Source organism: Mus caroli, unplaced genomic scaffold (genome assembly GCF_978045245.1).
Source record: "Mus caroli unplaced genomic scaffold, Mus_caroli_1 scaffold_14, whole genome shotgun sequence".
Lineage (NCBI taxonomy): Eukaryota > Metazoa > Chordata > Mammalia > Rodentia > Muridae > Mus > Mus caroli.
In genome coordinates, this window is record NW_028227269.1 from 20,847,782 (window position 1) to 20,919,280 (window position 71,499).

The window sequence follows — 71,499 nt, forward strand, 5'->3', positions numbered from 1 at the left end:
CAAGGAAACAGAGCTGCTCAAGTTCAGCCCCAAGGGCCTGGAGAACATTGACTAAGGAAGTGTTTTCCTGGCTGATGAGAAAAATCACTCAGCTGTGGTCATCTGTTCCTGTTAGAAGGCTATGCAGCATATTATATACTATGCACATGTTATGAAATGCTCAATAAAAAAGTTTCCCAGTCATTCATGTCTGAGTCCCACAGAACCTGTCAAAGATATTCTTAGTGGAAGGCCCCTACACATGCAGGCAGTGTTTGGAGGTGCTTAGAGGTCAGAGGGTAGCTGGGAGAACGATTGGGGGAAGGGCTAGTGTAGAATCAAGAGGTTCACTTTTATTTCATAGACAATAGGAAAACACTGGAGAAATGACTGCCCCATCTAAAGGAGAGGGAGAGAAACCTACGAATGCATCCACACGCTGAAGGAAGAGGAATTTTTTTGTTTGTTTGTTTTGTTTTCTAGAAACAGGATCTCACTATGTCTGGCTTCCAATCGGCTCTGCTGCCCAGAATTTATAGCTTCAAATTCCTTAGCTTCCCACTCAGTCTCACCAGTGCTGGGATCACAGGCATGCACCACCACACCCAGCTATGAAGAGAGTGCTGTGATCTAAGAAAAAAAAAATAAAGTATTGCAAGCACTCTTTAAAAGCTTTAGCAAAAGCTATCTGCATGTGGAGTGCTAATTAAACTTTTTTTGTTTGTTTGTTTGTTTTGCTTTCCCATGAGAACAAACCCCACCCTCCGCTGGCACTTATTTGTATTATTCTAAGTGCTTGAAAACAACAAATGGCATTCCCTTAATTGATGAAAGACAAATAATATTCATTAACAGTAGTTGCCTTGCTTGCATTTCAGTGTATCAGGGCTTTAATCCTATATGTATTTAATTCCAGGAGCATGAATCAGAGTTGGGAGGGCCATTGCTCTGCCTGTTGGCAGGAAAGATAGAATTGTATTCAAAGTGAGCTGGTAAATACTGAAAGCCTAGTCTCTGACAATAGATGTGAGTGTATATCCATAAATAAACTTACTTTATGTTTGCTAACTTACAGACTGGACAGCATACAGCCTGCAAAGCATTCAAAGATATCTGCTACTCTATAGCGAAGCCTGTGTAGCTAATTGATTCTCATAGATGTTGCCATTGATTTTTGCCAAGTGCTTGCATCAATACCTAGTCTGCAGTTTAATCATGCCTGGACAAAATAAGACGTAGAAGAAATGCTTATTATCCAACTCAGTCAGCAAAAAAGTAGCTGCTGTCATTGACAGATGAGTCTATTTCGGACACCAATGTCAGTTGGCATTTGTTTATGTTAATGAGCAAGCAAGGCTGGTAAAGATGTCTGGTGTAACTTCATCTGCCCATGACACCTGTGGCCTCCTTGCTATAATATAGAGGATTGGCAGTGTTTTCCTCAAACCTCTTTGCTACTCACAATGCGGTGGCTCAGATGTGCCTGCCTGTGAATATAATCCTCAACAAAGTCATGACACTCCCCTGCCTTGTTTGGCTTAGACAATCAGTTAAGCAAGAACTCCAGTCATGGTCAGCCGCTGCCCATTTCTCTGGTGTAAGTACTCCTACGAAGCAATTTCAAGCTGCCAGACTATGGAACTGGGAAGAGATGCACAGTGACATACCACGATGTAGTATTTCTACCATGTACACAAGTTTCCTAACCCAGCTTTCCTGACTGTGTGGCACAGCTCACCTGATGAGCCACCACAGACTCCAGTTTAAGGCTCCTTTATCTAGGACTGTCTACTTTATTTCAGCACGGAGAGTCTATAGATTTTATTAAGATGACAAAATGAACAGTCTTTGTGTGTTGTTCTGTAAAATAAGCTGAGGATAGATTTGCTTGTCATTCATTTTCTAAAGTCAGTCATAAAGTTGATCCAGAATACACACATTTTCAAATGTTGAGGCCTAAACTGGGCATGGTCACACTTACTTTTAATCCCAGAACTCAGGAATGCAGAGGCAGGCAAATATCTGTGAGTTTGAGGCTGGCCTGATCTACAAGAAAATTCCAGGCTACCCAAGCTACAAAGTAGACCCTGTCTCAAAAAATAAGAACAAACTCATATGTCTGGGCCCAAGGATGAGCTTCCTACAGTATTTTCTTTCTTTGCAGAAACAAACACAAAACATGGATAATGGGATTGTGAACACAGAGAGATTAATTCGTCAGGTAAACACAGATCCTGGCTCTTTTCGTAAGTATCATTCTAAAGACAAAATTCCTCTTGTGCTTAGAATTCAGCTGGGAATGGAAGCTCCCAGAAACGCTGTTTTCCTCTGAGCCAAATCCCCTACAGGAGGCCGGAGACTAGCTTTAGCTTTACAATTTGCATCTGAATAAGTACCTGGATTTCTCCAAAAAGAAAATTTGCATTGCTACTCTCTCATTGTCTAGATCTCTTTCTTTTTTTCAAGTAGGTCAATCTACATTCTCCGGCAGGACCTGCAGGCGTGCCTTCCCCTCCCCCAAGAGCACACAGGTGGCTACTGCTCTCTCCCTTCCAAGGACATTCCAGCACGTGGCTTTCAGTCTGAGATAGAATTTAGATTTACCAAGAGATCTAGGGAAGTAGAAATTTCATATATTTACAGAGATTAGTTCTTATTTTGATAGACGGGCTTAGTCCCTTAGCTGGCCTCTGGCTTTTCTCCCTTGCTGTTACTGAAAGGTGTCCTTAGTTCCTCAGGCTAGGGAATAACAGGGTTGAGGAGGAAAGTCTTCCAGCTCCTATTTTAGCCACAATTCGTGGTGTTACTAATGACATAATTCTTGTCTAGGCCTTGCTAAATCTGAGGTTGACAAGTCTCCACTAGAGACTGCACAGGACTCAGACCTGTGCATACTGGTTCGTGATCATATGAATACAGTATGGCTACCGCTTGGCGCAGGAGATTACTGCGGGGGAAGGTCCAGTTTGACCGTTTCTGAGTTCCCTGTGCGACACACCTGATTTGAAGGAGGTTGGTATCTGATTCCAGCTAAAAACCAAAAATACCTAAGGCTCTGCCTCCCCTCCCCAAAAGATACCAAGAGCCACAGATGCGATTCCTGACAACACCCATGGGAGGAATCTGGTCAATGTCCACCCAAGCCAAGGTTAAAGGCCCACTCATCTACGGATGAGAAAATCATTTGATCACCTCAGTTAAGCGTTGCCTATTTAAACTTAATTAATAGGGGGGAGAGAGGTTGGAGACCGTACTGTCGAAAGGGCAAGCACTTCACTGCCTCCCACCCAAATAAAAAAGCCAATTGGCCTTGTACTAAGGAGCCAGCCGGTCTTGTCCCTTCTCCCTGTTTCCCTGCCTGTCATCCAAAATTGCGGAGGAATATCAACTCAGTGTTATTCTAAATTTGTTCAGTCAAACTTAGCCAGGGTTCCAACGCCCTACTTAAAATGCAACCAGGTAGTTACCTATTCAGCACTAATTAGCATTATAAAGTCAGAGCCTACAGCTCAGCACTATTCTGTTAGTGGTTTACTAGGATAATAAGGACAGTCTTAGCCAGATACAGTTTACCATTAGAAAAGATAGGGAATCCCACGGAAACAGGTTTTTTCTTTAGTCCTAAGAACTCAGGCAGAACTAGTTAGCATAGATAATATTTCTGCCTCAGGCCAGCCTTTTCTTTTTTTAATTTTTTTGTTAACTAATGGGAGGAGATGTGGTCTCCCTTCCCCCACCTGCTTGAACCTGCTTGCTCAAGGGTGGAGTTTCCTGCTCATTCGTTCTGCCGCGCCCACTGCTGGACCCTGTCGGCTTTGCTGCTTGGAGACACACACGTGTTTGTCCTGCTACTGGACCCCGAGTTACTTGGCGGAAAATTGGGTTCCCTCCCCCTTCCTTTATAACTGAATGTTGAAATTAGTAAAGGTGGGCCTTGAACATGGAATCGTCTTGGCCCCATTCTTTCTCCCGCCCCGTCTAGCTTCCTCTCTTTTCAGCTCGAACTGCCATTCTCAGTTGAACCATTTGCGTTGCGGACTGCGGGCGGGCCACAACAGGGAAAAAATAATAGGACTATAGTCTTTTATATTAAAAATATAGGCTCAAATATATATGTATTCATAATTTCTCAGGCTTTAAAACTAACATAGGTTTACATGGTATGTATTTTGAACCAAGCCCCTAGTGAGGTCTACAAGAATAGTGTATGATCAAAGGTATTTATATTTTACAGCAAAACATAAATGTTTGTATGGTATGGGATAAGTGAAATTGTATATTGCCTCAAATCAGTTTTAGGACAATTTTATCCTTGAGAATTATTATATATATTTTGAGTCAGGGTTTCTCTGTATAGAGCCCTGGCTATCCTGGAACTCACTTTGTAGACTTGGCTGTCCTTAAACTCATAGAGATCCACCTGTCTCTGATTCCTGAGTTCTGGGGTTAAAGGGATGTGACACCTTGCCCAACAAGAATTATTTTTTTCCATTTTTTTTATTAGGTATTTAGCTCATTTACATTTCTAATGCTATTCCAAAAGTCCCCCATACCCCCCCACTCCCCTACCCACCCACTCCCCCTTTTTGGCCCTGGCGTTCCCCTCTACTGGGGCATATAAAGTTTGCAAGTCCAATGGGCCTCTCTTTCAAGTGATGGCCTATTAGGCCATCTTTTGATACATATGCAGCTAGAGACAAGAGCTCCGGGTTACTGGTTAGTTCATATTGTTGTTCCACCTATAGGGTTGCAGTTCCCTTTAGTTCCTTGGGTGCTTTCTCTAGCTCCGCCATTGGGGGCCATGTGATCCATTCAATAGCTGACTGTGAGCATCCACTTCAGAATTATTTTTAAAAATAGATATTTCAGGTATTTTTAAAAATAAACTTAGTGGTGTCCGTGTCTCTAATGGTAATATCAGCATCCTCTTTTCTCGATGCATTAAAATATGTAAATGAGGGCTGGGGTAGTAACTCTGTATTCGAGCATTTGCCTATAGGTTCAAGTCCTTGGATTCAATCCTCAGAACCACATACAAAAGAGTGGGTAGTGTTCTCTTGATTCCTGTTCAACATTTAAATGTTAAATTATGTTCTTGTCTGTGTGTGTGTTTCTCTGTGTGTATGTGTTTGTGTGTGTATCCCTTTTTGTGTGTCTCTGTGTGTGTGTGTCTCTGTGTATGTGTGTATGTGTCTGTGTGTTTGTCTTTCTGTGTCTGTGTGTGTATGTGTGTGTTCATATGTTTGTGTTCTCTTGATTCCTGTTCAACATTTAAACCTTAAATTATGTTCATGTCTGTGTGTGTCTCTGTTTGTGTGTGTATCCCTTTGTGTGTGTCTCTGTGTGTGTGTGTCTCGTGTGTGTGTCTCTCTGTGTCTGTGTGTGTCTGTGTGTGTGTTCCTGTGTTTGTACGTGTGTGTATATGTCTATGTGTATGTCTGTGTGTGTGTGTCTGTGTGTGTGTGTGTCTGTGTGTGTGTGTCTCTGTGTGTGTCTCTGTGTGTGTCTCTGTATGTGTGTGTCTGTGTTTCTGTGTGTGTGTGTGTCTGTGTGTGTGTGTCTATGTGTGTGTGTGTGTGTGTGTGTCTGTGTGTCTATGTGTCTGTGTGTGTTTGTGTGTTAGACACATTGATTAGTTTGACCGGTACTATATTATGTCAAGGAAAAACACTACTTTCTTTTAACTTCCTAAGGCATCACAGAGACGATGTCTCCAAAAATAAAACCTTGAAAAGTCACAGGGAATATTCTTCAATTTCGGAGAAGAACAAAAGCACTTATAGGTGGGAAGAGAGGCAGAGGGAACAGAAATTGCCTTGTGGAGGAGAGCCTGTACTATAACACAATACCCTCAAGTTATACATGCTGAGATAGGTGTGTCCCTGAGACACTAAATGGAAGGATGTTCACAACGGTGGAAAGTGGCAGAGTTTTGGGATTGCAGTTTATTGCCTTGCGCAGGAATAAAAGCTACCCACTGGCACAGCTATTTTTGAAGGCTGAACTTATTCACAGGCAGTGCTGGTAAAATACCAGAAGCCATACATAATGTCTGACCTCAGCTGCTACCTCATACAGCATATTTGTACATGGGAGCCTTAAAAAGATGGACTGGTCTACTGTCCTATGGCAGCAGGAGACCATTTTATTTCCCATGTTGGGCTTATAATGTCCCTCACATTCTCTTCTTTTCAGACCCACAAAAGGTTTTTGTAAAGTTTCTCTAGGCTGTGTTGTTGGCAGCAGCAGTAACCATGCCTCTTGCCTAGGGAGTTAGAGGGTGTGATTTTTGACTAGTGTCTTCAGAAACTCTGGGTTTTTAAAATACAGCTGAGGCTCTGATCTGATAAATGGTTGCTCTATGATGTGTTCTGACATGGGGTCTGGTTTTGGGGATCTGTTACTTTGGCCCTATTCTTTTTTGTCTCTTAGTGTACTATACCTCAGCGTTATTTGAAATATAGAAGTCTAATTGAAGAATAGTCCTAGGAAGATACATAAAATGATTTGTTTTATAATTCATCCCCCATGTCCAGTTTGGTTAGCTTGTTATGCAATATAAGTGAAATATCAGGTTTTTTTTCTCCTGTGCCCTTTTTTTAATCATTAAAATGAACACAAAATGTGAAAAAAAATAAAATAAAATACAGCTGAGAATTCCTGAATAAGATATAGATGAAAATGTCCTAATTCAGATGATTTATTGGCCCAATTGTGTCTGTGATCAGTCAGCTGTGGGTTGGAGTACTCTCTGAGAATCATCTCTACCTCTGGTTCTCTTGGGTATCCCCCACTTCCCACAGCACATCAGTGCAATCTATGATTTTCTCAGGGTGAAGCCTGGCCTAGCACCCTAAAACTGTCTTCAGGTAACTGGGAGTGTCCCTAAATGTACAAGCTTAGGGAACAAGATGCTTACTCGGGGTTGGAGTATTCTTCCAAGTTGAAGGTCATGGGTTTGAATTCCATTTGGCTTGTACCATGGTCAACTCCCTATGCAAAACACCTCCCTTTACCCTTTATCCCTGGCTTCTTAAGGCTGTGAGAAGGAGCACAGACAGAACATGGTCCCTATCATTTCATCCCCAACTAACTGTCCCTACATCTTGTCCAGCTAAAGTGCCCTGGAGGATTTCACTGTCCTGTAGGGGGCGAGCTACCCACAATGTCTTCCCTGGCCCTTCACTGAGGTTCTGGTGGGGAATTCAGGGGGTCCTGAGCCCAAGGGTGGGATTGGGGAGCAAAAGGGTGGGCTCCCTTCCAGCCGGGAAGCCAGTATCCCCGGTTCCACTCCACGCCCTCTGGGCAATGTTGCTAGAGGTCATGGCGGGTGCGGGATGGGAGCCAGGCACCGCAGCTTATGAGAGGGCGCGCCCTCGAACCCCAGCACGTCCGGAAGTCAGAAGCAAAGCAGCAACCCACAGGCACTGACAGGCCCTGAGCGCACATAGCCCTCCTTACTGAGGCCTCCGCTTCCTGGCGGCGCGGTAGCGACGGGCGACCCGATTGGCGGCCAGGTCTGGGCCCCGCCCCGCCGGGCGGGCCTCCGCGCCCTCCCCAGCCGAGCCCTCCCCTTTCCGAGGGAGGTGTCAGGGACAGCGGCTTGGTGGCGCGTCGTTCCCGCTGACTCCTTTGCAGGAGTCACTGCAGGAGTCTGGGCTCCTTTGCAGAGGACTCAGAAGCTGCGGTTCTCGGAGCACAGCTGGTAGAGCCGCGGGCTGCGCGCGCCCCTGCTGCCACCGGGCGTCCCGCGGCGACTTCCGCGCCCGCGCTTCCCTTTGTTCAAGTCCCCGAGCGGCGACGGGGTCGGAGCCTGCGCCCTGGGCGACTGAGGCGGCGTCAGTCCGCGCCCCTGCGCCCTGGCGATGCCGGACCAAATCTCCGTGTCGGAATTCGTGGCCGAGACCCATGAGGACTACAAGGCGCCCACGGCCTCTAGCTTCACCACGCGCACGGCCCAGTGCCGGAACACCGTGGCGGCCATCGAGGAGGTGAGTGGTAGCTTAGCCCGCCGCGGGCGGGAGGCTAGGGTCGCGGGGATCGCGCTGCGCCCTGGGCACCCGGTAGGCTTCCGCGCCTGGTGCCCGATACCCAGTGCCCTCCGCCTTCGCCCACACCCGGGAAAAGTTTCTGGTCCCCTAAAGCCGGACGCAGCGGGACCAGATGTGCCCGACACAGAAGCCCTTTGTTCCCTGCACTAGGGAGAGGCTGCTTGGCCACCTTGGGCCTTTTTTTGGGAACGCTCCTGTCTGTTCCCATTTCCCTCGCAGGGTTTCAGGTTCTTTGCTCCCATCCTCAGAGAGGTCAACTTTGGCTGCAGAGTCTGTGGCGGCTTCGAGCCCGGGATCCCTGCGAGCTATGCGTCCCCGGAGTGATGGGTCTCCCTGCGCGGACCTCTCCAACTTGTTCCGGAAGTAGCTCGGCGGGGGCAGCTGTGGCTTCTGAGCCAATATGTAGAGCAGATTCAGGGACCCCTTATCTCAATTCCCACTACGTGCCACAGAGCAGCGCTGTGGGATGTGGAGAATGGTCTCTTTGAGGTCCAAAAGGTCTTTGGTGGCCGCTTCTGGGCTACCTGTGTAGTGCCTGTTGACAGTATGATCAGCTCCTGTGCCCTTAACCTGGAAAGGGCCTGCATAGTCATTGTATTGAGTGGCTAAGCCGCAAGCTCTCCAGATCCTGGGGAAGAGGGACTGCGAGAAGGAAGCAGTTTGGGTTGAAAATTGAAGCAGGCTTGGAAGAGGCTGTGTGAGTCCAGAGACCACGGCTGTCCATAGCTTGGGAAAGCCTCACTTACATCATTTTCTTTACCTCCCCAACAGAATTTAGAGTTTCGTGTTTTCAGCTCTGTAGGCTTTGTTCGTCCAGCTGGACTCACAAAAGGTAGCTGGAGAACGAGACACACATGTATAGCAGAAGTGAACCGATGACTACATTTCTTTTGCTTAGAATTTTAAGATCAAGGTAGACATTTTAAAATACTCTTGCCAGAGGTTGGTTTTTGGAGAGCTTTTAAATTAAGCTATGTCATTACATCCTTTCCCGTTGGTTGAAGAAAGCATTCGCTATTAGGCTTTGTCTGGGCTGAGAGTGGGGTGGGGAACCAGACTATTATTCTTTCATGTAAAATATTTGTCTTTGTAGATCTACACAGTCAGGACTAGACTCAATGAAAAATACTAGGTTCAGCATCCTGCTCTTGGAAGTGAGCTAGGGTATCCGTTCTTCTCCTTCACCCTAGTCCCCTTTCTTTTCTCTCTTCCATCTTCCCAAAGATCTGCTTGTAAATCTTTTGTAGCAAATTCAGTGAGAGCAGATTGCTTTAGTCCACTTTTGTCAGCCTGGCCTTTAGGTGCCACTGATGCCTTTAATCAGGCAGGTGGGGGATGAGGGGGATGAGAGCCCCTCCCCCATGAGAGCCCTTGAAAAGCACTAGGAAGATAGTCACAGTGTTTTGAAAATACATCATTAATGCTTATGATAATAATTACATCCAAAAAGGTAGGATTCCCTCTGTGGAAAGGACACTTGTGTGTGATGTTCTTAAAAGACAGCCCATGTTTATAAAGTTAGGATGCTTCTCTCATTGTATTGAATCAGTTAGGTATCAGTAATACTGGCAGATGTTGGAAAGCCTGGCAAATAGGAGTTGCAATTAAAGTAGGCATGGCCTCTCACTGATTAATTTTAGTTTATTTTGGATGAACCCAAAGCTGCTTTTCCATGCAGTGCAGGAGATTACCCAAGAGCTCAGTTACTGAGTAGATTAAAGAGAGACTGGGTTTGGTCATTCTATTAAATTGCAGGCTGGCTTCACTCAGCCTCCAAAGCAGAAAATGGATTTGAGTTGGAAACAGGGAAAACCTGAACTCTTTGCAGGCTTATCTCATTTTAAGTGAGGCCAGCATCCACTCTAAGATAATAGTGTGTATGAACTGATTTGAAGGGTGAAAGGACTCAGTGTGGATTACTTAAAATAATGCTTTCTTTCTCCTCCTACATTATTTAATGTTTACTTCCAAAACAAAAAGTTGTTCTTTGTCTAGTGTAATAACACACCATGTTTACAATACTTAGACTTTAAGCAAATGTTTTTTTATGGTCAGATGAGACATTAGGGTAGGTTTTGTGACATACAAAAAGTTATGCATTTCATAGAAATACAACTAAAAAAATAAGTCTCTGGTCTTCTACTTAAATGAGTTATGGAATAGGTAAACTTATCTGATTAACTTTGGCAAACCTGATTGCTCCCAATGGAGAATATGTTTAGCTGTTGTCATTTTCTGACTGAAATCGGCTTTCTTGACTGCACACCTGAAGCTAGAATGTCAGTAGTTAGCCAGTGCCTGACCTGTATTACAGGTATCAAACTGTTGTGTTTAATCTCTATCCCTGCTGTGCAGATAAGGAATTTGAGGCTAGGAGATTAGTTCAAGTTATAGACACAGCAAGTGGAGTTTAAACTTGGCTGGATGCTGCTTTCTCAAACTGCATGGCTTTGTGTAATGCTTAGTGATGGTGCATTCTCAAAACTGCCCATAGCTAGATCAGCCACCTCCAAGTCAGGCTCCATCACTTTCCAGTTGTATGAATTGGGATGAGACCCTAACCGCCCATATATACTTTTACCGTTTTCCGTCCAGTTCACAGTCTAGATAATCATGTCTATTTCTGAAGGTTCTGGTACAGTACCCAGTAGACTTAGTAAATGGTAGCTGCTTTACCAGATTTCACTGTAGTTACTGTATAGACCCTGGAATGAGAATGGAGGAGGGGAGAAGAAAATGGATGAATGGATGAAGGTGTGCATATAAATGGAAATTGTTGTCCCTCCCCCTAGGTGTGCCTGTGTGTGGATGGGTTTGTGTGTGTGTGTGTGTGTGTGTGTGTGTGTGTGTGTGTGTGTGATGTTCTCCTGTGCTGACCGAGGCCAGAGGCTGAACTTGCAAAGCTTTCCTGAATCAGTTCCCCACAGCCTGTCTCTGCTTCCCCTGAATCCTGGGGATCCCCATGGAGGTTCACAGGCTTGTGCAGCAAGCACCTGACCCCCTAAGCTGCCTTCCCAGCCCCCATGCATTCTCTCTAAGGAACTTATTGTCTTGGTAACAGGTGAGAGTGTAGCTGGTTTGAAACTTTTCACTTCCTGATGACTTTCTCTGGGTGATTTACTTTGCACAGTTTGCAAAGTGCAGAAGCGCAACTGGTGTCAGCTTTGTGCTTTGGAAATAAGGGAGAAAATAAGTAGTTGTGGCATAAATCTGAAAACTGAGCTGCGCCACCCCCCACCCTCTTCCCAGCTTTGATTTTTATATCTTAGTTTATTTAAGCCTCTGGTTACTTCAAAATACTCTGGAAATAGAGAAACATTGTGTGCATTCTTGGGACACTCCTGTTGTTTGTTAGGGCTTCTTCATAGCTCCATTCATCCCTACCCTGCTCATTTGGCATTGATGTAGTTTTAAAAATAAATTTGATATTGACTCTTAAGTATCAAAATTTAACTTTTTCCTTCCATGGCCATGAGTCTCTTATTCTGTTGTTCTTGGTTACCTTGGAAATCGCTTTGCTGTTCTAACTGCAAAAGGAGAATGAACATCTAGACTGTACAGACTCCCAGGGGGATGCTGTTCATGGGGCCAGGTTCTGCCCAGCATTTCCAGTGGGAACCGGCCTTGCATTTGATTCTGAGTTGTAGTCCTTTGTGACTTCTTTGTAAACCAGCTCCTTCAGAATCCCAGGCTAACAGATTTTGAATCTATGGTCAGAAGGATGCCCCCTTTTTCTCAGTGTATCCTTGGAAGGGAGTAGGTTAACAGGCAATCATTTTATGCTGCTCTGAAATCTGAATTGGTGTCTCTGGAACGTCTTGAATCAGTTAGGGTGGAATTGGTTTCCCTCCAGCAGAATTCAATTTCTCTTTTATGATTAGTAGTGCAGTTACTATGATACCACTCCTTGTGCATCCCAGCTCTTGCTGTGGTTCATTTGGGACCTGCTGCTGTGTGTTAGGTGAAGGGATTAGACATCTCTTCTCTTTGAAAGAATCTGTGGTTCCGTAGGGAGAAACCGATTCTCCAGGCAGATCAGTGACGTGAGGCCATGTCTGTGAGAGCATCTATGGTGATGATATAGAGAACAGGAAGACTGGGACTGCTTACATGTGGTCAGGGATGTGGATGAAAGGGCCTTGAATGGAAGCCTGGTGTAAGAGGCCTCAAGTTGGTTTAATCCAGTCTTCCATATCTGTGTCCCTACCTTAGAGAAATATTTATCCACTCTTGGGCTGGTGATCAACTAGGCCTTTAGTGGAATTTTCCTATCCATCCAGACTGCAGAAGGCTCCTTAGGCTGAGAATTTACAGAGGCCTTTCATGGTGGGGAATTGCACTTTTGGCTTTTGGTCAGCATTGTAGCCCAAGAATGAAGTCAGCTCTTTGCTAACATTACTCTGTCTCAGATGCTTGGTGGCGACATGGGTTAGTGGCCACTTTGTTGTGTGATGTAGATTCAGGACTTTGTTCTCCATACTTGCAGGAAGTCCTGTTGATGAGCACAGTTTTAGGTCCTTGCAACTCCAAAATGCTTCACCTGACAACACCAGTCAGTGTGGTGTGGAACTTACAGAGCCTCAGGTTCCATGGCAGAGCTGTGGAAATAGAGTCTGCATTTTAACAGCACTCTCAGGAGCAGTGTGTGCACCAGGGTTTGAAAGTACTGTTGTAGGCTGCCCTGAGTCCTGGCTGTGTTCAGAGTTGCCGGGTGGGGGAGGGGGTGTCTGTGGACTGGAAGAACCTGGTTCTGTCTCCTAAATTCTTTTTTTTTTTTTTTTTGGTTTTTTTCGAGACAGGGTTTCTCTGTGTAGCCATGGCTGTCCTGGCACTCACTTTGTAGACCAGGCTGGCCTCGAACTCAGAAACCCGCCTGCCTCTGCCTCCTGAGTGCTGGGATTAAAGGCATGCGCCACCACCCCCGGCTTGTCTCCTAAATTCTGATTTCATATGATTTGGGTGAGGCCTGGAGCTTTTATATTTGTAAAAGGCTCCTCCCTAGTTGATAATCACTGATAGAGAGGTGATTATTGTATGTTGTGTGCAAGGTAGTGATGAATCAAGGTTATGCATAACTTGGGGAAAGGATGTGGTTTTGGAGGGGAGGAAACTGAAGTCAAGACAGGAATGTCTGCAGAGGTGACCTTTGAACAGTCTGGAATGTAGAGGCTGCCTGCTTGCAAAGACCTAGGCATAGATGAGCCCGGGAAAAGGGCTGAGATGTGAGTATCAGGGCAGACAGAAGGCCTGTGATCAGAGGTGAGGGAGAGCAATGGGTCCTGTGTGGAGGGGTGGCTTAGGTCCAGATAGCACTGGGCTTTACCTTGGGGAGAGAATTTGCACTTTGGCTGTGGAATGGTGCAAAGCTGTTAGAGGGTTTGGGGCTCAGACTCCTATGGTCTGATTTCCTCTTTAGGATTTACTTTTTATTGATTTGTATCTGTGTGTGACACTCAGAATGCAGATGTCCTTAGAGCTTATGCAGCCGGAGTTGTAGGCAGCTGTGAATTGCTTGGTTGTGGGTGCTGGGAATGAAACTTGGAACCTCCAGAAGAGCAGGAAGTTCTCTTACAACAAACCATTTCTCCAGTCACTGCTTCACAGTTTAAAGACATTTCAGTGCTTGTTCCTAGTCCCAGGAGAAAGGTGGGGAGACCAGCAAGGGAGTAGGGGTTCATTTGGATACTGCGGTGGTGGCAGTGCAGAAGTGTCCTTTGAACTGGGTGTCATTCCCTGGTACTTGAAGCATGGGTCTCCTATCATCCCCAAGGTAAAAGTGGCACTGTCCAGCATGCCTTAGTGGTAGAGACCAGGGCTACTGTGAAGATTGGCTGGCTGGAGGACTTGTATTGAAAGCAGTCTTTTTTGTTTTTGTTTTTTGTTTTTTGTTTGTTTGTTTTTGGTTTTGGGTTTTTTTTTGGGGGGGGGGGTTCAAGACAGGTTTTCTCTGTATAGCCCTGGGGGTCCTGGAACTCACTTAGTAGACCAGTCTGGCCTCGAACCCAGGAATCCACCTGGCTCTACCTCCTGAGTGCTGGGATTAAAGGTGTGCACCACCACACCTGGCTATAACTAGCATTTTTATGAACTTTAATTCTATGTTAAGAAAATGTGCTTTTGCCAGTTGGTTGCCTAATACCAAATGGTCAGCACCGAAGCCAGACATATAAATAATTTTATACAGATTGTGCAGGCTGTGTTTACATGTTTAGGGAATATACATGTATGTATAAAATAACAAAGGAAAAGAGAGGTTATGAATTTGAAAGAGAGGAAGCAGGGATATGTGGGTTGGTTTGGAGAATAGAAACGATGAGATTATATTACAATTTCAAAAAATAAAGAAAAGTAATTGTAAAGTAAGAAAGCATTAAATGGGCTTATTTAAGTTTATTTCTTTTTGGGAGAGGTCATATAGGCACCATGGAGTCATGTGACTCTGGGTTTCAGCAGGTGACAAAACAGGAGTTCTGACCACTCTGGTTGGTTCTTCAATGTCCTTTCACTGTACAGAGGTGGGTTTCCTTAGTGCAAGCTGGTGTTCATTGAGTCTGTGCAGGCAAGATTCCATTGTTGTTAACTTAGAGGAGCCAAGACTGACAACTCCAGAGATATCAAGTGCTAACCCCTGGGGAGGCATTAGAGGCCCTTTTTTAGAGGCTTTTCTTTTCTTGTTTTACTTTTTAGTCAGGGCTTCAGGGTTGCCTTGAACTCTATGTACCAAATATACCTTTGGATTTCAGATCCTCCTGCCTCTGCCTCCACCTTTGAAGGCTGCAATTACAGCATGTGTTATCATGTTTGTTTTATGTGGTGCCAGGGATCAAACTCTGAGCCTCTTGAATGCCAGGCAAACATTCTACCAACTGAGCTGCCTCTATAACCTCTAGAGGCGTTTACTGAGAGGCCTTCACTGCCACAGAGTGAGTTGTCTAATAATATACCTGGTCCCTTAGGGCTGTGGGTTCCAGAAAACCATCTGGGTTGTGTACATAAAGGCCTCATAGTGAATGACTCAGGCTGGGTCTTCGAGGCCAGGAGATCTGTGTGTGGTGGCTGCTCTTCTTAGAGGGGCACAAGCTAAACCATGCCAATTAAGGTAACTGTTAGGGACAGACCTTCCACCTAGGGCTGTCCTAATCATCAGGATCCATTCTTCTCAGATCAAAGAAAAAGTCTCCAAAACTAATGCCCACAGGAACATGGCAGAAGAGGGGGTACAAAGAGCATCAGAGGACACATTTGGTAAAACACTTGCTTTCTGGATATAATGTGACCATTGCACCCTGGGCAGTGCCATTCCATTTATATGCACAAGATCCAGCCTAACAGATATTGAGTAATATTCCATCAGGCAGCACTAAGTGACCGTACTAATGATGGTGATGGTGATGAAGAAGGAGAAGGAGGAGGAGGAGGAGGAAGAAGAGAAGAAGAAGAAGAAGAGGAGGAGGGGATGGAGAGGGAGGAGAAATGGGGGAACTAGGAGGAAAAAGAAGACACAATGGAGACATGAAGGTGCAAGTGTCAGAGAGGATGTAGGTAGAGGTAGGAATGAGAGATAGAAACAATCAAGATATACTGTGTGCACATATGAAATTGTCAAAGAATAAATTAATAACAAATAAATAATAAACCTTCCAGTTCAGCTCACCCCAGCTTCCTGACCATTGCCTTGCCTCTAACAACCCTAACACTAAGAACCCTAATCCTAACCGTAACCCTCTAATAGGCTAACCCTAAGTCTAACCCTGCTTACTGTGAGGGAAATGTGTTCATTATACCTTTTGAAGTGAGAAACCATTTCTTATTCTTGATCTTTTGAGATCATCAGATCCACTTTCAGTCTAGGCAATAGATTCTTTTGGCATCCTACATACATAAAAGACAATGAACAGGGTTGTTCTTTCATTTTTTATACTTGCCCTATTTTTGTATTTTAGAAAAGGTGATTTGCTAGTTTGATTTTTAAAATTGGCATTGGAAAGTACTTATTTCTTCAGAATTCTGGTACATAGTGAATATCAGCTGTAATATCCTGCAACACGAGATAACCCGTCCTTGATTTTTCTAAGTTCCCTTGGCCAAGAACCTTTCTATTATAGACATTAGAGAGACATTGTATTAAATTTCCTTTCTGTATCCACAGAGAAATTCATTCTGATTTGAGATATGTTTATCTAGAGAACCTGTCCTAATACAACTGTGGCTTTTCTCTACTTTGCCACTGATGCTGATGTGCTGGCTAACAAGAGGGCTCAACAGTGTTTCCCTTACGTTTGTGGCTTTCCTCCCAGGGTTGGTTGGTTCCTATCATCTGGGAAAGGGAGCTGCACTCTCCCTGAGCCCAGCACTGAGCCACAAACAAAACTCTTGTTTCCTAAAATCCCTCTTTAATGTTCATTGCCTGGGCACCCTCTCACTCAGATTGATAACCCCACTGCACCTTGGGTAATGGGCTATGCATGCTCTTCCCCTGGATTTCAGGAAGAAGAAGGCAAGTGATGTGAGGCAAGCTCAGGCAAGGTCTGAAGTCAGGTCCTGGTAATGGAGGATCATTACTCACAGTGGGCAGGAGCAGGCAGCTGGCTAGCCTGAGCTGGAATGTGTTGGCAACTAAAAGGGGGAAGAAAGGAAAGGGGAGGGGGGTGAAGGCCCACGCTCTGTCAGAGTTCCACCTATGCTCTGGACAGAGATGTGGGAGAGCTGCCATTCACTTTCAACTCAGCCCTGAGTGGGCATCTAAGCCTTTGACCCACTCTTTGGGTCTGAACAAGGGGCAGCCCAACCTGGGAGCCCCAGGGCTACTTTTCTAAAGCCCTGGAGTTATGGGAGAAAGGGATGAGGGATGAGAGGTTCCCACACCTGTGAGAGTGAGCACAGTGGATCTGCAGTGGAGCACATGAAGGCCTTCCATCTGGAGAGTAGAAAGGGCTCATTACAAGAAAGCCTATCCCATCCTCCAAGGGCAGTGGGCCTTGATTAACAGAGACATTCTATAGTTTTAGAGCTTTATTATAGAAAGGCAGGGAGAAAGAGAGAAGGTAGAAGAGAGAGAGAGAGAGGCCCCTCTAGAAGGCTAGAAGGGGGAAGGCTAGATAGAAAGAGAGTAAGAGGGAGAGAGGAGAGGTCAAAGAGAAAGGAAAGAGGAGAGAGGAGTGCAAGAAGTGAGAGGTAAGAGATCAAAGGAGTGAGAGCAAGAGAGATAGGCGGGGCTGAACAGTCCTTGTTATGGGCTTTACTGTTGCTAGGTAACTGGGGAGAGTTTAGCCTGAAGGTCAGAAGCTTGGGACATTGCCTACATGACTTTTAGCCAGGCTTCTCTTGTGGTTGCTGGGGTGTGGGTGGGGGACTGTAACTTAGGCAGGAGCCTGAGTTCCAGAAGCATGAGGGAATTGATGCCTTCCTTGTCAAGTAAGTGAATTATCACCCTCCCGGGGTTCAGACCTCTGGTCAACTGGAGAACAACCTGTCTGTGCATAGCCCAATGCCCCACATGAATGTTGAGTTCTCCCCCAGGGCTGGGAGGGGTGAGAGTCCTCTTGGGGACTGGCTCAAATGCTAATGTAGTGCAAACCACACCTGAGATCTGGAAAAGGTGTGGCCATGGACATGAAGCACACTTTAACCATAAGGAAGGGTGAGGCCCACTGGCCAATCAAGATCTCCACAGGCAGACCTGCCAGTCAGTCAGGAGGCGGGATCTTCCGGGTGCCTTTCCCCAAGTTCACTGTGGCTGTGCAGGCTTGAATGATTCTCTGTGTCCTGCTCTGAGCTCTGCTGTTGGGTGCTGTGAGAGGACCTCAGGGAAGCTCTGATTTCGAGGCATGGTGAGCACAGGGTTACTGCCCACAGAGGATAGGGGCAGGGTGGTGCTGAGCAGTGGAAGCTGGGGTGGTGAGTCCTCTCTGGGGCTGGATGGGAAGTATAAGTCATATGTGAGCACCTGTGAGGTCTCTCGTGTTGCTTCTCACTTGCTCCATCGGGGTGACCTCTGAATAACTTCCCCATCATTGCCCAAATCCTTTGGACCTTAGTTAGGCTGGCTTGTGAAAACAAGGGTGGTTTCTTTGAGTCTGTAGCACACATGTCCAAACCCCTTTGTCTTTTAGTATACATTAAGAAGACAGGTAAAAATCTAATAGGTCTGATTTCATACATTATACTTGTTTTTGTTTTGTTTAGGTTTTGTTAATTTTTTTTCTGTTGCAGTTTTTTCATATTTTTTACATCATATGTTTAGTGAGTTGAGTATTATTTGGGAAAGGGACTTTAATAATTTCAGAATTTTTTGTGGTTTTATTGAAAAATGATAAACCTCTGAGTTGATATTCTTCTATTCCAATCGTTTGTAATTTTCGCCATCACATATTTTGTAGAAGTCCTAGTTGTTTATTGCCATGAAACTTTTAGAATCCACATTTTTTGACTGAGATATCAATTTTTTCTCTTCCTCTTGAATCCCTGAGATTCTGTCTTCCTTTCCTGTTCTGTGGGTGAAACTTGCCTCTGTAGTTGTCAGGTAATCTCATGTCCTGCTCTTAGGGACTTAGCAACTGCTTATGTCATTTCCTGCCTCCATCCCCTGTGTCTGTTGTCAGGCGTGCTTTATATACATGGACCACCAGCTATAGCAGATCTCTATTTTTGTTCCCTGTCCCTGTTCTCTGCACATGCACACTCTCTGTCATCTCTCCCCTCATGGCTCTCTTTCTCCTCCCTGTCTGTGTGTCTGTCTGCAGGTCCTCTTGTGTACTTCTATCCCTTCCCCAGGTTCTCACTCCTCTCCCTTCCCCCAAACAACCTCTTTTGCACTTTATCTGTTGTATGCTTTCATTTCTCAGACCTGTTGTGATGGGATAGCTTGGATTTCTTGGTTGCAATTGTTCCTGGCTGTTACTCTCTATGTTGCTATGCTGGTGTGTAGCCATCTCTGTTTGGGTGATTATTGACCTAGGTACTGGCCTCTGGGTTTGTCTTTTTGGGTGGGAGTTTTGTTCCTGGGTTACTGTTTGATACATGGATTTGAAGAGAGTGTTCACTGACAGTTTCCTATTTTACTGACCTATTTGGTGAGTATGGTCAACAGGGGATGCTTTGTGATATTAAAAGCTGGGAGAAGCAATAGGCAGGAACAGAAGATCTTAGTAATCCACAAGGAGACATAGTCAGGAGAGAGATCAAGCAGCCCATGGTGTTTAATACAATGTTGGAACAACTGGGAAAATTGAATCTGGGATAAAAAATCAATCATGAAGTTGATCTATGGAAGCTTACCTTGTGTCCTTTCAGGCATGGAATGTGGTTGAACAGGGAGTATCTGCCCAAGTGGGGGCTGAGACACAGGGATGAGGCAGGAATGTATGGACAGGTGGGGATTGTCTATGGTGTCTATAGGAGTCTTGCACAGGAGGAGAGGAAAATTACACTGCTACTCTTTTCCAGTGTTAAGGGTAGCTGATATTAGGGTCTGCAGTAACAGATAGTGTGGTAGGTCTTTGGACAAAGTCTAGTCTACAGACAGGCATGGTTGTGGTTAACCAGGAGTTTCTGTCGATAATCAGGGGCTCAGCAACAGAGATGAGTTTGTAAATCCCAAACAGTTTGCTTTTTGAGAATGTACATTTGTACATTCCAGCAAAAATCCCATGACAAAATCCCCTTATCAACAGCCAGTTAAGGTACATCAGCAGGGTCAAGCTACCTAGAGATAACTAAGACCTCCTATAGAAAACAAAAACAAAAACAGCTTACCCATCATGGCTGTCAGATTTTTTTGCCCCCCTTGCTTGGTTCCTGCACATTATGTCAAACATACAGTTTTCAAAATATTACAATGCTGATTTGTATGCAAACTCCCCACTCTTGTTGTAACTACAATATATACTCAAAACCTCTAGACTTGATCTCTCAGTTTGTACCTAATGGGAGTTTGACTGCTGAGAGTCCTTGTTACTGAGCTCATAAAAAAGACCTCTGTTTATTTGCATTGCAATAGGCTCTGTGCTGGTCATTGCAGTTTCTGTGAGTTAGGCATAAAACCTTGATGCTTTGACTGGAACCCCAAGACCCTCAGGACTCCCATCGGAAGGGTTGAGAGACCGCTGTTAGGATGTGTCATTGCTGTTCTTTGTATCAGTGACCTGTCTGTCAGAAATGTGTCTGTGTACCTTGGTTTTTTGATTTTTCTTGAGTACTTGTGGAGTGAGATGAACATAGTGAATGTGGAACTCCAGTGAAGTGGAAATGCTGGAGAGTCCTAGCTACAAAGGGCTAGGAAGATGTTCCAGGCCCTGGAACAGGGGTTGTATGCCCCTGGTCTTAATTTCTGGGAAGTTACAGTAGTCTTGGAACCCTGCTCCATGGCTCACAGCTGCCATTCTGTCTTCATTTTCTCCTCTGTACAAGTGGTGGAATCTGCTGCTTAGCCTTCACTGCCCCCTCGTGGCCCTCTATTATGTGTGTGCCACTTTAGTATTCTCTTACTGAGAGAGGAAGTGAGACTGATTCCATCCCAATTGATATAGTTACTCACCTTCCACCTTGGGTTAAATCCCTCTTATCAAGAGGACCTGTACCCATTAAATTGCCCCTGACAGAGAGCTCTTTATGACCGCATTCAGGGCAAAATCAGACTCTGCAAAACAGGGTGGAAAGGACAAAGACCTCATTTTGCCCCCTTCTAAACAACCCTGTTCTCAGTCTATATGTGACTCTGTAGTTTTGAACTTGGAGCTGTCAGTGTATGGGAGGTTGTTTTTCATCCCTTCCAGCAAAGTTAGCATATCTTCTTTAGACCAGCAATCTTATTTCCAGGTCTGTGGGCAATCTGCTCCTCTATTCACCTTCCAGCTGTTTGGCCACCTCTTTGGTCTCCCTGGCCTGGGAATCCAGGGTTAAGGACACCACACCACAGGGCAGTGCAGCATCCCTTCTCCCCATTCCATCGTATCCTTCCATGCTCTGAGCCAGGAACCCTTCCCATTTTATCCTGGCTCAGACACTACTCCAACTCCCTGATGTGGTGGCAGGGGTCCTGTAATTGATATGGTTAGATCTTTGGTTTTGGAGTTTTACAACTTTCTCATTTATTATTGTCTCTCTGTCATAGTTGTTTTAACTCAACATTTCAGACTACAGTCATCTGAAGGAGCCTCAGTTGCAGGTGTGCCCTCATCAGAATGGCTGGTTTCTATGTCTCTGAGAGATAGTGTTGATAATTAATATAGGAAGACTCTTCCATGAAGGGTGGCAATATTGGGAAGCAAGTGGACATGGGTTGGATGAGAGAGCTAGGTGAGCATTGTAGCCTCCTGTGGCCATGTGAACTGGGTTCCCCTGAAAGGCAGCCTGGGGCTGAAAGAGATCAAAGGGCAACAAAAGAATGAGGCCAAGACAAACCTTTCTGTTCAAAGCCTCTGAAGTTTACTGAGAGTCCCTGCTTATAAAGAGGGTAGGCCCATCATCTGCCAGCCCATTCTTTGTGCCTGGAGCCAGCCCATAGGCGATCTATAGGGCTTGTCTCCAGATAGTCTCCAGGACCTTTCAGCAGGAAGCAGAGTATTGGAGAAGAGCAAATAGAGCCATCAAGGTCAGAAGTCTCTACCCTAGGTGTACTGGCTAGTTTTATGTGTCAACTTGACCAGCTGGAGTTATCACAGAAAAAGGAGCTTCAGTTGAGGAAATGCCTCCATGAGATCCAACTGTAAGGCATTTTCCCCATTAGTGATCAAGGGGGAAAGGCCCCTTGTGGGTGGGACCATCTCTGGGCTGGTAGTCTTGGTTCTATAAGAGAGCAGGCTGAGCAAGCCAGCGGAGGCAAGCCAGTAATGAACATCCCTCCATGGCCTCTGCATCAGCTCCTGCTTTCTGACCTGCTTGAGTTCCAGTCCTGACTTCCTTGGTGATGAACCAGTATTGAAGTGTAAGGCGAATAAACCCTTTCCTCCCCAACTTGCTTCTTGGTCATGATGTTTGTTTAGGAATAGAAACCCTGAGTAAGACACTAGGTAATCTCCTTCTTAATGGCAGCAAGGTCAAAGTCTAGCTCAGCCTGTTTCAAGGCTGAGGGAGGCTACAGAGCATGAGAGAGTGACCAAGCAAGAAAGCAAGGCAGGAAGTAGTGTTTGTCAAATATTTTTGCCTTCATTTTCTAGCTTCAGTTTCTAGTCTGAGCTCGCAGTAGGATGGGCTGTGATCTGACAGAACCGTGTAAAACAAACATTTATTACCTGAGATGCTTCTGCTCAGAGGAAACCATCACAGCAGCAGAGCTGCAAGGTAGAACAACAACAATAACAGCAACAACAGCAATTGTTTCAAAAGCTGATTTTGCTGCTGGACAGAATCTCTGGTCTCTTTTGAAGGAATATGGAAAATATCAGAAATTGAGATGGCAAAAGTCATAGAAAGCTGTACATGGAGCTTAATCGGTTCTTCCTGTAGGGTCTGGAAGATTGGAGTGTTGACAGTAATGCAGCCACACGAAGTTGAGATCATACTATTTCAGTGGAAAATAGACTGAAAACTTTAGGAAGAAGTCATTTGTGTGATATTTTAGCCAAAAAAAAAAAAAAATCTTTGTACTTGGCTTATTCCCTGAAATATTGAGTATTGAGTAAAATTATTGCTTGATTTGTATATTTTTATTCTATTGATATGTTTTTGTTCAATCTTCCTATTTCTTTACTCAATTTACATTCTAATCGGTACAACCACCCCATTCCACCTTCCGAGTCCCTCATCACTGACTCCCTTTTATCTCCCCATGGAGGGTGGGAACCTCTTGAGTATCCCCCAACTATGGCATGTCAAGTCTCTGCAGGGTTAGGCACATCCTTTCCCACTGAGGTCAGACAAAGCAGCCCAGTTAGGGAAACAGTTTGGACAGACAGGAACAGCTTAAGGGACATGCCCTGCTCTGGATGTTGGGGACCCCATGAAGACTGAGCAGCATATCCACTACATATATGGTGGGGGCCTCCGTCCCAGCCTGTGTGTGCTCTTTGGTTGGTGGCTCCATCTCTGAGAGTCTCCTAGGTTCTGGGTTAGTTGACTCTGAGGGTCTTCTCATGGACTTCCTATTCCTACAGAGGCCGTCAATTCTTTCCCCAACTCTTTTAAAATACTCCCTGAGCCCTGTCCAATGTTAGGCTGTGGGTCTCTGCATATGTTTCAGTCAGATGCTGGATGGAGACACTCAGAGGGCAATGATGCTAAGCTACTATCTGCAAGTATAACAAATTATCCTCAGTAATGCCAGCCTTGGTGCTTGCCCAAGAGATGGGTTACCAGTTGGGTCGGGTATAGTTTGGCCATTCCCTCAGTCTCTGTTTCAACTTTGTGCCTGCCTTACTTGCAGACAGAACAAATTTTGGGAGAAAAGGTTTTTGGTTTTTTTGGTGTACTGAACACTTCACTGGTGGTTCTGCCTGACTGCAAGATGTCACCTCTTCATGGTCCATAACTCAATGCTATCTATCTCAGCTAAGATCACTTCCCTAGCCACATTTGTGCCCTCCCATTCATAGTCTCAGGCACATTCTACAGATGTTCCCACCCTAGCCCTGCTCCCTCCCAGCAAGTGCTGATTTTATTTCATTTTCTTGGCTCTCTGTCCTTCCCTTGTCTCTTACCACACCTGTTCCTAACACTCCCCTTCTACTTTCTTAACTACTGTCCCATCCAGTTTTCTCCCTTCCATCTGCCTCTTCTGTCTCTTTCATACCCCGTTCTGAGTGAGATTCAACCATGCTCATTTGTGCCTTGTCTCGTTTAGTGTCTTTCTGTCTATGAAGTGCAGTGTGGATATTCTGTAGTTATTGTTATTATTCACTTGTAAGTGAGTACGTACATGCATGTCCTTTTGTGCCTGAGTTACCGCATTCCAGATATTAGTTTCTAATTGTATCCATTTCTCTGTAAAATTCATGATGTCCTTGTTTTTTATACCTAAATAGCATCCCATTTTGTAAATGAAACATGGTTTTTGTGTCCACATTTCAGTTGAGGAACATCTGCATTCTGTCCTGTTTCTAACTGTTATACATAAAGTGGCTGTGAACTTAGTGGAGCAAATGCCCTTGTGGGTATATGCCTATGAAGGTACCCTGAGTGTAACACTTCCTCCTGCTTGCTGTGTTTTAAATTAATGGAAGGAGTATTCACAGTATTTCCTCATCCCAGGATGGAACCTTAAAGAAAACCTGCTGCAAATGTGATCCAAGGGAGGCAGTGTCCATTAATTTAGAAGCCAAACTTCACAGGATCATCCACATTGTGCCGCTTCTGGAAACTGAAAGATGAAAATACCATGGTCATTGATTCTTTCTCTATGGTTTCAGTTTAGCACCACTCCAGCTATCTTTTGACAAAGTCAGGATCCCAGGGAAGACTCTGTGAGAGTTCCTTGCATTTAAGTGGTGAGGTTGATGCTTGAGTTGCATTTTGTGACCACAGGTTGTGGAGAAAACTAACACATTGAGGAATCTGCCATGGAGAGATGCTTACAGGGAGATGAAGTACCCAAACTGAGAGATGTATAAGAAGTTACAGGAAGAGCACCATCTATGCCTTTAGGAATTGAAGTCCAATGTGTTTGAGACAAAGCTATAGGATTTGGTGTTTGCCCTGCTGTTTTTCTTGCCTTTGTCCAATCTTTTCTCTCTATGTGCACATTCCTATCGATTGGAATGGGAGTGGGTATTCAGTGCCATTTTATGTTGGAAAGATATAACTTGCTTTCTGATTTTACAAGATGTGGCTGTCAAGATATTGTCTTGAGTATCAGCAGAGACTTTAGACATTTCAACCATGCAGGAGCCTTTCTAGATTCATCTTGGGGAAGATGAAAGTGTATACACACTCAAAATTTTCCTTTTTCTTTCTTTCATTTTTTGTTTATCCTATAATTTAGATATTCATTATCACCCTGATCACTGTCACTCTAGGTCCCTGCCCACCCAGACTCCCTCCTTCCATTCTCCTCTGTTTCTCCTTTGAGTGGGGTTGGGTCCCCCTGTGTACCCCATGGGCACATAGATTATACTCTGTTTTTTAGAATGGCATATGCTCGTGACATCAATACTGCCTGAGGCTTCAGAGTCATTGGATTCTGAGTGTTGATATTTCCCCAAACTTTTGTGTTTGTTTTGAAATTTTTAAATAAATAGGAGTGTTTTGCCTGTGTGCGTGAATATGAATATCATGTGTGCCTCATCCTTGGTGTTGTTGGAAGGTGGGCTCAGAACTCCTGTTCATAAAGCCATGGGTCACATAAATGCTAGTAATTGACCACCGTTATCTGGAAGACCAGCAAGAGCTTTCCATGGCTGAATTAGCACTCTCTCCTGCCTCATGTTACTTTTTATGTTCAACACTTATATTACTAATATTTTCATCTGTCCATTGGTCCATTAAATGTGCCTTGATTGCTAATAAAGTTTTACTAATGTTGCAGTTTAAAGCGGTACACTTCCTGTTTCTGCTAGATGAGTACAGAAGTGCAGGGAATGTATACTTCTTTGTAGGAGCTGTAGTAAACAACTGAGTTCTTTCTATCATTTTGGTCTCTGTGGTTGATTTTTGCAGTGGAGTAAGGGTCTTAATATGTAAACTTTGCTGTCCTGGAATGTGTTACATAGAACAGACAGGGATCCACCTCAGTGACGTATACCTACCCGTGCCTCTGGGATTAAAGACATGAACAAATACACCCTGCTTGTCCATGATTTTTCTTGTTAGTGATTTTTCTTACAATTTCTGGGATGTGTCCTCAGTACTGTTGATCTGTTTCACCCTACATCTCCCTCTCAATTGGAATTCCTCTCAAAAGACTTTACCCTATTCATTTAAAATGTTCATAAGCAACACAGGTGAACCTTCAACTCAATTTACTTTAAAATGTTATGGTACTTAGATTATAACTTCTGTGTCCAGAAGTCAGTGGAGGAAGCCCCAGAATTACATGAATATATGGTCAAGGAAGCGTACATTTACTTTACAGTGATGTCAGTACCATGCTTTGTGATGTACACATGTATGGGATATTTTAGGATGCAGTGACTTATGATGATGTGCATGTGAACTTCACTGGGGAAGAGTGGAATTTGCTGGATCCTTCCCAGAAGAGTCTCTACAAAGATGTGATGCTGGAGACCTACTGGAACCTCACTGTTATAGGTATGACTGTGAATTTTCTTTTGCTTTTCAAAATAGTGGGAAGACATGTCTCTTGGTGAGTGATGATGCTCTGTTATTTCAATTGAGAACAAGGAAGACTGAGCTGAATAAATAGTGTCCAGTGATGTGAAAATTCACAGTACCTTGAATTTTGCCTTATTTCCAATACTATATCATTCATTTTTCTGGTACTGTCTTTTAGGCTACACTTGGGAAAACCATCATATTGAAAGACATTGTCAAAGTTCAAGAAGAAATGAAAGGTAATTTTCATGTGCAAGCTGATGCAATTATGCCTCTGAGGAAATTTTACTATTTTATGGAAGCTCTAAAGAAAATCAGCAGTGTAAAATGTCAATGCTTCACGTGTAACTATAATTATAATATTCTTTTTTTTAAAGATTTATTTATTTATTATATGTAAGTACACTGTAGCTGTCCTCAGATACTCCAGAAGAGGACATGTGGTTGCCAGGATTTGAACTCAGGACCTTCGGAAGAGCAGTTTGTGCTCTTAACCACTGAGCCATCTCGCCACCCTAATTATAATATTCTTAAAAAAATGTTCTGCCTCGATGTAGTTATCTGATTTATCTATCAAAGCATTCCTCAAGACAAGGAAACATTGCCTTAAGAGATACCGTTATTCAATTTTTACCTCTATTAGACCTATACTGATCTGACAATGTGTATAGACTTACAAGGCTTAGATATTGCACATCGAATAGTGATAAATATATATCCAAAACCTTCTGATAAGCAAATAATCCATGGGAAAGTTGTTGATACTCATATTCTTATAGTGAAATTGATCATTTGTTTAGGGTACAGTTTATGAGAGTCAAGAGTATTGTCATAGGAGAAACCTTAATTCATGTATTACATGTCTATGAGGAACAAAAAGTCAAACAGTGTGGATGCAATGTGGAAACCTTTCATCTGTTATTTTTCTTTTAATGTATATATCATGTGTCACGATGGATGAAAGCCATTTGAGCATAGGGATATTGAAAGAAGCAATGTACTGCTTTCTATCCCAGAGCAGTGAGAAAATATGTCAGATTCTGCCTTTGGTAGACATTGTGAATATGATAAACGTTTGCAATCAATTGGTTTTCTAATTTTACTGGGAACTTCTCCAAGCTCACACTGTACAAAATCTTTATGGGTACTAGGAATTTGGAAATTCTTTTGTTTGTCCTGGTTCACAGTCAAATGTTGTATAATTATGCTACAGGAAAAATTATGAAAGCAATTAGTGTTATAAAGCTTTGAGTTGTTCCATTTTCCTCATATAGATGAAATACATCATGTAAATATCCCATATAAAAAGGATGTTATAAATGTCAGCCATGTAATAACCATCACAGATATCTCGAAAGATGCAAAACAACCCATAATGAGGGAGAACACCATGAACATATATAAAGTGATAAAACCAGATGATCTGGTCCACCTTTATCCTTAGACCAATTTGTAAACTTTATTCATCTTGATGAAATGATTGAACAGGGAAATTAATGTAGTAAACATATCACATGTGCCAATTTTCATTGCAGGTATGTAAGTAATCATAGTGGAGAGAAACTCTATGAATGTAATGAACGTTCTAAAGCCTTTTCATGTCCCAGTCATCTCCAATGTCATAAAAGAAGACAAATTGGAGAGAAAACACATGAACATAACCAATGTGGTAAAGCCTTTCCAACACTCAGTCATCTTCAATATCATAAAAGAACCCATACTGGAGAGAAACCATATGAATGCCATCAATGTGGTCAAGCCTTTAAAAAATGCAGTCATCTCCAATGTCATAAAAGAACACATACTCGAGAGAAACCTCATGAATGTCATCAATGTGGTCAAGCCTTTAAAAAATGCAGTCATCTCCAACATTATAAAAAAACACGTACTGGAGAGAATTCTTATGAATGTCATCAATGTGGTAAAGCGTTTTCAAAACACAGTCTTCTCCAACGTCATAAAAGAACACATACTGGAGAGAAACCCTATGAATGTAATCAATGTGGTAAAGCCTTTTCAAAACACAGTCATCTCCAATATCATAAAAGAACACATACTGGGGAGAAACCCTATGAATGTAATCAATGTGGTAAAGCGTTTTCACAACTCAGTACTCTCCAACGTCATAAAAGAACACATACTGGAGAGAAACCCTATGAATGTAATCAATGTGGTAAAGCTTTTGCACTACTCAGTAGTCTCCAATATCATAAAAGAACACATACTGGAGAGAAACCCTATGAATGTAATCAATGTGGTAAAGCCTTTGCACGTCACAGTTATCTCCAATGTCATAAAAGAACACATACTGGAGAGAAACCCTATGAATGTAATCAATGTGGTAAAGCCTTTGCAGGTCACAGTCATCTCCAATGTCATAAAAGAACACATACTGGAGAGAAACCCTATGAATGTAATCAATGTGGTAAAGCCTTTGCAAATTACAATGGTCTCCAGTATCATAAAAGAACACATACTGGAGAGAAACCCTATGAATGTAATCAATGTGGTAAAGCCTTTGCGAGAACCAGTTATCTCCAGTGTCATGAGAGAACACATACTGGAGAGAAATCCTAAGAATGTAATTTGTAAAGCCTTTACATGTCATAGTCATCTTCAACGTCATAAAACTAAACGTACTGGAGAGAAACCATATGAATGTAATCAATGTGGTAAAGTCTTTGCAGGTCACAGTCATCTCCAATATCATAAAAGAACACATACTTTCCTGATATAGCTGTCTCTTGTGAGGCTATTCCAATACCTGGCAAACACAGAAGTGGATGCTCACAGTCATCCATTGGAAGGAACACAGGGCCCTCAATGGAGGAGCCTGAGAAAGTACCCAAGGAGCTGAAGGTGTCTACAACACTGTAGGCAGAACAATAATATAAACTAACCAGTATCCCCCAGAGCTCATGTCTCTAGCTGCATATGTAGCAGAAGATGGCCTAGTCTGCCATCATTGGGAAGAGAGGCCCCTTGGTCTTGCAAACTCTATAAGCCCCTGTACAGGGGAATGTCAGGGCTCAGAAGTGGGAGTGGGTGGGTAGTGGATCAGTGCTGGGAGAGTATATAGGGGGACTTTAGGGATAGCTTTTTAAATGTAAATGAAGAAAATATCTAATAAATTTAAATGTAAAAAAAAACATACTGGAGAGAAACTCTATGAATTTAATCAATGTGGTAAAGCCTTTTCACAATTCAGTCATCTCCTATATCATAAAAGTACACATACTGGAGAGAAACCCTATGAGTGTAATCAATGTGGTAAAACCTTTTCACAAAGTTATTGTCTCTATAATCATAAAGGTGGCACACGCCTTTAATCCCAGCACTCGGGAGGCAGAGGCAGGCGGATTTCTGAGTTCGAGGCCAACCTGGTCTATAGAGTGAGTTCCAGGACAGCCAGGGCTACACAGAAACCCTGTCTCGGAAAAAAAAAAAAAAAAAAAAGTACCCATATTCGATAGAAACCTCATGAATGTAGTCAGTGTGCTAAAGCCTGTGCATATCCCACTCGTCTTCAAAACGTAAAAGATTCCACACTGGAAAGAAAACTCATAAAAGCAATCAATGTGGTAAAGACTCTTTACAACTCTATAGTCTCCATTATTTTTAAAGAACACATAGAAGACAGAAACCTTAGGAAGGTAATCAGTGTTGTAAAGCATTTGATGTCACGGTCATCTACGATGACATAAAAGATCACATACAAGTGAGAACCCACGTGAATGTTATGAATGTAGTAAAGCCTTTGTATGTCATAGTTCTTTAGGCATACACAAGACAAACCACATGGCAGAGAAACCCCAATTTAAATGTTTGCTTTTCTCAGAGTTTGTTCGGTCATGAGATCTGTTCCTAGCCATTGAAAGGCTGATGGAGAAACCCTCTGAGTACAGTTACTGTGGCAAAGCCTTTGCACAATTTTTTAGTCATCTTCATCATGGAAGAATTTGACCTGGGTAGAAACATTGTGAATCTATTTAGTATGGTGAAGCTTTTTAATTGAGCTTCTTTTTATGTATATTCTTCTTTTTATGAGACTATTCATACTGGAGACAGATGCTATGAATGTCAGCAGTGTGGTAAAGCCTTTACATTGTTGGGTCCACTGAGGTTCAACACAACTCACACTCCAGGACAATGCACAGGATAAGAATTTATTGGGCTGGGTGGTGGTGGTACACTCCTTTAATCCTAGCACTCGGGAGGCAGATGCAGGCAGACTTCTAAGTTCGAGGCCCAACTAGTCTACAGTGTGTTCGAGGACAGCCAGGGCTACACAGAGAAACCTTGTCTGGGGAAAAAAAAAGGAAAAAAAATAAGAATTTATTGGAATTAAGTCACTACTGATCAGTGAGAATCACAAAAGTATACTCAGAAGTGTATCTTCAAACCCTCACCGCCCACATGCAACCTGAGACAGAAAGTTGTATAGCTTTCAAACACAAAAACCTCAAAGTCCTGGGCCAACTTAACAACTACATTTTCTCCCAAATCAAAACTTATTTTTATTGAATGAGTCAATAAATGGTGATTGCTAACTCCTTGTATTTTGTTGTTGTTGTTGCAGCTGCGGGTGGTGTTGGTGTTGGGCTGTGTGTGTGCTTTCCATTCTTTTGTAGACAGTAGATTATTTACTACCCATGTTTTCATGTGTATCCTTAACTTCCTCGGGTTAGATTCTACCTCTATCTCTTTGTGTAGGTCTGTATGTTTGCTTAAATTTGAGTTTATTGTGGACTATCTTAATTTTTTCCATTTACGGTGTAGTCATTTTATTACATATTAAAATCCAGACATCTGTTGTTTCTGCGGCACATGTGTACAAACCCTTCTGGCGTCTACAGACTCCAAGGAGAAGACATCTGTGATCTTAATAGATCTTCCTTTATGTTTTTCCTGGCTTTTTACCTTTGCAGCTCTTAGTATTCTTTCCTTGAACTGTATGTTTTGATTATTACACAGGGAAGAGACTTTATTCTTTTGGTCCCTTCTGTTTGGTGTTTTGATGATTCTTGTGCTTTCTTTAGGTTAGGAAGTTTTTCTTCTAGGATTTGGTTGTCAATACTTTCTGAGACTTTGAGGAGGATTTTCCTTCCTCTCTCCCTAAGTATTCTTATGTTTAGTCCTTTTACAGTGTCCTGGATTTCCATGATATTTTATATCAGGAAGATTTAGACTTAACATTTTCACTGTCTGATTTACCCATTCCTTCTATTGCTTATTCAATGATTGAGATATTTCTTCCATGTCTGTGTTCTGTGGGTGAACCTTGCCTCTGTAGTTCCTTTTTGCAGTCCTAAATTTTATTTCCACTATTTCCTAAGTTTTAGTTTTCTTTTTTGCTTCTATTTCCACTTTTATGTATTGAATAGTTTTGTTTACTTCACCCGTTGGTGTGTTCTTTCTTGGCTTTATTTATAGGAATTTTGGCTTCCTCTACTTTTTGGTTTGTGTTATCCTGGCCTTCTTTTTGGCATTCATTGATTTTTCTACATTTTTTTTTTTTTTTTGTGTGTTTTCCTGGATTTCTCTAAGTGATTTGGTCATTTCCTCTTTAAGGAACTCTGTCATCTCCATACATTTGGGGTTAGAGTGTTTTTCTTGTAATTTAGCTTTGTTGGAATATTTAAGACCTTCTTTGACAATATAAATGAGCTCAGAGTCATTAGCCAGAGAGTGATAAATGCTGGTCCTTATTACATTATCGAGTACCAACGTCATGGAATGGAATGGCGCTATATAAGCTAAGTATTCAGCTTAGATTTAACCCGATGTGTGATTTATCCCAAGGTTGTTCTTTCTCCTTACACTGGACGGGTAGCCAAGTGAGGCACTTTTTGTGAGACACCTGGTTTTTTTTTTTTTGTTTGTTTGTTTTTTTTGTTTTTTTTTTTTGTTTTTCGAGACAGGGTTTCTCTGTGTAGCTCTGGCTGTCCTGGAACTCACTTTGTAGACCAGGCTGGCCTCGAACTCAGAGATCCGCCTGCCTCTGCCTCCCAAGTGCTGGGATTAAAGGCATGCGCCACCATGCCCGGCTGAGACACCTGTTATCACTAACCTTGGAGTCACCATTAAAAAAAAAGACCTGATGGTGATAGGGTAAGCGACTTTGTAATTTTCCAGCATGTATTTATTCATGTCTTGTGAATGAAGACAGACCAGATTGATAGATATGTAAATTGGGGACTTTAGCTTGGCCCAAGCAATATTGAATTTCTTACTTTGGAGATATGTCCAATGCTCTTTCAGGGTTTAGTCAGCTCAGATGATTGTGACACAGGCCATTGGCTGTAGTTGTGTGTCATGTTACAGATCACAGCAACTGATATTGCACACAGGAGCAAGGTCAAAGAGTATTGAATTAATGCCATTTTTTTTCTGCCAGATAACATATATATATATGTATGTATATTCAATTACGTTTCATTTTTCCTTCTTTAATTAATTTTTTTATTTATTTAAGTACATTCTGCTTCTGTCCCATTGTGGACAGAGAGATAAGGCAGTCCTCTGCTACATATGTGCCTGGGGCAATGAGCCAGACTCTGGATGCTCCTTGGTTTTTGGCTGGGAGGTCTGAAGTGTCCAGGTTAGCTCACAGTTTTGTTCTTATTGGGTTGCCATCTTCCTCACTCCCTTAAGTCAGTACAGTGACCTGTCCTTATGTAACATTTCAACCTACAACAATATATTGATATATCGATCTACATATTTTTATATCTATTCATCTATATATGTATATACCATCTATATATCTTAATCAGTACAGTCAATACAGTGACCTGTCCTTATGTAACATTTCAACCTACAACAATATATCGATATAGCGATCTACATATTTCTATATCTATCTATTCATCTATATATCCATATAACATCTATATATCTTCAATCTATACATCTATATATCTCTATATCACCTATTAATCTACATAAGTACATATCTATATGTATATATCTATACACCTATACATCTATCTATATATCAATAAATATATATATCAATATATTATCTATAAATCTATATATCTATAAATCTTTATATAAAATGTATATTTCTAAAATTTATATATATATATACATAGTATTATTTCATTTTATTTCTTATTATTAGATTATTATCATTTATTTTTCTCTTATTCATATTATTATTATTATTTCATACATCTATAATTTATGTGGTGGTAAGAAATCCACAAGTAATATTTACCACAACAAGTTGGCTGTAAAAACAGCTTGTGCCCAATGACTGAAATGCAATTGAAAGTAAGATGTGGTTTTACACACTTGTAACCTCAGAACCCAACAGACAAAACAGAAACATGGCCAACAGTCATTTTCTTGGGATACAGAAAGAACGTCCTCTTGGGTCTCTGCTAATAAGGTCACACATACTACATACGTACATTAACACATACACACACACCACACGTATAAACATACATGTACCACACATACACCAAGCACACACACATAAACACAATATACACACCATACACATGCCCCCACAAAAACACGCACATAATACCATATACTTATATTCACACACATACACCACACATACACATGCACACACACCATGTACAGTAACACACATACACACACCACACATACCCCCACACAGTCACATACATACCACATAGATACATTCACATATATACACATACACCACACATACACATGCACACATACCACATACTTACAATCACACACATACACACACACATACACCACACAGCACATGCACACAAACACCATATACATACATTCACAGGCATACATACAAACACACCACACATACCTCCCTTTTTGATTCTGCTTCATTTTGCTTAACAATGATTTCTAGTTCCTTCTGTTTCTGTGCAAGTATCATGATTTCACTTTTCTTCCTGACTGCATGAAATCATGTCATGTGTACTCTGTAATCAATTTGGTTAACAAGGGTTAACACATAAAGCAGGGCCTGGGCTGAGGAATTTGCATTGTGGGTGTTCCACTTAGCCAAGAGTGACATGGCATGTCCCAGAGTCTCTTCTCCCTCAGTGAGCCCCTTGGAGCATGGCTCTTGACCAAGGTTGTGGGGAAGGCAGGATGAGGAAATCAGTAGCTGACATTGTTTGTATACCTACTTGTCTGGTGATTTCTGCTGCAACCACCAGGTTGTGTGTCTGATGACCTTCCACAGGTTCCACCATCTGCCTGCACTTTGACCCCATGAATGTCAAATCAAAACTCCTGGAACCTATTGAATCTGGGGGCTTTGAAACACTTTGAGAAAATATGGACAAGGTAGAGCACGGGGTATCTGAGGTCAGTGAAGCTGGTCTGTATACATTGTAGAAGACATGCATCTGTGAACCCAGAACATGCAGCTCAAAGCATGAATGCTGTGTAGGCTGTAGACCGAGTGAGGACAATGATTGTCCATGCTACAGATGCCCCATTCTGGTGGAGGGTGTTGACCAGATTGGCCCTGGGAATGTCTCTGTGCCTGTCTCTCAATGTTTCTATGAACCTAAAACTGCTCTAAAATAAAGTCAGTTAAAAATACATATGGGACCCAAGGAGCTGAAGGGGTTTGAAGCCCCATAGGAGAAACACCAATATGAACCAACCAGTACCCCCCAGAGCTCCCTGGGACTAAACCACCAACCAAAAAGAATCCCAAGGCTCCAGTTGCATATGTAGCAGAGGATGGCCTAGTCAGTCATCAATGGGAGGAGAGGCCCTTGGTCCTGTGATGGTGCTATGCTCTAGTATAGGGGAATGCCTGGACCAGGAAGCTGGAGTGTGTAGGTTGGGGAGCATAGGTAGTAGGGGAAGTGATAGGTGATTTTCAAAGGGGAAACGTGAAAGGTGATAATATTTGAAATGTAAATAGTGAAAATATCTAATAAAAATACATATGGGGACTGGTGGGGTGGGTCCCTGCTTAAGAGTTCTTACTGTTCTTTGAGCAGACCCTAGTTCAGTTCCTCCCATCTTGAGAGGCTCACAATCACTGATAACTCCAGCTCTGAGGGATCGGGTGCCCTCTTCAGGCCTCCACGGGTACCTGTACTAACGTGCATATTCCCACCCTAATGTGCACATATCTGTTAGGGAAGTGCATGGCTTTTCTAGTCTAGATCTTGGATTTTTGGTCTGAGTCTGAATTCAGGGGTAGTCCTTTGTAAAGCACTGAGTATTGAGTGCCTGCTTTGTTTATAGCTCCTGGCTACGCATTGATGCAAGGTAATGAATGAAGTGATGCCCTCTTGACTTCATGGTGTCCAGTCAACCTGGCTGGGTGGGAGGAGGGCAGACACAGTCCCCACCCCTACCCCCAGTCTGCAGAGCAAGGGAAGTCCTAGGTCCTCCTGCTCTTTAGAACAGGCTCTGGGGCAAACCAGTGCTTGGTTCAGTAAGAACATTGCAAGTATGATCATTGCTGTGAATGGAGAGACTCTGCACCATAAGGGGAAACTGAGACAGTGCTGTAGCCTAGGAAGAGAAGTTGTGCTCGGGTGACAGGACTTTCAGGTCCCATACTGACTTCCACTTAGCTCTTGAGTCAATTACTAGCCTCCCTGTGAGCCCCATTTTCCCTCTCAAGGAAATGGAGGTAACAGAGGGCCTCCTTCCTTGGTCTGTCCTCAGGATCTCAGGGGACAATAACAGTTCTGAGTAAGGTACAAAACTATTTAGGAACAGTCCCATAATACTGTTCACTGGGAAGAGGCCTCCAGTCCCCATGTGGGCAGCAGACAGGGATGTAAGAGATGGCCTTCAGAGCTGGCTCTACAGGGGGCTAAGTTATATTCATGATGCTGATTGTGTGTATCTTTGCCCAGATTGGTGACGGTAGTGTGCTGTCTGTGTTGGGATATATTTTTACTCCATGTGTACATTTTCTATGTGCCATTTTCTGAGCCAGGGAAGCATGTCTGGACAATATGGGCTTTGAGGAAAAGGTCTGGCTGGGATCAGCCCCAGTAAGGTCCAGAGCAGGACCTTGGATGCTCCTTGGAGTCTTCCCAAGCCCAGCCAGGATGCTCCATCAACCATCCTAATGACCAGAAGGGAAAAGGTCCAGGAGCAACACACAGCTGCATCTGGATAGCCCAGTCACCAGTTGAGTTATAATTAATATTCTGAGTCCAGAGAGCCATGGCTATGACCGTCACCCACACTGGCTTTGTGACAATGTTATTGCAGCTGAGGGTGACCAGTATCTCACCAGGCTTCTGTTAATGGGGGATCATAGGAATTATATGCACACACACACAAACACACACATAGAACATGCATACACAAATGCACACATGGTACATACGTGCATACACATGTAAACACACACACAATCAGCTTTGTTTGGGTACTTGGGACAAGTGAAGGGATGTTGTGAGCTCACCCAGGTGCCAGTGCCCTATGTGACCTGTGGTCTTCTTTTCCACGGGCGTGGTCTAACAGCTTGTCGAGCCTGTGCATCATCCCCCAGTGGTTCTGATCCCTGTTCTGCCTTGGCTTCCACTTGACCCTAGATAAGTCACCTCAAAGCCAATAGGCCTGCAGAGCATTAGAGCTATGGATTAAAGGGATTCCATTTGTAGATACTGTGGGGACAGCCTCTTCAGTGATCTCAGAGGAGGTCTGGAAACTGAGGCTGAGAGGTAAGAAGAACCCTGTAAGTACCAGGATGAACCATGAGGCCAGCATCACCACCATTGTTTCAGAGATTGTGCATGTGTCATGGTTCTTTCTAATCCCAATGGCTACTACCTCAAGAGGTCTGCAAGATGCAGAGGCAAATGCCAAGCAGTACTTCTCTCCCTGGCTTCTGGTAAATGCAGCTAATTCCCTAGAGACTTAGACCAGCAGTTCCCAGCAGACTGGGAGTGGCTGGGTCTCCCTCACCCCTACCCCCAGCCCAAGACACCCAAGCTCCTACAGCATTCATAGAGGGAATTTCATGGCACAGGGTGTCCTCAGGACTTCCTGTGGGTGGAGTTCCTTTCTGGCCTTCATCTCCTGGAGGGAGAGGATATCTCCTGCTGCCTTTTTCTTCACTCCCCCACATTCCATAGACACTCTGTCCAGGTTGTCAGGGAGTCTGAAGGAGATACCCAGAAAGAGGCCCTTGTCCTTGGAAAGAGGGTCTTTGGGTCTCCTCAATCAAAAATAGACACAATGGAATATCGTGTGCAGTGCTGGGGATAAAGAGAGCAGTTCCTGAGTCTATATGACTGAATGTCACCTGCATACATGCCTCCAGGCCCCAGGGTCCTCGACTCCAGATGCCATCCATGCACAAGTGTATGGTAGGGTCCATTCAAGCCTGGAAACTGATGTCTGGAAGCTGGAGCAGACAAAGAGGTCAGAGGAGTACAAGGTCTAGCCTATAGTGCCTCTTCTCATCCTGAGGCCCTTGGATGCTTTGGTGTACACAAAGTGACTCCTCTGTAGCCACACACACCTCGGCACTGAATGAGGAGAGTCTGGGTCAGACAGTTCTTAATCTTATGTCAGAACTTTGCTATGGGGTCAGAAGTCAGAGGATGATCAGTAGAAAGATCTCTCTGATGATGGGCACCTCCTCCATTCCCACCCACCTGCCTGTGCATGAAAGCATGTATAAGTCTGGGGCACAGCCTGTTGCCAGCTGTCCACTTTGGCACGCCATATGGCTGTGCTCAGCATGTATTGAGAATATGCTCTGTCCCCAGTGAGCTTGAGGTCTCTGGCTTCTAATGGCAAAGAAAAGCAAAGTAAAGCCTGGGCCTTGAACTCATTATAATATTGGGAAAAGTAAAGCTGGAGAGAGGTTAGGCTTAGAAGGTTGTGTGTAGAGGCTTCCCTTTTTGACAAAGTATTCCAGGAGGTAAGAGATGTGAGCTCGGAGAGAGCCTGAAGAAGGTGTGGGAGCAAAGGCCCAGTGGCAGCCATCAGGATGGAAACAGAAGCAGTGGAGATATTCGTAGCCAGAGAAGATGGGAAGATGGGTCAGACTGATGGGGTTGCAATGAGTCACAGCCTATAGCTCACAGCTCAGCATATACTGAGTGACAACTCAGTGGTTGTAGGTAATGACCTGTTCCCTCCCTCCCTAATTTCCCCACATGTTCCTGCTCTCTCTGTGTCATAGTGACTCACCTCTGAGCACACTGAGGCTTCCTCTGAGCATCCATCTTTCCTGTCCACCAGTCAGCATCTTCTCCATCTGCCCAAGGTTAGGGTCATTCGCTCAGCACACCTTCAGGCCAAGTCCATGCATAGTTGGTAAAGGTGGCTGGATGGATGAATGAGCAAAGGACTCATATTCCTGTGTGTAAGAATAGCGAGCTCCCAGGGGGGATATCTACCGGAGTCCTATGTGGTACTCTAAGGAGTCCTCCTTCTAACAGCTTTTCCTCCTGGGCTCTCACTGGAGCCAGGAGGGATGGGAGCCTCTGAGTAGTCAGTGAGGTAACACATCTCTGTGTAGGTGAAGGGGTGTTTGGGTGTGTGTGTGTGTCTGTAAACTTTGCAATATGTATGGTATGAAGTGTGAGCCACTGCCTGAGGGTCCCTAACCCTCACACTCCTATTCCCAAACAGTAGGCATGGACTTCCCAGGATACCTGCTGCCATGAGAGAAGGGGCCTTCCTCCTCCTGAAACCCAACCCCTGTGTCTGGCAAGCCCTTGGTTCTTGGACCCCTGTACTAGACCTGCCCCTCAGAAACAGGAGCCTCTGTGCTCCCTGCCCTGATGTTTCCCTGGCTACATCCTTCCTTCCCTCCCCTCATTTCCTCTTTGAAGTATAGGAGTAAGACATCACTGGTCCTACCCAGGGATGCTTCCAGATCACAGTGACCCTAGGCTCTTTACCAGCGCAGAACACGGTTTTTAATGCCACTGCGCTAGGTGTGACCTGCAAGAGAAGCCTTTCAGGTCATTGGCTTCCCTCCTCACAGGGTGCTGTACTCAGATGGAGCTCATTGAGGAAGCCTGTGGTCTTTCACAGTAAAAGTCCTCCAATGTCCCCACTGAGCATTTGCCTGGTGGTTCAGTTTGTCTCTGTCTCCTCATAGCTTCTGTTTCCCTTCCTTTCATAGAAATAGGCTGTAAACGCCACACACAGGGACCTTCACTCTTGGTTTACAGCTAAGGAGACAGGACTCAAAGAAATCAAGGTAGCAAGAACATATGGCTAGAAGGGAAGGCTGTAGGCAGGGATTGACCCAGGGACCACCAAATCTGCATGTCCCATTGAAGCCTGACACAGTAAACTACAGCTCCTTTTAGAGAGGGACACACATAGGCTCAGTCAGGAGCATTGAGAGATATTCTACCCTGTTCTATGCTAGGCCTGGCTCAGCTCCCTTGGGTTACTGCTGGACCCTCCAAGGAGTGTTGGGTGCTGGCCACTGGCCAGGGCAGCCTGAGTCATTGACCACGCAGAACCAGTCCTAGAGGCCCCATGCCATTCCCCTGGCTACTGGGGGAAAGGCCATTCCTGGCTTCTTGGCCTGCAGCATCAGAACACAGTTGATATGACCTGTCATCCCAGCCAATCAGGAGTCCATGTGTGAGTCATTTCATAGCTGTCTCAGGGATCCCAAAAAACCTGCTGCATCAAGCCTGGGGCCAATGTGCTAACCTGAGCCTGGGTGCTGAGCAGCAAGGCAGAGAAGCCTATTCTGACTCCATCCCACCAGGACTGACTGCACAAGACGTCCATCTGTAGAGGGACTTGGGGAACGAATTGGAGGCCTCTGCCCTCTCCTGCTTGTAGCAATGTCTTACATATCCTTCAAAAGAGCACTTAAGGCATGCTGTGCTCCAGTAATTTCAGCAGACTGAGGAGTGTCTTGAGTTCAAGGCTGGCTTGGGCTGAATAGAAAGACTCTATCATAGCCAGATGGTGGTGAGGCTCTCCTTTAATCCCAGTACTCATGAGGCAGAGGTAGATGGATCTGTGTGAGTTCCAAGCCAGCCTGGTCTACAGAGCAAGTTTCAGGACAGCCAGGGCTACACAGAGAAACCTTGTTTCAAAAAAAAAAGACTCTGTCACAGGAAAACGGGAGGGGGAGGGAGAGGAGGGAAGATAGGCTGGAGTTGGCTACAACTGTTGGTAGAATGCTTGCCAAAGATTCACTGAAGTCTAAAGTCTATCCCTAAGTGCACCACAAAATGCATGCAGTGGTGCATGGCTCTAACCCCAGCCCTTGGGAAACCGAGGCAGGAGGATCAGGAGTTCAAGTCATCGTCCTTTACATAATGAGTTCAGTGTCCAGCCTGGGATACATGAGACCCTGTCTCAAAACCACAGGGTGTGGACTCAGCCCACAGGAAGAAGACTATTTGTATAACACAGGTGTCTGTTCCTCTGGCTCAGCCTTGAGCTTCTACTGTGAAGTCGAGCATCGATTGTGTCCTGAGATTTTTGACTTGCTAATTCCCCAAGATTTCCGTAAAGCTGGACATTAGGTGAGGAACGTGAGGGCCTGGATCTGCCCTGCCTTTCATGTCTTTCCAGCTATCCCCATTGCCACTTCCTAGTCTGCTTGGGTTGGTCATCTTGGTTGTGCTCCATGTTAGCTGGCCAACCTCTGTCCCTGTGGGGATACTATCACTTCCTCATTGGGCAGCTGTTGTGTGCTGCAGGGCAGTGAGTTCTCCTTAGCTCTGGCCCTGGCACACATCCACACATTGCTTTTTGCTTTCCCCTCCTCCACCGCAGGGAACTAGCTGCACAGATGTCCTGCTGGTCCCATACAGATGCAGAGGCCTGTAAAAGGTCTGGTCTGGTGATGAGCATCTTTGATGATAATGACCTCTTGGGAAGGAACAAGAAGCCTTACTTGGGACCCCATAGCTGGTTTGTTGTCCAAAAGGAGGGACATCAGCATCTGGGAAGTGAACAGCCCCTAGTGTGACACATTCCTGCGTGTCCATTCTACTGTCACTATTGTGCCAGAATGGAGCTTTCTAGAAGACTAATTCACCCATATCCATCACATTCCTTCCTGAGTCCCTAACCCTGGAGGTCACAAAGTGTTTCAATCTTCAGGATAGGAAGAGTCTCTTGGGCCTCATGCTGAGCCTCTGAAATGTCATGCAGCCCTGACTCACAGTTATAAACAGTGTGTGTACCCTGCCTTGTTTGGGGGCACTGTGGGGGTTCACGGTGGCAAAGTATTAAATATAGAAATGCAGTGCCCAACAGTCTGAGAGGTGGAGTGTTCCCTGTGTGTAAGTATGAGGACCTGGGTTCAGATCCCCAGCATCCAAGTAAAGAGACACATATGTCCTTGTTTGCTGTGACCCTGGCACTGTGGGATAGAGACAACAGGAACCAATTCTAGGGTAGTTCTGGCTGGCTAGTCTACACAAAATGGTGAATAGTACTCTCTGGGTTCATTGAGAGGCCCTGACTCAAAAACAGGGGCAGGACTCTGAGGCCTGTAGACCTGGCTCTGCGCTTACAAACAAGTAGTACTGTGAATTCACTTCACAGCGCCCACATCTGGTTCTGTGAGTCACCAGTAACTTCAGTTGCAGAGCCCTGACTTCTTCCCACCTCTCTAAGCATACATACACACAGACATACAAGTGAATAGAAATTTAAAAATCTTTTTTAAAACGAAAATATAGCTGGGCAGTGGCAGCACACAATTTCAATCACAGCATTCATGAAGCAGAGGCAATTGGGTCTCTGTGAGTTTGAGGCCAGCCTTGTCTACAGAGTGAGTTCCAGGATAGCCAGGGCTACACAGAGAAACCCTGTCTTGGGAGAAGTGCAGAGTAAAGAAAAGCAAAAAGAAGGAAAAAACATTCTCTTGTCAACCTCTGTATCCTGCATGGGAAAGCATGCATGTGTGTATGTGTATAAGGGTGCATGTGTATGTGTATAAAGGTGCATATGTGTGTGTGCATGAGGGTGCATGTGTGTGTGCATGAGGGTGTGTGTGATGGTTTGTATATGCTCAGCCCAGGGATTGGCACTATTAGAAGGCGTGGTACTTTTGGAGTAAGTGTGGCCTTGTGGGAGTAGGCATGTCACTGTGGGTGTGGGCTTTAAGACCCTCGTCCTAGCTGCCTGGAAGTCAGTATTCTGCTAGCAGCTTTCAGATGAAGATGTAGAACTCTCAGTTCCTTCTGCGCCATGCCTGCCTGGATGATGCCATGTTCCCTCCTTGATGATAATGGACTGAACCTCTGAACCTGTAAGCTAGCCCCAATGAAATGCTGTCCTTTGTAAGAGTTGCCGTGCTCATGGTGTCTGTTCATAGCAGGAAAAATCTAACTAATATAGTTTGTAACATACACACACACATGCCTGCACACACACACACACACACACAAGAGAAGAGAAGAGAAGAGAAGAAAAGAAAAGAAAAGAAAAGAGAAGAAAAGAGAAGAAAAGAGAAAAAAAGAGAAGAAAAGAGAAGAGGAGAAGGGAATTCAGTACCTGGTCTGAGAAAGTGCTCTAAACAAAACAGGACCAGAGTCTGAAGGTAGATGAGAATTGATGCTAATCCTAGAGGCCTCTTCCAAGAGAAGCACATACACCCAAGGACTGACCCTCTCTGAAACAGACAGCAAGAAGGGCTGAGAGGTGGAGGATCTGCAGATGCAGAGACCCTGGGGCTGAAACATATTTACCAGGGCCCAAAGAGGGGAAAAACACAGTAATGATGTCCCAAAAGTGTAAGTCTTAAGAGAAGGTCAGAAATTCCATTCGGGATGTTGGGGAGAGTGACCATGGAGTCTGGGAAATCCACCCCCAAGGAGTGGTGGGATGTTTGTGTCTGAGCAGCCTGCAGGGTGTGAGTAGGAGCTTCCTGGGTGACTGGAGTTGGTGTGACCCAGATGAGCCTAGCTTGGTGAGGAGAGTCACCCACATGGCTCCCATCCTGTTACAGTAGCTTTTTCTGTTAATAAAAAGTTCTTGGGGATTTCCTGTTCTTTTCTCCACCTTCTCTGGTTCCCCAACTCTTGTGGGGCCTCTCGTGCTTGGGAAAGAGCAGAGGGAGAGAGGTCTGTCAGTGTAGGGTGAGGCTTTCCATGCAGCCTTGCCAGCTGCCCCTCTTTCTCCTTTTACATTGCACTTTTACCTTGTTGCTTAAGTTTTATGCATATGGATTAGTTTGTGTGTGGTGGGCAAGTGATCCAGTGAATGTAGGTCAGAGGACACAACCTCTGGGATTCAGTTCTCTCCTCCTACCACGTGAGTTCTCAGGTGTAAACTCAAGTCATCAGGCTTGGTGCCTGGTGCCTTTACCCAGGGAGTTATTTCAATGGCTCTGCTGCCTTTTTTTAAAACAGTCATTTAGGCTCTGGGGAATTGGGAGTGTGCGCTCCTGGAATGTGGCTTGGGAGTCAGGATGGTTTTGCAGTGACTAGTACTGTGACATGGGATCTATGGTTCAGATGGCAGGCTGAGGTTGCAGTAACATTCTAGTCTCCCTCCCATAGATCTCACTGCGTGACTGGCTGTTGTCCCACTCAGAAGAGGAGGGTACCTCTCTCACTGTAGCCTCTGCCTCCCTGGCTGGACTCAGGCTTCTGGTCCCTTATAGCTGGCTTCTCCAGAGAGGTCCAAGGTAGCCCTTGCAGGATAGGTCTGTGGACCTGAGGAGGACTGTGGGATGGGAACACATTATCTCTTTCTCCTGGTATCAGTGAGTAAAGTGATGTCATAGGATGCTAATTGCTGTGAATAGGATCCCTGTGTGGTGGCATCAGCTCCAGAGTCCTTGGTATTGCCCAGCGCTGTCCAAGAAATATGATGACATTCATATATAATATGAGATTTTCCTACAACCACATGGAAAGAGGAAAGAGAAACGGGGTGAACAATGTCCACAGCCTTTGAATTTAACCCATTGTATTCCAAGCAGGCCCAATAACTGTGTATTTTACCCTAAGGACTTACTTAGTTTGGACTAGTGGTTCTCAAACTTCTAATGCTGTGACCCTTTAATGCAGTTCCTCATGTCATGGTCACCCCACCCAAAAAATTATTTTTATTGCTACTTCATAACTGTAAATTTTGTTATTGTTACAAATTGTAATATAGATATGTGCTTTCTGATAGTTTTAGGCAACCCCTATGAAGAGTCCTGCAATCCCCAAGGAGTTGGGACCCACCCATTGAGAAGCTCTGGTTTAGACCTACTATGGTTTCTTGCCTAGTTTAGAAATTGAAAGGGGTGTGTGCAGAGGGCTAGGGAATCTGCCAGCCTTTGCCCTCTAGTGTCTGTCCAGCCTCAGTGCAGCTTGTGTGGCTCCAGGTGCATCTCCTTCAGGTGATGGCCTTCTGCAGAGGGCTGCACTGAAGTGGAGGCTAAGGCTGTTTGAGTTTCACCTACAGCAGGGTGGAGGAGGACGAGGACAAGGAAGACGAAAATGAGGATGAGGAGGACGAGGAAGAGGAACAATATTCTGCCAGTCACTGTAAGGAAGAGCACAGTTGAGGCTGATTTTCCCCTGCCACCTTCCGTTCCACCTGACATGGAACAGGCTCTCCATCAGCCAAGTCCAGATGGTCTGTTGAAGTTCAAATTCACAGAGGATGCACCCAGTCTCTCCTGAGTCCAGGACTTCATAGGGTTTTGGTACCCACGTCTCCCACCACCTTCCCTCCAGGGTCTATGTCTAGCAGTCCTTGCAGTTTGGCAGTCTGACTGATGAGATTGCTGTGTGGTGGGATGAACTGTACCATGCGTGTTTCTAGCCAGCACTGAGCTGTCGTTAATGGGACATTGGAGCTCCCAAGGGCCTTTCCCAGCGACAGAACAACTGTGCTGTTAGCAAAGCTTTTTACTAGCAGTACAATGCTCAGGTTAAATATTTTCACAGAGTTTCCCAGGTACTTGTTTGCTCTTTCCTTAATTTACAATTCAGTGTGTTAAGGACAATAAGAGCATAACAGACCCTGGGAGAAGGGGTAGGAGCTGTTAGCTCCCTTCCCCAATTCCCATTACTGTGAAATAACATGTCCTTGATGCTCCAAGGCTGTTGTATGTCAGATGTAATCCCTGCTAGAATGTGAAGTGCTTTAAACAAGTGGGAGGTGGCTGTGTGATCCATGGACCCTCATTCCTCCCCCATAAAAAGATGAAAGTAGGGCTGTCTGATCAATGAAGCCTGGGTTAGTTTCATGGCCAGGGCTAGGTAGGTATTTCTTCAGGGGAGCTGGCCCAGTGATTTTTCTGTAACTGCATTCCTTTTTTTGGTCAGGTTTTTTTTCCCCCAGACAAATAAACATCACTAAGGCTGGCTCAGTTGCTTAATGAATGACAGAGGGATAATGGGGTGTGTACCACTGAGCCCATCACACATCTTTGCTGCTGTCTCAGTGCCTCCAGGAGAGCTAAAATGAGGTCCCTCATATTAAATATTTTATCCAGGTCTCTGTTAGGCATCTATGGCCAAGTGCCAGGAAGCATCTATGAGGCCGCCAGCATTTGTGGGCTCCACTTAGCAGGTTCATGAAAGTGAGCATTAAGAGATCATGGCTTTGACAGCCACAGTATTGGCCAGGAGCTTCTTTGGGTACCAGATAAACGTACCTTGAAAACTCATTGCCTCTCAGGATGTTAGCAGGGAAGGGGCCCAGGATAGATCAAAACCCAAAGGACAGAGCCCAGCTCTAACCTAGGTCTTTTCTTTCTCGATGAGACTCATTCTGCTAACTCCTAGCTGAACCACGTGAGACCGCTTACTACTCCCTGGAGGCTCTGTCTTCTTCCAACATCCCCTCCGGGCCTACAGTTTTGACTCTAAATTCCATCTATTGGCCAGAGCACCTAGTTCTCCTGCCTAGAAATGTGCCATTGTAGTGCAGGGCACTTGAGAGTAGGGACCACAATCCAGCATGACTCAAGCATCTATACTTCAAGAACCCAAGAGACTGGAAAACACTGGAGCAGGTCCTGACTGCCTGCTCAAGTATGGGCTTCTCTGGTGATCCATTCTCCCAGGTGACGGAGTGTATCTGTCAAGGAGGCTAAGGTGGGGGTGGGGGGCTTTCTGCTGCTGGGAGCCTGCTTTCTTGTCCTCCCTGGGGGTTCTTTGGCTAGATTGCTCTATGACTGTTGGTTCTCTGTCCCAAGCATCTGTACTGAATCCTTGTCCCCTTTGGAGAGGAAGGGGGTTCACTGTCACTGACTGCACTGTCTGAGAGTTCCTATGGCTCAGGGATAGCTGCTGGATATTCAAGAGTCTCAGCAGCACTTAGCATTGTAAAGGTGTGTTTTCCCATCTGGGTGTAGTGGAACGTGGCAGGGCAGGAGGACTATGCTCCATGGAGTCCCTCCAGGACTGAGGCTTCTTTACATAGAGCCCTTCTTTTTTTTTTTTTTTTTTTTTTTGAGACAGGGTTTCTCTGTATAGTCCTGGCTGTCCTGGAACTCACTTTGTAGACCAGGCTGGCCTCGAACTCAGAAGTCCGCCTGCCTCTGCCTCCCGAGTGCTGGGATTAAAGGTGTGCGCCACCACGCCCGGCCATAGAGCCCTTCTTTACTGGAGTTTCAGAAAAGGGTCAATCCTACTCTCTCTTCCTCCTTATCTCATACTGCTTATGCCATTGGTCCCAGGTGCTTAAGATGGCCAGACACATTCCTATTGTCACCACCCTTCCTTTAAATGACATTGCATGCAGGAACAGATCTTCAAGCCATTGCTCCTCAGAACCAGGTCCTGAGGCTCAGACCCTTCCTTTTCCCTTTCTACATCCCATGAACCCTCAACACCTCAGGGATAGCCCTGAAACATGGATTGAAGATTCCCGGGTGGTCTCCATCCTCCTGATGCTTACGCCTTGTTCTTTGCATCCACAGAGGGTCACTCGGGATCTGCTTGGATGCTAGCTATGTCAAAGTTCTTCCTGCCTCCAAATTAGTATTAGTACATCCTGGGAACAAGGGCGTCTGTGTGTGTGTGTGTGTGTGTACTATAACCACAACAGCAAGAATGCCATAAACAAATGCAAAGCATGCATTCTAATTAGCAGCCTGATACCAGGGAGGAGGCAAAGGCTGGGCAGAGGCACAGCCCTGTGTTCTGGAGCTCCCTCCTTTGAAATATTTGGTAAGGAGCAGATCTTCAAGCCATTGGGAAGGGAATGGGAAATAAGGGAAATGAAGCCTCTCCTCCAACACCTCCAAGGCTGTCTGCACTGCAGCCTCCTCCTGGCAGATATCTGCAGAGCAGGTACAAGGAGTTTGGCATTCTAGTAGCTTCTGTTAGATGACAAATCACAGACACTGCAGTGATGTGTGTTCAATGAGGTGAGTGGATGCTGCATGTGTGAGCTGGAAACCAAGGGTCTGTGGCAAGGCTGTGGGGTGCAGGGCTGTTTATCATGAAGAGGAGCTACAAGCACAGGGCTAGCTATGGTGGCAATGCAGCTGTTTCCACATTGCCCTCTCTGGGACTGTCATACCAGCACAATCCCATAGCCGGGTAACCTGGAGTAAGGTCCTGGCTCACTTAGGAGAGGTTCTGCAGCACTCTGATGGTCAGTTCTCTGGTTAGCAAGATATATCTGATGGGTGACATTTCTAAGTGAACTACAGGCCAGAGACATGTTGTAAGTTTGCCTGTGTGAATGGTTCAGTGGTGAGGGCCTTGGAGCTACATGGCTTCACCGGGTCTAGGTCTTTTCTCTCCAATACTACCACCCCAAATTCTGCCCTCTTTTCTGGGGTTTCTTGCTCACCTTGTTTCACAGTTTTTTCTCCTGCCTGAGGGCCTCCTGAGGGCCTGCCTCTGACAGTAACATCCTAGTCGCCACATCCTGGGCGCAGCTCATTGTCCCTTCCTCTAGGTTCTCCAGTTCCCTTCTCCTTCCCCTGGCCTCCTTTTCCCTCTCCCTCATTTCTTCCTTCCTTCCTTCCTTCCTTCCTTCCTTCCTTCCTTCCTTCCTTCCTTCCTTCCTTCCTTCCCTCCCTCCCTCCCTCCCTCCTTCCCTCCCTTCCTCCTTCCTTCTTCATTCCTTCCTTCCTTCTCCCCTCCTTTCTCCCTTCCTTCTCCATCAATATTACTGGATTGTCCCCAGACATCTCTTTTTGCATCTCCTGTCCTTCTCTACTAAGGGATTCTTTGGACCAAACATGACCAGGTGTACCACCTTCCCACTGTTGGCTACCCTATTCTTACCTCCACTTCCGTGTTCCCAGTGGGGCTTCAATTTTAAATGTGTCTTGTTAATTGAGTTTCCAAAATGAATTACCTACAATAAAACTAGGGTATTTATATCCCTTCCCAAAGAGTCATGATATGCTCCTACGCTGTGTTGGGGTGTGAATTAGAGCCCTGGGTAGTGGGCTCCATGGAGAGCAGCTAGCTCTTCATCTGTGTGCTTATCCTAGGCCTGTGGTGACCCCTCAGCCACCAGCAGTCACATTTGTCCTCTTAGGGCAGACTCTGTGGCTGGAGAAGTTTTCAAGACACTAAACCTTGGTAGAAGCAAGGCTGTGAGGTAGGAAGTGCGTGTAGCAAGAAAAGAGAGGATCTGGCAGTCCGTCATCACTGGGGGGGGGGGCGGTCTTGAGAGGGCCTGCATCCCTCTATGCAGGCCCTCCAGGACCGTAGTTCTGCCTTTTCAGTTTTGTTTCTTGTTTTTGAGGCAGGGTACTCTTTCTGTAGACAGGGCTGGCCTGGAGCTCAAAGTTATTTGGTTGCCAATGCCTTCTGACTGCTGGGATGAGAGCTATGTGCCAGGGCCAAGGCTTGTTTCCATTTCTTGTTCCTTAAGCCCCTCCCAGACAGGGCTTAGCCTATAGTGTTCTATCAACTCAGAGGTTCTTAGACATGCCACCAGTCAAGAGATTGAGGCTGGACCACTGTGAATTGGGGATGCTTCTTCTTTGAGTAGAAAATAAAATCTAAGGGGACTGGGATCCTGGAGAGAGGGCTCTTGCTGTTCTTGCAGAGGACCTCAGTTCAGTCCTGTTCCCTACACCCACATGGTGGCTCACAACTTCTGTAACTCCAGTTCCAGGGATCTGACATACTATTCAGGCCTCTGCAGGTACCAGGCAATCTCACAATGTATTATATAAGAAGAAAAACATTTGTTACATACTATATAAATAAATATTCTTAAAGCTTTGAAAGAGAAAAAAGGAAAAGAACACATGGACAATTTTTGACATTTTTAAACTGCAAATGACCTTTAATCCCAGCACTGGGGAGGAAGACTCAGGAGAATTTCTGAGTTCGAGGCCAGCCTGGTCTACAAAGTGAGTTCCAGGACAGCCAGGGGTACACAGAGAAACCCTGTCTCTAAAACAACAACAACAACAACAAAAAGCCTGCAGATGAGCCAGGCTTTGTGGCTCACACCTGTGACTGCTAGACAGGGGAGGCAGGAAGGTAAGGGTGCAGGTCGTCCTCAGCTACATAGTAAGTTTGAAGCCAGCCTGAGCTACATGAGACCCTATCTCAGAAAACAAATAAACAAATAAAATTACAAAGGAAAACAAGACAAAAGGTCCTACAAGGTACCTGTCCATCCAGCCAATTCCCCACTTCAGTCAACTTTACCTTTCCAGTAAGTTCTTCCACAGGAGGCCTCCACTCACAAACCCATCAGACTTGTTCTCATAGATGGCATCAATCACCACATGCCCTTGTGCATAATCTTCCATTTGAAGATCTCTCTCTGTCTCTCGGTCTCTCTCTCTCCCCCCCCCCCCCCCCGGTCTATGTTTGTGTGTATGTCTTTCAGAGAGAGACAATGTTTCTCTGTGTAGTCCTGGCTATCCTAGAACTTGCTCTGTAGCCCAGGGTAGCCTTCATTGAACTCCTATCTGTCTGCACTGTCACTGAGTGATGGGGTTAAAGGCATGCACCACTATTGGACTTCCTGTTCTCTTTCTTTTAATATAACTTTTTTAGACAGGGTCTCATGTAGCTCAGGCTGGCCATGAACTTGCTATATAGTCATAGATGACCTTGAACTCCTGATAATCCTGCCTCCACCCTCCGGTTCTAGAATTACAGATGTGTGGCACCCAGCTACCTGAGTTGATGATTATTTCTGATCAAGATACTGTGGACATTTGAGTTGGTTGTTTGTACAGGGGAGGACGTGTTTAGATAAGTAAATGTGTGCATTGAAAGGCAATATCAAGCTGCCATATGTCTGTGTTGGACAAGGAACTTTAAATATCTCCTAGTCGTGTAGATAAGTAAATAAAATCTGTACATAGAAAGCTAACATCCTGGGAAAGAGGTGAAGAAGACAGGGGCGGTAGCAGGTAATACTGAGTGCATGTCTCATCTTCCTTAACAGGACCTAGCACCTAGTGCATAGAATTCATAAGCCTCTGAGAAGTTCAGAGTGATTTCCTTTGGGACTTGGGTAGAGGAGACTCACCCACACTAGTTCTTCTACACATTTCAAAAATAACTGAGCTATGCAGGTGTGTTACTGTGAAAGAAAGAAACCAAATTGAGGTAGCGAAGTGAACGAGTACTAATGTCCAGTGGCCAATCACTGCAGGATCCCACACTTGGGCCTTGTAGGAGACTGCAGTGGGGTGTGCTGGCCAATGAAGCACAGTCCTGAATTTCCATGGGGGCTGTTTCGGCTGTTAACATTCACATGGACATTCACCAACTAATTGATGCCAATTCTAGATCTCCCTGGCAGAACAATATCTCATAGGCATAATAAAGAGTGGGGACTCTCATAATGTTCTCAGGTGTCTCTTCTAGGGTTAAAACAGCATGGCACGTGCTGGTAACTTGTCCCAGTATTATATGGAGGGGGACAGGGAGGTCTTGGGGGGGTCTAAAAGCCTACTGTCAACATGCTTCAAAGCTTTAATACCTGGATCCCCATGAAACCCTACTTACCCAGATTAACCCAGAAATCTTGGTAAGAATGGGGTTTTTAAATGTCATTTATAAAATTAGGGTTGCATGAAGTTGAACTTTGAAGGGCCAAAGCCATGTTTCTGTTTTCTGGTATCATCCCTGAGTCCACTCAGGATGGGTGTCAACCTAGTTCTAAATTTACCCTAGCTGTGTTAGGTAGGAATGTGAACCACTAACATCTGCCTATGCAGGCAGGATTTATTTACTATGCAGCATCAGCAAATGTATCTGTGTAAAGGAAACAAACGCACCGGGTCCCCCACGAGAAAAAGAACGAGCTGTTCAAAGTGAAGAGTCAGGATTGGGTCCATGAGACCCCTTTGCTCCAAGCTTATGAGCTCAGGGTTTGTCTCAATCCTGCCTCTTGTTTAACCCTTACAGGACATTTGACAAAGCTTCTTTCCACTGATTTTAGCTTGCCTCTCCCTGTCCCCTTATACTATGATTCTGCATGCATGCTCCAAGTAGACTGTATTTAGCCATAAAAAAGATATCCTTTCTGTCTTTCCTAGAGTGTTCTGGGCTTTGCCCTGTTATATAGAACCATTTTGTACCTCCTGAGGAGAGCCATCCTGGAAATGCTAAAAGTCAGAACTTGCACTATCATGGTCTTGAGTTCTTCTGGTCCAGAAGATCTCAACCTATGTTATCATAACACCTTTGAGGATCAAATGGCACTTTCACAGGGAGTCACCTAAGACCCTCTGGCATATCAGATATTTACATTATAATTCATAACTATAGCAAAATTACATTTTTGAATTAGCAACGAAAATGACTTTATAACTTGGGTTTCACCACAACATGAGGAACTATATTAAGGGGTTGCAGCTTTAGGAAGGCTGAGAACCACTGCTGTAATGGAAGTCACTGGACATACAGAGGATATTGCTTAGCCAGCATGGTCGTAGGGTGTGATAGGAAGCCAGACTTGGGTTTCAGGTATCCACAGCTCACCTTGTGTCTTGACCTTGCAGGTTTTGTCTCCACTGCCAGCTGCCATGGGCAAGCAGAACAGCAAGCTGGGTCCTGAGGTGCTGCAGGACCTGCGGAAACACAGGGAGTTCACCGACCATGAGCCTCAAGAGTGGTACAAGGACTTCCTCAATGACTGTCCCACTGGCCACCTGACCGTGGACAATTTCAAGATCTAGGCCAACTTCTTCCCCTACAGAGAAGCCTCCAAGTTCGCTGAACATGTCTTCCACACCTGTGACACCAACAGTGACAGCTCCATCGACTTCCGAGTATTCATCATTGCTCTGAGCATGACCTCTCGGGGCAAGCTGGAACAGAAGCTCAAGTGGGCCTTCAGCATGTATGACCTAGACAGCAATGACTACATCAGCTGCATTGAAATGCTGGAGATAGTGCAGGTACCTGCACTTGACAGGGCCTGACGCATGGGGAGTGCAGGGATCCAGGACCCCTATCCATGGCCCCATACACCAGGTCATTCCTCTGCCCACTTGCTACCTGGTGTACTAAAAAACTGCATCTTTGCAGAGAGTAACAATAAAAACCAAGCATCTATTGATTGCTCGCTGGACATCAGGCCCCAGCTGAGCTCATCCATCAGGTTTATTCACACAATTCTATAAAACGGGTCTTTTTTTATTTTCAACCTCTAATGAGATCTGAGGCTCAGATAGGTGATTAAGAATTGTCAAAGCAAGAACTGGGAAAATGGCTCAGTGGGGAAGAACACTTGATACCCAGCATGAGGACATGAGTTCTGATCCCAATACCCATGGAAAAGTCAGGAGTGGCTGAGCATGCCTGAATCCCTAGAACTAGGGGACAAGTAAGTCCCAGAAGCTTGCTGAGCAGGCAGCCTAGCTACAATGGTAAGCCCTGTCCGGGTTCAGTGAGAGAGAAAAGGGAATCTTGTGAACACCGGTATTCCTGTTTGGCCTTTGCACGGGTGGGTGTTCATCTGCACACACATGTATAACATACACACACATTAGCTGTCTATAGGGCTTCCTATAGAAATCAGAATGACACACTAAAGGATGAGTCAGCAGTCAATTCTTTACAGGAGTGATGCTTATGTGCACCCTGCATCAGTCCTGCTCCATGCTCTAAACCATCTCTGTATTTGGTCCAGTGAGCTGACTCTGTGGGTAAAGGTGCTTGCTACCAAGCCTGGCAGCCTGGGTTTGATCCCTAAGACCCACATGGTAGGAAAAGAGAACCAGCTTCCACAAGTTGTCCACTGGATTCCACATGAGATCACCTCCCCCAAATAAATAATTACATACATCCATAAAATAAGTAAAGTAGTTATATACAGTGCCTAATACAATGGCTATAGATGTTAATAATAATTTGTATTATTTGGGAAATAACAAGAAACTGTCTGTGTACCTCCAGTTTCATTTTCTAGACTATTTCCCACCTGTAGTTCTTTGAATCTGCAAATTCAGGACCCATGGGTGGGCAGGGCTCAATGTATTTCCCCTTTGACCTTCCCTCCAGGATTTCCCAGATCCCCACCAAAGATCCTCCTTTCAGACAGATGCTTTGCCACACAACCTCCCCTCTACTCTGAACCAAGGAGCCCTCCATTCTTCCACGCCCCAGCTGTATCCTGTGCTCTTGAAAGTCACTTAAACTTTCCTGGCTCCCTTTGCCTAGCACCTTGTCTGTGAGACTTGTTCTGATGAGAGAAGGGTCCTGACTCTGCCCTGTCCATGCTCCTTGGTTAGCTGAGCGAGGACCATAACCCACCTTCCATCCTCCAGAGCACAGTCACAGATGCCCCTTTGCAGGCCATCTACAAGATGGTGTCCTCCGTGATGAAGATGCCTGAGGACGAGTTCACGACAGAGAAGCAAACAGACAAGATACTGAGGCAGATGGACACAAACTATGAAGGTAGGAAACATGGCAGAAGTTAGAGTGTGGGGTGGGAGGAGGGGATTAGGAGAGGGGGTCGTGGTGGGGAGAGGGGAGTAGATGAGCCTGTGAAACTGTTGATGGCACAGAGGTGTTTGGGATATACCCTCAACCCTATTCAGTCCTGCCCTTTTCTAGCCCACTTCATTCAGCTTTGATTGAGGGAGGGAGAATAGAATTCAGGGTCAGGTAAACCTAGCCTGCATCCTGCACCCTTCCTAGGGTTCTATAACCATGGGCATGTCAGTAGACCCTCTGAGCTGTAGGCTTCATCCCTGTTGTCTGAGTTAGGGTTTCCATTGCTCTGATGACACACCATGGCCAAAAGCAACTTGGGGAGGAAAGGGTTTATTCACTCATAGTTTCCACATAACAGTTCATCATCAAAAGCAGTGAGGGCAGGACTCAAACAGGGCAGGAACCTGAAGGCAGGAGCTGATACAGAGACGATGAAAGGGTTGCTACCTCCTGGCTTGCTCCCCATGGCTTGCTTGGCCTACTTTCTTATAGAACTCAGGATCACTAGCCCAGAGTTGTACCACCTACAATGGGCTGGACTCTGCTCCATCAATCACTAGTTAAGAAAATACCCTCTGGTCAGGCATGGTGGCACATGTCTTTAATCGGAGCTCATAGGAGACAGGAGGCTCTCTGTGAGTTCAAGGCTAACTTGGTCTAAAAAATGAGTTCTAGGACAGCCAGGGCTGTTACACAGAGAAACCTTGTTTCAATAAACAAAACAAAACAAAAGGGAGGAAAGGAGGGAGAGAGGGAGAGATGTAGTAAGACAGAGAGAGAGAGAGAGAGAGAGAGAGAGAGAGAGAGAGAGAAAGAGAGAGACTGAGAACGCCCTACAAGTTTTCCTGCAGACATTTTTGCAACTGAGGCTCCCTTTTTCCGATAATGTAAACTTGTATCAAACTGACATAAAATTAGCTAGCACACATGTTGACAGAAACAGTGGTCTTACTATTTCCACAAGTATATATGCGGAGGGGAGGAAGGTCATACTGGTGGCTGAGAGGTGAGACACTGAATCAAGTGGCATTGAGTCTTGGGATTCTGAGAGGCTGTCCAGGCCATCATCCTGAGATGTGAGGCTCCCCGGATACTCATGGGGCTCATCAAACATAGAAGCCACTGAGCCTCATCTTACCTAGGACTCTGAGGTCTCAGGAGGAGGTGAGGTGGTGAGAGGTCCTGCTGTGCCTTGGCTGAGTTTCTCACAGGACCTCAGCAAGGGTGAGGTAGCTGCATGGTGAGTTGATTCTGCCCCTCTGTGGCTTTGTAGAGCCAAGACTGGTTGGGTTTTGTTCCAACAGGAAATGCAGCATTAAGGCATGAAAGGCTCCCCAGGTCGCACTGAGATTGAATGTAAGCTAATGCACAGGAAAGAGCAGTGAACAGCCTCCAGTGCTCTGTGCAGGTGAGCTGAGGACAGGGCTCAGTGGGACTCAAGGCTCCCGAGGAACTGTAGACAGCAAAAAGCTTCCCAGACATCAAGGAAATGCTTTTCAATGCACACAAAGCAATGCAGCCTCTTGACTGGTGCTGCCTTTCAGCCATTTTCTAAAGTGTTCTTTCCTCTCTTGTGTACTCTGACACGGAGGCTTGTGTTCCAACAGACCAAACTGGGGCTTGCCCACTTCCCAGGTTTGGCTTTCTTCTCCATGAAATGGGGATAAGCCCACTGGTGTGGGTGTGAGGCTGAAGTAGCACTATGTTGGTGGCACACGTAACATGGAGGGCCATTGTTTCTGATTGTCAAAGTCAGGAACTTCACCAGTTTCAGAGTGGAGACCGTGTCCCCACTGTGCACTTGTCCAATTGTTTGTGTCTCTCGATGGAGGCCACTGAGTGCATACTCTGCCCTGTAAGCCAGGGGCCACTTGCTAGCACTGAAGAGATGAGAAGTCTGGGCTGTCAGAGAAACTGGTACAGAATAGGACAAGAATAGGACAGCAAAGGGGGATAGCTCTCAACACCCGAAGCTGACAAGAGTCTACACTAGGGGACGCTGTGATAGTTTTAACTGTCAACCTGACTCAGCTTAGAATCACCTCAGAATTCTTTTTTTTAATTTTTATTTTTTTATTTTAGATTTAGTATTTATTTTCTACATGATCATTTAGCTGAATGTATGTTTGTGTAATATGTTAGAGGCCAGAAAAGGGCACTGGGTCGCCCTGGAACTGGAGTTACAAATGATTGGGAACCGCCCTATGGATGCTGTGGACTTTATCCAGGACCCTCTGAAAAAGCAGAAACTGCTCATAACTACTGAGCCATCTCCCAGCGCTAGAGGAGTCTTTTTTTGCTTGTCGATTTGTTTTTTAGAGTCAGGGTTTCTCTGTGTAGCCCTGGCTGTGATGGAACTTGCTGTTTAGACCATGTTGGATTTGAACTCAGAGATCCACTGGCCTCTGCCACCTGAGTACTGGGATTAAAGATGTGTGCCACCACTGCTAAGCTCAGAAGATTCTTTTTTTTTTTTTTTTTTGATATCTCTTTTTTTCTTATTACGTATTTTCCTCAATTACATTTCCAATGCTATCCCAAAAGTCCCCCATACCCCCCCCCCACTTCCCTACCCACCCATTCCCATTCTTTTGGCCCTGGCATTCCCCTGTATTGGGGCATATAAAGTTTGCAAGTCCAATGGGCCTTTCATTCCAGTGATGGCCGACTAGGCCATCTTTAGATACATATGCATCTAGAGACAAGAGCTCCGGGGTACTGGTTAGTTCATCATGTTGTTCCCCCTATAGGGTTGCATATCCCTTTAACTCCTTGGGTAATTTCTCTAGCTTCTCCATTGGGAGCCCTGTGATCCATCCAATAGCTGACAGTGAGCATCCACTTCTGTGTTTGTTTGGCCCCAGCATAGTTTCCAGAAGATTCTTAATGAATTATCTAAATCAGTGATTCTCAACCTACGGGTTCCAACCCCTTTGGGGGATCAAATGAACTTTCCCCAGAGGTGGCCTAAGACCAACAGAAAACACAAATTTTCCTATTCAGATTCATAACAATAGTGTAATCACAGTTATGAAGTAGCAGTGAAAATAATCTTATGGTTGACGGTCACTACAACACAAGGAACTGCATTAAAGGGTCACAGCATTAGGAAGGCTGAGAACCACTCATCTAGATCATGGCAGTCTATGAGCATGCCTGTTGGGGGTTGTGCTGGTGGTTAATTGATGCAGGAAACCCTATTACTATTCTCTAGACAGGGGCCCTGAACAGTGTAATAAAGGGAAAAGAAGAGTATCAGAAAAGAAGTGCAGAGTCTCATTATGAGCCAGGTGCTCATACCTCTATTCTCTCTGCCCTGTGAGGTTTTAAAGCCTTGACTGCCTGAAGTGATGAATTGTAACCTAGAAGTAAACCATGGAAAACTTCCTCCCTTAAGTTGCTTTTAGTCAGGGGATTTTTCTCACAGTAACAGAAATGTAATTTGACCTGCAGCCATAATTTGTCCTGTCTCCCAGTTGCCCCAGATCGTGGTGGCTCTCCAGGCCTCTAGGTGGGGCTATCAGCTTACATCAGGCCCCAGAGTTCATTACCAAACCTAACCTGAGGTTTCATGACTAGTGCTCACTCCCCACTACCTACACCTTGAAAGGAGACCCAGCTCTTACAAGTTGTCCTCTGACCACATGTGTGCCTGAAAATGACATATGTCCCCATATGTGTGTGTGTGTGTGTGTGGCGGTGGTTGTGGAGACTAGACATTGTCCATTTTCCAGAGGGTTCCAGACTTTAACTAGAGCACTGGCTAATCCTAAGTCTCCCTCTTCCATTCCTCAGGCAAAATGTCCCTGGAAGAATTCGACAAAGGTGCCAAGAGCGACCATCCATTGTCCAGTTGCTGCAGTGTGATCCCAGCAGTGCTAGCCAGATCTGAGGGGAATGGGCTTTACACAGTTGTGAGAAACACAGGCTTGACCTGCCATCTTCAGCTTTGCTTGCAAAAGTGGATTTCTCCGTGATTTCTCCTGCTCTCTAGGGACCTGGGTCCAGGCAGCACATCACACTCACCTGGTCTGGCTGGATGCAGCTCCCTCCTCTATCAGATTTGATAGATGTCTCTCCCCATCCAGTCCAGGCTGGTTCCTTCCAAGGTTTCAAGTGTTCTCGGCTGTAGGGCTCCTTTCCTGCCCACAGAGGGCCTGGAGGCCCTTAAGGACACCAGACAGGACAATTCAGTATCTTACCGAGACCAGCTGATTTATTCTATGATCCCAGCTGATTTTGTGAGGATGAAGAACATGGAGAGCAGACAGGCAAGCCCTTCCTGTGCGTGGCTCCACCTCCCTTGTTTATTTTCTCTGACCAAAGCTGCTTGCATGTATCCTTGCATGGTATCCTTACTTTTAATATATATGTTTTGTATAAAGTGAGAAGGTTCAGCCCCTGTATTTAAAGCCTCTGACTACCTTTATAGCATGGTCCCCTGTGACCTGTGATTCTCCCCACCCCCAAGTCTGGCTGTGCTGTGGTATTTATGTATTCATTTGCCTAATTACACAGGAGATACATGCATGCCCAGGGCTGTGGACATCTGCCCTCCATCCTGCAAACACAGGTGTTCCTGTGTGTTATGTCCTTGCTTTCCATTGGCCTGGCATATTAAAATGATCAAATAAACCAAGGTCTGTGAGTTTCCTGTGATTCCCCAAGCACCCTGTTTATGGTTCACTCTCCAGTGAGTGTGGGGATGAAGCAGATAAGTGGTAGACGTGGAGAAAGTCCTTAAACGTCTGGAACAGCGAGAATTTAAGTCAGAGAGGAGTACATGCCAGCCTTTTTCCACACAGTGTGCTCCACACACAGCAAGGCCATTGGCCCTCCTGCTTAAAGCCACAGAACCTGTAGACTTAGCCCCAGACCGTCTGATGATGTTCAGGAAGCACCCACTGAGCACCTGTCCTGGGTGAGCACTGGAGACTCTGAGATTGGCCAGACATTGTCTTTGCTCCCACCTCACCTCAAGGAGAAAGGTGCTGTTGGCTATAAGGTTTTTTAGATATTAGACAGAAACAGTCCCTCAGGACAAAAAAGGGCATGTGCCTTGGCTAATGTCACCCAGCAATCTTGCAAGCCATCCAGCGGCTCACATGGACGGGGTACACCTGAGTGGCAGGCCGGCAATTAAGGAAAGGGAAACTAGGCGGATGAGAGAGAAATGGAGCCAAGACAGTGTTCTGATCAAGGCTCAAATATTTAATTGCGAATGCACTTATAAAGGTGGAGTCGGGGAGGCCCATTCCTGCCATTTCATCCTTGGAGGCTGGAACCAGCTGCAGGTGATTATGTGCAGGATAGGGCATAGTCTCCAGAATAGCTCTCGGGCCTCCCAGCAAGTAGCAGTATCTTTTTAAAACGTTTTTATTAGGTATTTTCCCTAATTACATTTCCAATGCTATCCCAAAAGTACCCCATACCCTCCCCTCCACTCCCCTAACCACCTACTCCCACGTTTTGGCCCTGGTGTTCCCCTGTACTGGGGCATATAAAGTTTGCATGTCCAATGGGCCTCTCTGTCCAGTTATGGCCGATTAGGCCATTTTTTGATACATATGCTGCTAGAGTCAAGAGCTCCGGGGTACTGGTTAGTTCATAATGTTGTTGCACCTATAGGGTTGCAGATCCCTTTAGCTCCTTGGATATTTTCTCTAGCTCCTCCATTGGGAGCCCTGTGATACATCCAATGGCTGACTGTGAGCATCCATTTAAGTGTTTGCTAGGCCCCGGCATAGTCTCACAAGAGACAGCTATATCAGGGTCCTTTCAGCAAAATCTTGCTAGTGTATGCAGTGGTGTCATCGTTTGGAGGCTGATTATGGGATGGATCCCTGGATATGGCAGTCTCTAGATGGTCCATCCTTTTGTCTCAGCTCCAAACTTTGTCTCCGTAATGCCTTCCATGGGTGTTTTGTCCCCAATTCTAAGAAGGGGCAAAGTGTCCACACTTTGGTCTTCGTTCTTCTTCAGTTTCATGTGTTTTGCAAATTGTATCTTATATCTCAGGCATACTAACTTTCTGGGCTAATATCCACTTATCAGTGAATACATATCATTTGAGTTCATACATACCACATTTTCTGTATCCATTTCTCTGTTGAGGGGCATCTGGGCTCTTTCCAGCTTCTGGCTATTATAAACAAGACTGCTATGAACATAGTGGATCATGTGTCCTTCTTACCTGTTGGAACATCTGGATATATGCCCAGGAGAGGTATTGCGGGATGCTCTGGTAGTACTATGTCCAATTTTCTGAGGAACCGCCAGATTGATTTCCACAGTGGTTGTACAAGCTTGCAATTCCACCAACAATGGAGGAGTGTTCCTCTTTCTCCACATCCTCTCCAGCATCTGCTGTCACCTGAATTTTTGATCTTAGCCATTCTGACTGGTGTGAGATGGAATCTCAGGGTTGTTTTTATTTGCATTTCCCTGATGATTAAGGATGCTAAACATTTTTTCAGGTGCTTCTCAGCCATTCAGTATTCCTCAGGTGAGAATTCTTTGTTCAGCTCTGAGCCCCATTTTTTAATGGGGTTATTTGATTTTCTGGAGTCCATATTCTTGCGTTCTTTATATATATTGGATATTAGTCCCCTACCTGATTTAGGATAGGTAAAGATCCTTTCCCAATCTGTTGGTGGCCTTTTTGTCTTATTGACGGTATCTTTTGCCTTACAGAAGCTTTACAGTTTCATGAGATCCCATTTGTCAATTCTCGATCTTACAGCACAAGCCATTGCTGTTCTATTCAGGAATTTTCCCCCCTGTGCCCATATCTTTGAGGCTTTTCCCCACTTTCTCCTCTATAAGTTTCAGTGTCTCTTGTTTAATGTGGAGTTCATTGATCCATTTAGATTTGACTTAGTACAAGGAGATAGGAATGGATCAATTCGATTTCTTCTACATGATAACCACCAGTTGTGCCAGCACCATTTGTTGAAAATGCTGTCTTTTTTCCACTGGATGGTTTTAGCTCCCTTGTCGAAGATCAAGTGACCATAGGTGTGTGGGTTCATTTCTGGGTCTTCAATTCTATTCCATTGGTCTACTTGTCTGTCACTATACCAGTACCATGCAGTTTTTATCACAATTGCTCTGTAGTAAAGCTTTAAGTCAGGCATGGTGATTCCACCAGAGGTTCTTTTATCCTTGAGAAGAGTTTTTGCTATCCTAGGGTTTTTGTTATTCCAGATGAATTTGCAAAAGGTCACAGCAAGAGTGAGGATCATCTCTACATGACAGGAGAGCCAGAAGGAGAGCAAACACTGAGCCTCCCCTCAGTTCCCTGGAGAGGGCACAAGCCAGGCTGTTGAAGGAGCCAAATACACTTGTGTGAGCACGGCATAGGTATGCAAGTTTGTGGGCCTCAGAGCCATGGAGATTCAGCATGGAAGAGCCTAGAACTGCAGAATCATTCAGAGACATATTCCCAGTCAGTGCTCCTTAAATCATGGCCAGTGTCACAGTAAGAGCATCACTGTGTGTGCCACACCAGAGCAGGTTGAAACATGAAACACACACCAGGCAGGGGTCCCCACTAGTTGGGAGCCAAGCTGTCCACATAGATTCATTCTGACTGTCTTCAACACATCATGGATGTTTCTATGGTTTGCAGCCTCTAGCCAGGCCCTTACTGCTACAGTTCTGTTATACCCAATCTTCATCTCTGGACCATAGTCATGGCCACATCTACCAGGATGCAAGGTTCGAGCCCAGGTGGGAACTGTAAGTCTCACTGCCAGGGTGAAAATGGGGGTAGGATGTGTGTAACTCCTGTTTCTGTAAGGGGGACTAGGCAGGCATTGCAGACAAAGGGGCCAATAATAAGAAATAGGACTTTTGCTAGTACTGGAATCTGGCTTTATTTATTCTGATGAGATCACACCTTAGTGCTGTCTCTCAAAGGAGGAAAGGGTTTCCAGGCAACATAGCTGTTAAGAGACAGGCCTCAGTAACTCAAATGAGATCCCTGGCTTCTTGCTTTATACCATCTCTGGCCCTTTCTCCTGTTTGTCCTCTGAGCTCAGCCATAGGAAGAAGGATGTCACAGGGAGAGATGGCCTTCTCAGACTGCATCTTAAGTGTCACCAAAGAGTCAACCAAGTAAATGTAGTCATTCCAGATGGGAGGGAGTGACCAGTGAATAGGCCTGATGTTTAGTGTCTATGGTGGTTTGAATAAAATCAATCCCCATGGAGATTTTTGAATACTTAGTCACTAGACAGTGGCACTATTTGAAGGGATTAGAGGATTAATAGGTGTTGGAGGAAGTATGTCACTGGGGTTGGCTTTGAGGTTTCAAAACTCATGGCAAGCCAAGGATATCTCTCTAGACCAGTGGATCAGGATGGCCAGTGGAAAGCTGGGTGTGGTGGCGCACTCCTTTAATCCCAGCACTTGGGAGGCAGAGGCAGGCAGATTTCTGAGTTTGAGGTCAGCCTGATCTACAAAGTGAGTTCCAGGACAGCCAGGGCTATACAGAAAAACCCTATCTTGAAAAACCAAAAAAAAAAAAAAAAAAAAAAAAAAAAGGATGGCCAGTGGATCAGGACATAAATTTTCAGCTATTGCTCTGGTGTCACATCTGCCTGTGTGCTCTGTGTGCTGTTATGCTTCACCCCCTCCCTCCCCATCCCCCAATGATGATAATGGAGTAAACCTCTGAAGCTGTTAAATGCTTTCTTCTATAAGAGCTGCCTTGGTCATGGTGTCAATTCACAGCAATAGAACAATGACTAAGACAGCATTGATTATCAATGTGCTGTAATCTAGAATCACCTATACACAAACCTCTGGGCATATCTGTGAGGGGGTTTCTAGTTTTTGTTAATCTAGTGTGGGAAGACCCTAAAAGTGAACAGTAGCATTCTCTTTCTTCCTGATAAGAAACAGTGCCACCGGCTGTCTCATGCCTGTCACCAAGTCAGACTCTCAGACTATGAGCCAAAACAAATACTCCCTGCAGATGCTTTTGTCAAGTATTTGATCATAGCTAAGAGAAAAGTAACTGCGGCTGGGTGGTGGTTGCTGCGGCTGGGTGGTGGTTGCTGCGGCTGCAACACAGGCCTTTTATCCCATCACTCAGAGGCAGAGGCAGAGGCAGAGGCAGGTGGATCTCTTTGTGGGTTTGATGCCAGCCTGGTCTACAGAGCAAGTTCTACACAGAGAAACTTTGTCACAAAAAAAAAAAAAAAAAAAAGAAAGAAAGAAAAGAAAAAGAAGCTTTTACCCTAGGTAACTTGGTGATTTTGTTGTTGTTTGTTTTGTGGTTGTTATTTTTGTTGTTTTAACTTGGTCTTTATTTTGTTGTAGCCTCCCCCTCACCCAGCCTGGAACCTGTTTGCTCAGGGGTGGAGCTTCCTGCTCATTCGTCCTGCCTCGCCTACTGCTGGACCGTGTGCTTTTTTTGTTTGGAGCGACACACATGCTCACTCTGCTACTGGACCCTGAGATTGCTTGGCGAGAATCGGGTCCCCTCACCCTTCCTTTATAACTGAGTGTCTGAACAAGTAAAATAGAGCTTTGATCAGAACCTGTCTTGGCTCCGTTTCTTCTTTCTCCCCGTCTAGTTTCCTCTTTTTTCAGCTCGAGCTGCCATCTCAGTTGAACCGTTCACATTGCGGGCTGCTGGCCAGCCCCCAACAGTTTGGCGCCAGAACTGGGACCTGAAGAATGTCAGAGGGATGCTAAGAGAAACGCTGCTGGTGTGGAGCTCCACAGGAAAGGATCTTCGTATTGGGCACCAGAACAACAGACAGGTACATATGCTAGTGCTAGCTCAAAATTTCAGTTTTGTAAAGTGTTGCCTAGGATGCGGTAGGATACGAATTAAGCTTGGATCAGTGCTAACCCAATGCTGGTTCTGCTTGGGTCAGCAGTGTGTTAATCGGAACTAGAAACGGAAACAGGTGGTGTGCGCAGCTTTTTAGGAAGCTGCTTAGGTGGAAGAAGAAAGGGTTTAAAGTTATGGATCAGGCGGATTGCCCCAGTTTAAAAATGTAAAAGAAAAAAAAATGCATCATGAGGGAGGAAAATGTCCCAAAAGGCAGAGAGAAATTTCAGGAGTGCCATACTTTGTTCTCTCTGGGCTTTATAGCAAGAGTACTGTGTCCCCTTTTGTGTCTTGCCTAATGTCTGGTGCACCAATCTGTTCTCGTGTTCAATTCATGTATGTTCGTGTCCAGTCTATATGAATGAATGTTCTATGTTTTATGTTGGATAATAAAGATGGTATAAAAAACTTTATCTGCAAAGCCGAGAGCTGCCACGTGCTTCAGCCAGGAACCAGACACGTGGCAGGAGGGCCCCTGCTGGAAAAACTGTTCGTTTTAAGAAAAAGGAGCGGGCTGGTGAGATGGCTCAGTGGGTAAGAGCACCCGACTGCTCTTCTGAAGGTCCAGAGTTCAAATCCCAGCAACCACATGGTGGCTCACAACCATCCGTAACGAGATCTGGCGCCCTCTTCTGGAGTGTCTGAAGACAGCTACAGTGTACTTACATATAATAAATAAATCTTTAAAAAAAAGAAAAAAAAGAAAAAGGAGCGAGTGCACAGCCTCTTAGTTTCGGAGTAAAAAATCTGATAAATGTTTCATGATTAATGTGTTTGACAATGGTAAAGTGCTTTTTTATTCTATGATTGTAGCTACAAAAATTAATATTCTCTGATTGGTTTAAAATTAACTGCTTCATTTGGTTCTTTTTTATTGATAATGTGCTCTACATGTTTTCACATTCAGCTCATAAGTTGTTGGTTAAGATTAATAATTGTTACATTGCTATGTAGAGATGGTTAGTATTAAATTTGATAACTCAAGTTTAGAGTCCTTCCGACACGTGGCCTAAGCCAGGCCAAGAGGCTGGGTCTCTAAAGATATTTCTAGTTTAGAAAATAATTAATGTGGTTCCTATTCTAAATAGTAAAATTTAAGATAAGATTTAAGGCAATGCCTCTTTATTGATTTTAAAAATGATAAATTGTTTTAAACTTAGGTTTTGCTTTCCCAAAGTTGTAGGTATTATCCTAACCTTGCACAAAAAACTTAAAAATTATGGTTAAAATCGCCATTGTTCCATTGACTACAGCTTGCAGTTTGATTGCAAATTTAAGATTGATGCTCAGATTAAAAAGTATTTTACGTTTGAGTCAATACAGGGCTCTGGGCAGCCCCAGAGTGGCTTGTGGCTTTCTTGTGTTTTGCAAACAGTGCCCGAGAAAGTTTTTCCCTGTGTTCAAGAAAATTTCCTTTTAACAGTGTTGCAGATCTATTCAGATGTTTAATAATGCTTAAATTCAAAGATTTTTGCTTCTAGTAAACTGGCAATCACTAGAAAATTTTGCCTCTAGGTATGGCTAATATAACTTTACATAATGTAAGAAAAATTTTTATTGTTTCTGCTTCTATACAAGAAGCCAAGAGTTTTAATCTTTCAGTGTATATTGTTTCCTAAGTGGAAAGTATTTTATTATTAACTAATGCTTCTCAAGGGAAGTTTACCTTAAATCCTTGCTCTCACCCAAAAGATTCAGAGACAATATCCTTTTATTACTTAGTGTTTTAGTTTACTACAAAAGATTTTACAAAAAATAAAGAAAGCTTTCATAATTGTTGTTAATTGGTAATTTAAAATTAGTTGTGCCCAAGACAATTCTTTGGCCAGAAAAAACATTATTGTAAAGTCATTTTTCTCATCCTCCCAGCTGATCGTTGGCCCACATGGGCCCAACTAGCTGCTGTGGGGCGGAGTCTTAAGACACACAGTTTCCCCTGTTCCAGCACAAATAATCTAGTTGTGTGCTGTAGATGGTGCTTTAAAATACTAACAATCAAACCTTAATTTGTATATTAATAGTCAATGCCATATCTCTGAACTCACAATTGCTTAAAATTGTTCATCCCTCAGATACTATTAATTCTCAAATTTGCAATTGCTTATGAGTATACAACTCATAGAAAAAATGCTGTCCTTTTAAGAAGGTAGTTTTTAGACATGTATTGAATTGTCCTAATTGCCTGGACATTTTTAATACAATGCCAAGATAAATTTATATCAGACAGTCCAAAGGTCATCCATATAAATAGGTTGGATATATAACCTCGTTCTTTATAGATTCATAACAGTTATGGTTTAAGATAATATTTTAGTATTCTTAAAGATTGTGCATGTATAATTCCTTTTAGTGTCCTCAGTTACTACTTGTTTCCACATAATGGTGTTAATTCTTGACGACTTTTTACTTAATAATTTGCTACAAATAAATGCTCTTATTTCTAGTTAATAAATAAATTATGCACATGTGACTCTTAATAACTTTTCAAGCTTTCTAGTTACAACCGTTCCTTAAGAAAAATGATTGAAAGTGCAATTAGTCACTGCCCCTTTACAGCCAAGTATTTAAAATGTTTTGTCCAACAAGTTATTAATTCAAAAGGTTAGATATTGTGAAATTTTAAAACTTTAAACTTCTTAAAAGACAAAAGAGAGAAACTGTATCCCCATATATACTATTTAGTGCATTCCTATGCACACTATTTAAATCATACCTTTATTTTCAAAATTTGAGATTAAAATGTCAAATTTAATAAATGCTTTTTAGTATCTTAAAAGAATCTACTTATTGGCTTATAGATTGATCCTAAAACAGCTACCTTATTAGGAAAGGGAAAAACAGGTTCTCTCCACAGAATGCTGCAGAAGGATATTAGTAATTCGTGTGCCGAGCTGGCAGGTAAGTTAACTCAGTGTCCTGATAGAAATAACTAAAAAACTAAATTAAATTCATGTCTTAGATCCATCCTTGCTTGTCATTTTTCCAGTATAGACTAGCTTCTAGCCTTTTAACTTTATGGCAATAGTTCATCAGAGACTGTATATTCAGACTTAGTAAAATTAGTCATTTAATAGAGTCATAATGATTTTTCTCTTTTCTTCAGTGTGACCAGCCATCCTAACTCAATCTTAGACTGGTCTAATATTCAGTCCAATATTAGAGATTCCTATATTCTAAATTACCTAGCAAAGTTAATTCAGAGCACATCCCCCACTTCCAGAGAGTCTCTGGCCTTTTTCCTATTCTAAAACCAGCCCAGAGACTGAGCTTGTGCCTTGTTAATTTGCAACTGAATAAAGTACCTGGACTTCTCCAAAAAGAAAATTTACATTGCTGCTTTCTCATTGTCTAGATCTCTTTCTTTTTTCAAGCAGGTCAATCTACATTCTCCAGCCGGACCAGCAGGCATACTTTCCCCTCCCCCAAGAGCACACAGGTGGCAACTACTATCTTCCTTCCAAGGACATTCCAGCACGTGGCTTTTAGTATGAGTTAGAAATTAGCTTACCAAGAGGGCTAGGGAAGTAGAAATTTCAAATATTAATAGAGATTGGTTTTTATTTTGATAGAGACGGGCTTAGTCCCTTAGCTGGCCTCTGGCTTTTCACCCTTGCTGTTACTGCAAGGTGTCATTAGTTCCTCAGGCTATGGGAATAACAGGGATGAGGAGGAAAGACTTCCAGCTCTTATTTTAGCCACAAATCGTGGTGTTACTAATGACATAATTCTTGTCTAGGCCTTGCTAAATCTGAGGTTGACAATTCTCCTTTAGGAGCTGCACAGTACTCAGAATTGTGCATACTGGTTCGTGATCATATGAATACAGTTTGGGTATTGCTTGGTGCAGAGAATTACTGCAGGGGAAGGTCCAGCTTGACTGTTTCTGAGTTCCCTGTGTGATATACTCGGTTTAAAATGGAGGTTGGTATCTATCTATATCTATATCTATATCTATATCTATATCTATATCTATATCTATATCTATATCTATATCTATCTATATCTATATCTATATCTCTCTCTATATATATATATTTAAGGCTCTGCCTCCCCTCCCCAAAAGGTACCAAGAGCCACAGGTGTGGGTCGTGATAGCACCCACGAGAGGAATCGGGTCAATATCCACCCAAGCCAAGGTTAAAAGCCCACTCATCTACGGATGAGAAAATCATTTGATCACCTCAGTTAAGCGTTGCCTTATTAAACTTAATTAATAGGGGGGAGAGAGGTTGGAGACCATACTGTTGAAAGGGCAAGCCCTTCACAGCCTCCCATCCTATAAATAAAAAAGCCAATTGGCCTTGTACTACGGAGCCGGTCGTCACCCCCTTTCTCCCTGTTTCCCACCTGTCATCCAAAATGCAGAGAAATATCAACTCAGTGTTATTCTTAATAGAGTACAGTTCAATTTTGTTTAGCCAGGGTTCCAACGCCCTACTTAAAAATTCAACTAGGAAGTTGCCTATTCAGCACTAATTAGCATTATAAGTCAGACCCTACTGCTCAAGGCCTTTCTGTTGTTTACTAGGATAGAAAGGACAGTCTTAGCCAGATACAGTTTACCATTAGAAAGGTTAGGGAATCCCATGGAAACAGGTTTTTTTCTTTAGCCCTAAGAATTCAGGCAGAACTATTGAGCATAGATAAATTTTTTGCCTCAGGACAGCCTTTTCTCTTTTTTATTTTTATTTTTGTTAACAAAAGGGCAGAGATGTAGCCTTCCCCTCACCCAGCCTGGAACCTGTTTGCTCGGGGGTGGAGCTTCCTGCTCATTCGTCCTGCCTCGCCTACTGCTGGACCGTGCGCTTTTTTGTTTGGAGCGACACACGTGCTCACTCTGCTACTGGACCCTGAGATTGCTTGGCGGGAATCGGGTCCCCTCCCCCTTCCTTTAAAACTGAGTGTCTGAACAAGTAAAATAGAGCTTTGATCAGAACCTGTCTTGGCTCCGTTTCTTTTTTCTCCCCGTCTAGTTTCCTCTCTTTTCAGCTCGAGCTGCCATCTCAGTTGAACCGTTCATGTTGCGGGCTGCTGGCCGGCCCCCAACATTTTGTCAGGACAGATTTTCTTTATTTGTAGTCCTGGGTGTCCTGGAACTTAAGCTGTAGACCAGGCTAGCCTTGAACTCACAGAGATCTGTCTACCTCTGCCTCCTGAGGGCTAGGAATTAAAGACACGTGCCTCCATCACCCGGCTCTAACTTGTCTTTTAATCGGCTTATTGAGGATGGATATCTGACCCTGACTTGGAGCACTGATTGTGACCCTCAAGTTCAATAACACTGTCTCGAAAACAAACAAACAAACAAACAATTTTAAAAAATGTTTTTAAACAGCAGACTCCTCCTCGTGCAGCCCTCATGGAATATAAAAAGAGAAGTGTACAGGAGAACATGGAAATCCTGTTTCAGGACACATTTCCTTTGGGATTTAAATAAGCAGTATGTAGAGGAAGGGAACCAGCCCTGTATGCTAGACCTCAAAGCCAAAGCTGCCTTGCTTTCTACACAGGCACATGCATTTTTGGCAATAAAGGATGTGATAGGCCCCAGGGAGGCAGTGTTCCTGTTGATAGCTGTTTCCATGGTAACAACAGGCCTGGCTACAAATAGGTAGAAAAGGCTGATGTTACTAACCTTGGAACTCACCGGGAAGCTGATTATGTTCCCTCAGACTTGCAGGCTAGAGGGAGAAGCTAATTATTCTCCTGACACAATTGACCTTCAAAGCTGCTCTGTTGGACTAGAGACTTAAGGTCTGGCTCTCCTGGCTGCACTGACATTATCGTGGTCCTCCTCAGGGATATCGAAAGAGGTTTCCCAGCTGCAATTGGAAGGGTTCATGGGAATCATGGGAAAGCCTTTCCAGGGCATCATATCGTGTCGTTCAGAGGGCTACTTGAGTATTCAGTTTACTTTGAGCCTTTTTCCCCCCAAAGGTGTTTGTGTGTGTGTGACTTTCATTTGGTGGGGTGCTTGCCTGGCATGCATGAAGCCATGTGTTCCATCCCTAGTACTGCATAAATGCAGCTGAGTGTGGGGCACAGTACTTGTTAGGTGAGATCAGGAGGGTCAGATACTCAAGGTCATTACTTCTGCATGTAGAGACTGAGGACAGCTTGGGCTGAGTCAGCAGACAGAAGGCATGAAAGTGTGGTGATCTCAGTTTGACCCCCAGAGCCCATGTAAAAGTGGAAGGAGAGAGCTAGCTCCACAGGGGTTGTCCTCTGACCTCTATCTACACAGGCTCTGTGGCCTGTGCAACCAACCACATATGCGGGCGCACGCTCAAGGGTGCTCTCTCTCTCTCTCTCTCTCTCTCTCTCACACACACACACACACACACACGTAAAATAAAGAGAAACCCATTACTTTGTATTTAATTAAAAAAAAAAAAACAGGGGGCTGGTGAGATGGCTCAGTGGGTAAGAGCACCCGACTGCTCTTCCGAAGGTCCAGAGTTCAAATCCCAGCAACCACATGGTGGCTCACAACCATCCGCAACGAGATCTGGTGCCCTCTTCTGGAATGTCTGAAGACAGCTACAGTGTACTTACATATAATAAATAAATAAATCTTTAAAAAAAAAAAAAAAACAGTAATACTGTTCTCTGTGTATCCCTGGATGTCCTGGAACTTACTCTGTAGACCAGGTTGGAATCTTTTTTTTTTTTTTTTTTTTTTTTTTAAAGTAAAAATATCATCTTGGTAAACACTAGCAAAATTCCTTCTGGTAAAGCGAAGGACAGCCTTTGTTTGAGAAAAGCCCCTGACTGCTGGTATGAGTGGCAGGCCAAGGCACCTAGGCACTTAGAGGTCTTTAAGAGGGACCTGGAAGTTACTCTTTGCTCAAAGAGTAACTTTTATTTTATTCCTAATCAGAGGAGGGGAAAGGCAGCCTGATAAGCTTGGGGGCAGGGCAGAGTGAAAGGCTCTGGGCAGGGAATTCAAGAAAGTAAATGGAGGCAGCCGAATGGAAGACTGGAAACCCCCTTGATGCTGGGGGTGGCTGTGTCCACTCTCTGCTGTGCCAGGTCCATGCTACCCCAGGGAGTTTGCTTACTAGAGAGTTCCACACAGCAGCACATATTTGCACAGGGGTGGAATTCCCCAGGGCATGGGATCCCAGAAGTCTTGCAAACACAGATCTTAGATAAACCCTTCAGCTTCCCCAGGTCTTGGAGCAAAGCAGCCTGGTAAAGATGCCACCAAGGCTTTGAGAACATGGAAGGTCATCTGGCATCTGAGTCACACCTGAAACTGGTGCTGTCCCAGTGTCTGGGCTTGCCAAAGGATCATCCTTTCACAGAAGTTGCAGGAGGGACACTTTAGCCTGCTTTCAGGATATGTGGGGCATGGGGGAGCTGTTGTTTTGTCCCACAAAGGGAAATCTGGCCCTCACCTGGGCACCTCCAGAGTGGAGGAGCAGGCCCACCTTCCACCAGGGGATTTCCTAGCTCTTCTGAGCCAGAGACTTAATTGATCATCTAGACTAGTGATTCTCAACCTTCTAAGGCAGTTCCTGATATTGTGGTGACCCCGAATCATAAAATTATTTTTGTGGCTACTTCATTACTGTAACCTTGCCACTGTTATGAGTCATAATATAAAAATCTGTGTTTTCCTGATAGT

General features: G+C 44.5%; 2 protein-coding genes and 1 pseudogene across 2 annotated transcripts; all 3 read left to right on the forward strand.

Moving 5' to 3' along the window:
- The first annotated feature begins 7,573 nt into the window (after positions 1 to 7,573).
- LOC147001184 (zinc finger protein 431-like) lies at positions 7,574 to 27,555 on the forward strand. The gene is made up of 3 exons (XM_085830249.1): positions 7,574 to 7,970; positions 26,084 to 26,210; positions 26,413 to 27,555. Exons 1-3 carry the CDS (start codon positions 7,845 to 7,847, stop codon positions 26,475 to 26,477), a joined length of 318 nt encoding a protein of 105 aa, XP_085686375.1. The 5' UTR covers positions 7,574 to 7,844; the 3' UTR covers positions 26,478 to 27,555.
- LOC147001185 (hippocalcin-like protein 1) lies at positions 26,417 to 58,570 on the forward strand (annotated as a pseudogene).
- On the forward strand, positions 27,188 to 29,254 carry LOC147001186 (uncharacterized). Its single transcript, XM_085830454.1, has 2 exons — positions 27,188 to 27,231; positions 27,770 to 29,254. The coding sequence occupies exons 1-2, from the start codon at positions 27,188 to 27,190 to the stop codon at positions 28,809 to 28,811; spliced, it is 1,086 nt and encodes a 361-aa protein (XP_085686580.1). The 3' UTR covers positions 28,812 to 29,254.
- Positions 58,571 to 71,499: the final 12,929 nt, after the last annotated feature.

What these genes read in the sequence shown, in the direction of transcription:
- LOC147001186 (XM_085830454.1), top strand. Translation starts at nt 27,188, where the DNA reads ATGGATGAAAGCCATTTGAGCATAGGGATATTGAAAGAAGCAAT. An exon ending in GGGATATTGAAAGAAGCAAT is followed by an intron (nt 27,232 to 27,769) that starts GTACTGCTTTCT and finishes TTTTCATTGCAG; the next exon opens with GTATGTAAGTAATCATAGTG.
- LOC147001184 (XM_085830249.1), top strand. Translation starts at nt 7,845, where the DNA reads ATGCCGGACCAAATCTCCGTGTCGGAATTCGTGGCCGAGACCCATGAG. An exon ending in CCGTGGCGGCCATCGAGGAG is followed by an intron (nt 7,971 to 26,083) that starts GTGAGTGGTAGC and finishes GGGATATTTTAG; the next exon opens with GATGCAGTGACTTATGATGA. An exon ending in CTGGAACCTCACTGTTATAG is followed by an intron (nt 26,211 to 26,412) that starts GTATGACTGTGA and finishes ACTGTCTTTTAG; the next exon opens with GCTACACTTGGGAAAACCAT.